This window comes from Chiloscyllium plagiosum, unplaced genomic scaffold, assembly GCF_037043375.1.
Source record: "Chiloscyllium plagiosum isolate Xiang-an unplaced genomic scaffold, Cpla_swu_hap1 HiC_scaffold_30, whole genome shotgun sequence".
Taxonomy (NCBI): domain Eukaryota; kingdom Metazoa; phylum Chordata; class Chondrichthyes; order Orectolobiformes; family Hemiscylliidae; genus Chiloscyllium; species Chiloscyllium plagiosum.
Window position 1 is genome coordinate 17,688,346 of NW_028270168.1, and position 71,525 is coordinate 17,759,870.

At 42.4% G+C, this 71,525-nt stretch overlaps 4 protein-coding genes across 6 annotated transcripts; all 4 read left to right on the forward strand.

Annotated features, from left to right (window-relative positions):
- Positions 1-1,438: 1,438 nt before the first annotated feature.
- LOC122563571 (nuclear receptor subfamily 0 group B member 2-like) lies at positions 1,439-3,762 on the forward strand. Its single transcript, XM_043717467.2, has 2 exons — positions 1,439-2,158; positions 3,355-3,762. Exons 1-2 carry the CDS (start codon positions 1,630-1,632, stop codon positions 3,588-3,590), a joined length of 765 nt encoding a protein of 254 aa, XP_043573402.2. The 5' UTR covers positions 1,439-1,629; the 3' UTR covers positions 3,591-3,762.
- A 3,927-nt stretch (positions 3,763-7,689) lies between these two features.
- On the forward strand, positions 7,690-20,092 carry gpatch3 (G patch domain containing 3). The gene is made up of 7 exons (XM_043717156.2): positions 7,690-8,044; positions 9,441-9,883; positions 10,167-10,341; positions 10,447-10,506; positions 10,709-10,830; positions 12,292-12,419; positions 13,059-20,092. The coding sequence occupies exons 1-7, from the start codon at positions 7,705-7,707 to the stop codon at positions 13,270-13,272; spliced, it is 1,482 nt and encodes a 493-aa protein (XP_043573091.1). The 5' UTR covers positions 7,690-7,704; the 3' UTR covers positions 13,273-20,092.
- Positions 20,093-21,844: 1,752 nt separating this feature from the next.
- On the forward strand, positions 21,845-27,532 carry gpn2 (GPN-loop GTPase 2). The gene is made up of 6 exons (XM_043717468.2): positions 21,845-21,966; positions 24,557-25,010; positions 25,504-25,660; positions 26,052-26,212; positions 26,665-26,795; positions 27,129-27,532. The coding sequence occupies exons 1-6, from the start codon at positions 21,845-21,847 to the stop codon at positions 27,229-27,231; spliced, it is 1,128 nt and encodes a 375-aa protein (XP_043573403.1). The 3' UTR covers positions 27,232-27,532.
- A 10,837-nt stretch (positions 27,533-38,369) lies between these two features.
- On the forward strand, positions 38,370-58,283 carry dhdds (dehydrodolichyl diphosphate synthase). Of its 3 annotated transcripts, none has more exons than XM_087976782.1 (9): positions 38,370-38,787; positions 41,520-41,628; positions 42,634-42,750; positions 46,984-47,126; positions 52,865-52,981; positions 53,163-53,264; positions 53,441-53,555; positions 56,372-56,479; positions 56,917-58,283. In XM_087976782.1, exons 2-9 carry the CDS (start codon positions 41,566-41,568, stop codon positions 57,160-57,162), a joined length of 1,011 nt encoding a protein of 336 aa, XP_087832908.1. In that variant the 5' UTR covers positions 38,370-38,787; positions 41,520-41,565; the 3' UTR covers positions 57,163-58,283. The 3 variants fall into 3 exon arrangements, with proteins under 3 accessions (XP_087832908.1, XP_043573405.1, XP_043573406.1); XM_043717470.2 differs by having other exon boundaries at positions 38,374-38,690; XM_043717471.2 differs by having other exon boundaries at positions 38,425-38,527.
- The last annotated feature ends 13,242 nt before the right edge of the window (positions 58,284-71,525 follow it).

Below are 71,525 nucleotides of genomic sequence, written 5' to 3' on the forward strand. Positions count from 1 at the left end.
CTATAAGGTCACCCCTCAGCCTCCGACGCTCCAGGGAAAACAGCCACAGCCTGTTCAGCCTCTCCCTATATCTCAAATCCTCCAACCCTGGCAACATCCTTGTAAATCTTTTCTGAACCCTTTCAAGGTTCACAACATCTTTCTGATAGGAAGGAGACCAGAATTGCATGCAATATTCCAACATTGTCCTAACCAATGTCCTGTACAGCTGCAACATGACCTCCCAACCCCTGTACTCAATACTCTGACCAATAAAGGAAAGCATACCAAAGGCCTTCTTCACTATCCTATCTACCTGCGACTCCACTTTCAAGGAGCTATGAACCTGCACTCCAAGATCTCTGTTCAGCAACACTCCCTAGGGCCTTACCATTAAGTGTATAAGTCCTGCTAAGATTTGCTTTCCCAAAATGCAGCACCTCGCATTTATCTGAATTAAACTCCATCTGCCACTTCTCAGCCCATTGGCCAATCTGGTCAAGATCCTGTTGTAATCTGAGGTAACCCTCTTCGCTGTGCACTACACCTCCAATTTTGGTGTCATCTGCAAACCTACTAACTGTACCTCTTATGCTCGCATCCAAATCATTTATGTAAATGACAAAAAGTAGAGGACCCAGCACTGATCCTTATGGTACTCCACTGGTCACAGGCCTCAATTGCTCTGTTTCTCAACTCAATTTTCTCACCTTTTCTTCTTATGCCTTGATACCCTAGCCTAATTTTAAAAACTATGAACCTGTTTTGAAAATGATTAGAACTGAAAATCCAGTTTGCCTTCTCTCTAGTGCAACAACTGTGAAGTTAATCATAGCAGTTCTGTTGCTGCTGGATTGAAGATTAGCAAACAACACAGAGTGGACTTGAACCAGGAACATTCCAGACTGTGAACTTTCTCTGTGCATTTACTCATTGTTACTTATGAGTTTGATTGAAACATTATAGTTTGGAACACTTGGTGAGGCTGCGGTTGCTTTATTTATAATAGTGATCTGATATCAGATAGAATTGTTTATGAGCTTATTTGTTTCAAGGCTACATTCAACAAATATTCCTTATCTAATTAGCCTGATATCACTTTCTGTAACTGAGTGTATCTGATTGGTGTTCTGTTAATGGCCTCTTGCAGTCCTTGGTGCATCGGTACAACATGGGTTTAAAGTCTGTGTACATAACATCAGGTAATCAAGATAAGCCACTTCCATCTGTCTAACCTGCTGTTTCATTGAAAAAAATCTTATCTGCTGCTGGCCTGCACCATAGAGATATGTCTCTTGGCCAATTAGTTACTGTCAGCTTATATTTTTTTCAATGAAAGCTGCTTGTTCTTTCTGGCCAAGGTCACTTCTAGTTTTTGAATGAAACAATATAAATAGTCTCAGGTATAAGCAGCTCAGTCGCTGCCTGTGGAAGCGTGTGCTGCATTGGGAGCTGTAGACAAGCATACCTGATCCTTCTCAGCCAACTCTTGTTCAGCAGAGTTCCAAAACTGGTTGTTTGAAACGTTAGAGAATTTAGAGAGTTTGGTTTCCAGTTAAAGTTAATACTTCAAACTACCTTTAATTTGTTAACACCATTACAGTCAGAGAGCTAAATTCCGAGCAATCGTGGTTTGCTAGTGAGGTGGTTATGGCTTGTGTAAATGTTCTGTCTGATAAGTGCCAACATGATTCTGGGAAGCGACAGAATGCAATCTTATACACCATCCTGAGCCAACGTGGAGACTACAAGTTCTCACATCACAACTGCTCCTGTGAAGTCAGACGGACTGTTAGCTTGAAGACTCCCCTTGTTACCTGTCAGGTGGTATCCGATGTGTTGGCAAAGACAATCAGTTTTATGAGGAACCTCCCTTCATTCGATCATCTTCCCAGATCAGACCAACTGCTATTGCTGGAGAGCTGCTGGCCCCCATTATTTCTGTTAGGATTGGCTCAAGATAGAGTGAGCTTCGAGGTGACAGAGACCCCAAGTCACAGCATGCTGAAGAGAATCTTGCTGAATGGACCAAGCCTGCTCAGGACAGAGGAAGAAGGGAGTTGGCAGCCAACACTGGCTGGTGTACACAGAATAAAAATGTGTCTGAAAAAATTCCAGGGCCTGGATCTAAGTCCCAAGGAGTATGCATACCTGAAAGGAGCTATCCTGTTCAACCCTGGTAATTATAACAGCCTCTGTTTTTATTCCAATGTGCAACGAACCTAGGAAATTGTATAGGTGAGGTGTTTTTTAAAAAAAGTCACAAATTTGCTGCCACCCCCTTGAGTCCAGCAATAATTCTACCACATCGTAGTAAGGGGTTAGTACCAGACATAGGTCAGGAATCAAGGGATCTCTGTACTTCCTGGATAAATAACTGGTGTGATTATTTCCTCACTTCAGAATCGTCCATAGGCTCCCCCCTCCCCACAACATACTTTTCTCCGATGCCTTTAAGAAGATTTCCAGCACTCAGAGTCACAGAGATTTACAGCAAGGAAACAGGCCTTTCGGCCCAACTTGTCAATGCTGCCCCAGTTTTCACAATTAATCTAGTCCCATTTGCCTGTGATGGTCCATATTTCTCCATTTCTATGCCATCCATGTACCTGCCTAAATGTTTCTTAAATGACAAAATTGTACTTGCCTCCACCACGAACTGTGTGAAACAATTGCCCCTCTGGACCTTTCTGTATCTCTCCCCTCTAACCTTAAACCTCTGCCCTCTAATTTTAGACTCCATTACCATGGGGAAAAGCTGTCGGCTATCTACCTTATTTATGCTTCTCATAATTTTATGGACTTCTACAAAGTGACCCCTCAGTCTCCCACACTCCACGAGAAAAAGTCTCAGCCTCTCCTTTTAACTCAAACCTTCCAGTCCAGGTAACTTCCTAGTAAATCTTTTCTGCAATCCTTCTAGTTTAATAATATCCTTTCGATAGTAGGGGAACCAGAATTGCAGGCAGTATCCCAAATGTGCCTCACCAACGTCTTGTTCAGCTGCAACAAGTCGTCTCAATTCCTATACCCTATGCCCTGAACAGTGAAAACAAGCAAGCCAAAAGCCCCTTTCGAGGAGCTATGAACCTGTACCTCTAAATCTTTGTTTCCGGGTCGGACTGTCCTGCTCAGAGTGCGGTGGAGAGCTTGGTTATGGATCTGATCAGACAGCGAGATTTCCAACAAGTTGGAAATGCAAAATAAACCCGCAGCTAGTATGTTTGAGTCAGGAAGCAAGCTCCCACCTGAAACACCAAACGTTTGATTCCAGCGGCTAATGGACATGCTGTGCTTCTAATTCCTTTTGCTCTGTCGTGCGCCTCTTTCCTGGGGAGTTTGCTTTGATCTCATTCATGCTCCTGTCTTTTGCAGATCTACCTGGACTCCGAGCTGCTCCCTACATTGAGAGCCTTCAGCGGGAAGCGCAGCGTGCCCTGTATGAGATCCTGGTGCCGGCCAAGGACAGTAGCCGCTTCGCCTGTATTTTACTCGCCGTGTCCGCCCTGAAAACTGTCAGCACCGGGCTCATCGTCGAGCTCTTCTTCAGGCCGATGATCGGGCCAGCAAACATGAAAGAGCTACTGTTTGAAATGCTATATTCACGGTGAAGAAATCGGGGTCTGACTGCACCTCACCTCAGCCCAGCCGTATCACTTGCCATTCGCTGCCTATCCACAACTCAATATTGTTTTGTATTAATTTTGTTTTATCTTGAATAAAATTGGTTTGGAAGACTGGACATTTTATCAGAGGCACTTTTACTGTGTCAGAATTCTGGTTTCTAATTGAAAGAAATCCTCAGGTTTAAAAATAGACATTTAATTAAGTTTGTCAGTGGCAGTCATTGCTAATTGATTTCCATCCTGTACCATCCGGGGCCAACTGGTAAATGTCCAGCCGTTTTGGAAATAAATCCATCTATGTGTGGATTGGATGCATAGGAACTGGAATAGGCTATTCAGCAAATATTAAAGCAAAATACTGCTGTTACTGGAAATCTTGAAATAAAAACAGGAAATGACCATAAGACCAGAAGAAATATGAACTGGAGTAGGCCGTTTGGTCCCTCAAGCCAGCTGTGCCATTCAATAGAATCACGGCTGATCCCACATTTCTCACCATGGAACACCAGGCCATTGTGTCCACAACAGCCACTAATCTCATTTCACCTGGTGATCTTCCCACCCTGCTCTCCCCACCATTGCCTTCAAGCTCATTTAACCCTAAACCTGCACAGCCTGCTTCTACCTCTTTCCCAAAATCTGTAAACAGGGCATTCAGTGAGACCCATTGTTTCTGCCTGCTTCTTCCCCACAGAACTGATCTTTTCCTACCTCAATTCCTTCTCCTTTGTCTAGTCTCTTCCCACTTACATTCGCAATTTTTATGATGCTTTAGAATTTCCAGTTTGCCGGTTCCAGTCACTTCCACTTCGTCATGGGTGTGCAAATCTTTACACGTCCATCTCCCATCAGAATCATCTCAGGGCTCCTCGCTTCTTCCTGTAAAAAAAGGCTTGAACTGTCCCTTTCCACCATCACCCTCCTCTGCCTGGCTGAGCTTATCCTCACTTTGAAAAGCTTTTCCTTTAACTTCTTTTACTTTTTTTCAGGTCAGTAGGGTGACCATGGGTACCTGCATGGGCCTCAGTTATGAGGGGCATGGATAGTGTAAATATATAAGATCTTTTTTTCCTGGGGGAGTCTACAACTAGACGGCATAGGGTTAGGGTGATAGGGGAAAGATTTAAAAGGGACCGAAGGGGCAACGTTTTCACAGAAAGGGTGGTGTGTGTGTTAATGAGCAGCCAGAGGGATTAATGGAGGCTGGTACAGTTACAATATTTAAAATGCATCTGGATGGGTATATGAATAAGAAGGGTTTAGAGGGATATGGAAAAGTGCTGGCAAATGGGACTGGATTAATTTAGGATATCTGATTGGCATGGACGCGTTGGACCGATGGGTCTGTTTCCATGCTGTACATCTCTATGAATCTATGAAAATACCGATGATAATCAATTGGCATTCATTGAAAATGTTAACATCCAAATGCAAGTTTAAGTCTGTTTTTTTAACTATTTAATGTAAAGATTATTCTCATTGCTGGGAAGGATACTGTGATCACAGATGCATTGTTCTGAGTAAAATGATGGAATAAGTTAAAGATTTAAGAAATGCTGAAAGATTATCTTAGATTCAATAAGGGAGGAAAGAAGGATGATTGGATGTAAGTCTCATCTTTCTTTCTTTGTTTGCCATAGTTCTTGTGTATGATGTGCAGTTTTGAAATAGTGTTTCATGTTTTATAAGGATGGAACTATGTAAAGATTGCATCTTTTTATTTTTTGGAAAATTACTATTTTTCAAATCAAGCACTCGGGAAGGAATTGTTGCACTTTTGAAAACAAATTGCTGGAACTTATTGTGAGTTGAGTTGACACTATTATTTTGCTAGCATTAGAGGAGGTGAGATAAGTGGTCACATTATTGTGGTATGTGTATGCAGAGAGTGATTCAGCTGGTAACAGGTAGCTGATGGTCTGTACAAATGTGACTGCTTGTGATGTAAAATGTTATCAGTCTGGTGACAACCCTCTGACTGTGATACAGTGACAGAAGTTTACAGTGTGGGAGAAGCCTCTGGAATGCTGTGTCTCTATTTCTCTGCAGTAAAAGTACCTGAAGTTTGAAGAAAGACAATTTTTTTCCCACCAGTTGATGTAAGCTGTTGTCTTTGACCAGTGACCAAGAGACTTGGTAATTATGTAGCAACTGCCCTGTGACTTCTGTGAAGAAGTGAAATAAGCTGGAGAAGGGGGAAATCAAAGAACAGAAAATCTTGGGAAGTAAAAGGAACAGCTCATCAAACTTTATGGACTTGTGCTATTGCACTGTATTAGCCCCATTTTCTTTCCATAATATATATATGTTTTTCCTAATTGTCTGTGTCTGTCTGTCTGTGTGCGTAGGAGATTAAAAGGGGTTAGAGTTTCAACTAGTTGAGTTATATGTTGGTAGTTTATTGTTTTACTTATCTGTGGCTAGAACTTACTACTTGGAATATTCAGAGTTCTTGGTAAGTATGGAAGCCTAGTCAGTGCTTTTTGTTAAACCAATTCCATCGGATAGGTAAACTGGGGACTTTGTGTACTTTGATGAAACCATTAACTTTTGTGGTGACCCCTGTAGTGGTGGGGCTCGAGAATCAAAATACTCTCCTAAGGGGATTATGATAGCATCAAGATCTAAAACATATAGCAGAACAAAGTTTGAACCAATTTCTCAACACTATCTATTAAAGAGATTCAATACCAGAAAAATACAGACTCACCTCAACTCTTCAGGGTTTTACTTAACTGACTGCTTATAGTCAGGATTGCAAGGATTGTGAATAAAATTTGATTAATCTTTACCAAGCCTGTTGATCTACATTTCCTCTAACTTATCTAACTGCTGCGTGGAGTTCCAAACTCCTTGCACAGAAACAGCTGATAAACTGGAAGTAAATGTGTTGGCCTGCTAATTGGCATGCATAGATTCTCAGAGCAACTATGCAATTGTGCAGCTTAGATGGAACATTGCTGGTGACATGAACTTCTCTCAAATCTGAGAATTTAAACTTTCTCAGTTCTAAAAACCCGCGGCTTTCTAAACAAACTCTCCTGATTTGGAAGTTTCATCAATTAAAACCTTCTGCTAATGTGATTAATTAAGTTTCAAGTTTAAAAATATTGTTCAATTATTATCTGTAGTTATATTATGAAGTTTAACTAGTTGAACTATAAATGTAATGCAGTACTTATACCTCCCCAGTACTATCTTGAATTACTGCTCCAAACAAGCCTTAAAGCTCAATCATTCATTTAATTAATGACTCTGGACTTCCATTCTGAGGACTCGTTGACTTTCTTTCCCTGTTTTGTATTACTCCTTTCTCCTAACATGCCTCCAGAGCACACCCTGCAGCTCCATATAAAATCTTGGTCACCAATATCTACTCCTCCAGTCTTTATGATGAACATTAGATCTTTGAAGCTGAATTACTGCTCAGTGAGGTCACTAATAACTGTTAAGGAAGGAGACATGGCAACTTTAAGAACACAAGCAAGATACTTTGGATGCTGGAAAACTAAAACCAAATACTCAGCAGGTTAGGCAGCATCTGCGGAGAAGAAATAAAACTAATGTTTCAGTGATGTAACCTGAGGGGTAAATATTGGTTCAGGCCACTAAGGATAATTCCGTTTCTCTTTTTTAATAAAGTGCCATGACTTTTAATATTGACCCGTGTAGGCAACCAGGGCCTTGATTAAATATCTTGTCTGAGAGCCAAAACCTCTGAGTTCATGTACCATTCCAGGACTTGATGACCAAAGTTAGTATATTATGGCCAAACAAGTTGAGTATCAAAGTCCTCTATAAACAATCCAAAGGCTGACAGCACAGCAAAAAGTCCTGGTCAACCGTTTGCAGAAAGCAACATCAAACCACTGCAGTACCTTGACAGATATTACTATGGATCAGTGGTGCTGGAAGAGCACAGCAATTCAGGCAGCATCCGAAGACAGGCAAAATCGACGTTTCGGGCAAAAGCCCTTACTATGGACCGACGCAGAAGTCCAAGGTGTAATGATACCTGAACAAAGAGGGCACCACTCATCGCCTGTATCGGTCTAGATGTCCAATGCGCAGGTGCAACCGCCCTCTGCCAGTCTGAAAGATGGCGGCCCAGGATGATGTTTACGCGGTTGTCGGGAATATTCCGCGCAGTCTTCGCTCTGCTGATCTCCGCCATCAGTTCTCACAGTTCACCGAGAGTGGTGGCTTCAGCTGTTTTCATTACCGGCACCGGCCCGAAAGGAAGAGGTTGCCGTCCTCGACTGTAGCCAGGGCACCGGAGCCAGGCCGCAGCCCGACCTGCTGCTGTGTGGTTCGGCTGCCAGCTGATCGAGCCTCCAGCTTTCAGCTGATGTACGACGGCTGTCAATGGCTGGATAGGGCCGGAGACAGTCTACAGAGCCACTGTTTCATCCGTATTGTCCGAACGGCGGAGATTGCAGGTGAGAGTTGGGGGGAATGGGGAAGGGGATGAGTGGTATAGGAGGGAGGGGGAAAGTAGGGTAAGAGATTTTATAGTACGGAAAAAAAGGCTCTTGGGCCCGTCGTGTCCACGTTGGTCACCTAAATACTTCTTAAATGTCATAAGTATTCCTGGGACCCTTTCTGGCAAGTAAATTCCTCAAAGTCCCTTTAAATTTCCTGTTGCATTTGTCTTAAAACTGTACATTACTAACAGCATATGCTCTTTTGTTGCCTAACTGATGGCAAATGGTTTGGAGGAATATGGGCCGGGTGCTGGCAGGTGGGACTAGATTGGGTTGGGATATCTGGTCGGCACCGAGATGTTGGACCGAAGGATCTGTGTCAGTACTGTACATTTCTAATACTCTATAAAAACCAAAATACAGTGGATGCTGGTAATCTGAAACAGACACAGAATGCTGGAGAAACTCAGCAGGTCTAGCCCTCCCAAAATGTAGCTTCTCTCAATTTGCTGAATTAAATTCCATTTGCTGTTGTTCAGCCCATCTGCCAGCTTGTCTATATTGTCCTTTACTCTAAGGCTTTCGTCCTCACTATTTATCACACCACGAGTTTTTGTGTTATTTGTTAACTTGCTGATCATACTTCCTATATTCATGCCTACATCATTTATGTATTCTGCAAACAGCTTTCTGCTGCTAAGCCTGTTTTGAATCCAATTTTCAATTTTCCCATTATACCACAGACTCATAGCTGCTTAGCTAGTTGCCATGAGAAATCTTGTCAAAAGCCTGACTGAAATCCACGCAGACAACATAGCTGCACTACCCTCATCTACATATGTAGTGACCTCCATTAAAAAAAGAATGAAACTTGTTCAACATGCTCTCCCTCTAACAAAGCCTAGCTGCCCATCTTTGCTTGATTCATGCCTCTCCAAGCAGAGATTCATTCTGTAAAATTTCAGAATATGGAATTTTTCCAATAGTTTCCCCACTACTGTTCCAAAACTGGATAACTTTCCTGAAATACCATGGGATGCTTTGCTATTTAAAATAAACTATTCATCACAAGTTATGAAATCTTGTAGCTTGGATGGCTAAACTTTAAACCTCCAGACCTGCCTATATGAACAGATCACTGCTACTATAAAGTATCATGAGTCTGAAAAACAATTTGTAGGTTTGAAGCAGCACCTGTATAAATGTATTACAGTGGCACTGGGCAGTTTCGTAGAATCATAGAATCCCTATAGTGCAGCTAAAGGCCATTCAGCCCATCATGGCTGCACCCACCCTCCAAAGAGTATCCCACCCAGACCATGTCTCTGGGGATTTTGGTATGTACAAATGTTTGGGCTTTGCTGTTCTGTATGGGAAGAGGTCTATGTTCATTACTGCTTATCTTCAACAGATTCTCACCTCTTCTCATACAAAACCAGAAAGGAACTTCGGAATCGAAGAGCTCTAAGTGAGACTTTCACACCTGAGGATTTGTCCAGATTGCCAGAGTTAAACCCCCCAACGCTGATGCCCAATGGGAATGTGGGAACGCCACTGAGAGTTTTCCTAGAATTGATCCAAGCGTGCCGTTTGCCACCCCGCATTATCACCAAGCTTGATCTGAAATTTCCCAAGACCACCTCAAACAGGCGTTATGGTAATGTTCCTTTTAAGTACCAGGACTCTGCTTCCTTCAAGTGTATGGAGGCAATATATACAGCTGCAGGAGAAAACCCACAGAGAGATGTGTGTGCTCCTGTGCAGCAAACAGGAAAGAAGCAACATGGAACTGGACACAGGAAGTCTTTCCAGACAGGAGATGAGGAGGAGGCAGAGGAGTCTCATTCTGATGAAGTAAGTAACGTTTTCTTGGTGCTTTGCTTTGGTGTGAGGAAAGGTCATGGATAGACATGGATATTTGAAGTAGCCCCATCACCACGCTTGTCCTCCTTAGGCATCATGGTGAGCTGGGTACTGCAAGGATTGGAACTTGAGCCTGAATTAGGATGGATGGGTAGTCAAGGCTAGCTCCAGGCGCTGGTTCTTAGTTTGTGCTGTCTGAACAGTTTTGCTCTAGTGAATTGTATAAATGCAAGTAGTGTTTGTGGCTGGTCACTGAGCTTTGTGTTTTTCTCAGGACAATGATACATGTGAGGAATGGGAAAGATACGAAGCACTCTACGAGGATGTTACGACTCAGGAGAGGATGAAGGAACGACTCTATGAGGAAGAGATTGAACTCAAGTGGGAGAAGGGAGGGTCGGGACTGGTGTTTTACACTGATGCTCAATATTGGCAGGAGGAGAAAGGAGGTAGGTTGTAATGTGAGGATTTTTAGGGTTGGAATAGACATGGAATGGTTGATCCACTAGTTGATGGGCACGTGTCAGTGGTTTAATTTTGCTGCTTTCTTTCAGATTTTGACGAGGAGACTGCAGATGACTGGGACGTCGATATGAGTGTCTACTATGATAAAGGTCAGTTTGGATGAATGGGTTCTTTATGAATTTTGATGATGTGCCTTTGGAATTTGATTTCTTATATAATCCTTTGCAAATGCAACAAAATGGTGAAGTATTATAGTAGACCATCATAAATGCAAGTTGCTTGTTTTACCTGTCTAATGACTGTTGCTATAATGCAGAGAATGGAAAAAGTTACTTCTCAAATTTTGCACAGGTGGCGGAGATAAAGATTCACAGGATTATGTGCAGATGAGGCTAGAACAACGGCAGAGAGAGGGTGTGGAGATTGTCTCGGTGCAGTCCCCACGTATTGGAGGTTTTGAACGATATACTAAGGTAAGTGTGTTTCCTTGTTTAGCTTCCCCTCCAAATAGTTTATAACGATAAATTGATGGTTCTGCTAAATGTATGTGTTTAAACAGTCAGTTTCATTCAGAGCCTTCCAGCAAACTTAAATAATAATCTGGTCCCTACCGCTCTTCATGTGAATCAGAGAATAAGCAACTATTGTTGTACCTATTTCAAATGCTTGACAAACTGTGTAGACTTGCACAAAAGAGAAATGCTTTTGATGCCTGAAATCTGAAGTAAAAACATTTCAGAATTGTTCTGATGAAAGGGTCCTGTTCTTAGATGTTAACTCTGTTCCTCTCCCCACAGATGCTGTCAGACCAACTGAGTATTTTCAGCATTTTCTCTTTTTGTTATGTAGAGATTTACTCTGTGTCATTGCTACTGCAATTGTACAGGAAACATTTGCATTTATAACATACTTTTGCATCTATGGGATTAACCACAGTGCCTCTAGAAATAGGAGTGAACTATTTAGTTCCTCCAATCTTTTAATTCTCTCAACAAATGAACTACTTTTGTAGTAACCAAGCCAATTGCACATATGGTCCATGGCGGCAAATTAAATGATCAGCCCATTTTGCATGTTGTATTGACATTGGTTGAAAGAAAAATGTTGGCTAGGACACCGATAACTCCTAGCTTCTCTGTGGAAAGATTACCAAAGATTTTGTGTCCCCTGAACAAACATTGAGAGACTTTTTTGACAATACCTCCAACAGTGTACCTCCAATAATTCTGTGGTGCTTTTGACTCAATAATGGGTTTAACTCTCATATATATTGAAGTTTATACATCATTGCCTTGAGCTGCTAAACAAGATCTTTGTGATTAATGACATGGAGGTGCTGTTGTTAGACTGAGATGGACAAAGGTAGGAATCACACAGCACCACGTCCAATATGTAATTGCCAGAATTAATATGTAATTCCCAGAAGTACAAATTAATGAATCGAAACCTGCATCCCCATTCTAAGTTATTAAAGACTTAACATCAGTCTCTGTTTGTTCAATACATTGCATCAGTTCGATGACACTTTGATCTCTTACCATAAGTTCTGCTCCACCAGTTACCTGATGAAGGAGCAGTGCTCCGAAAGCTTGTACTTTCAAATAAATTGGACTATAACCTGGTATTGTGTGGTTTTTTTTTAACTTTGTGAATTAAGGTTGCAATGAAATGTGGTTAGGGTCAATGTCACAGCATTAGTTAATTTTGCAGATCAGTAAGTCTCCACAGGCATGTGGCTAGTTAGAATTGTTTCTTGTGCTGCATTGGGAATGAAATATTGTAACTTGGTCTGATGAGCTATTGCTCACTGTTCAGCCAGTTTCTTTTTGGATAACAGAACATAGAACAGTACAGCACAGGAATATTTCACCATATCTGTGCTGACTGTGATGCTATTCTAATGTTGATTACTGCATTTTCTGATTCTTACCTAGGGAATTGGCAGGAAGGTGATGGAAAAGCAGGGATGGAGAGATGGGCAAGGTCTTGGCTCCAGTAATTCTGGTGTGGCTGATGCTCTGGACAATGATGGTCAGAACCCCAAGTGTAAACGAGGATTTGGGTAAGTGATACAAATGGCTCCTTAGTGACTGGGTTACAAAGAGTCTTCCACATGTAAATGTTTTTACTACACAGAAGTCTCAACTGGTAACAGGCTGTCGCTCATGATGCTCTGTTTACAGGAGAAGTTGTGTTGAACTATTGAGAGCTCTGTATTGACAATTTTTCAATGATTCTGCATGGAATGTTAAAACTGGGAACTGTATATTCCTGAAACTGCAGTCAAACTGGAGAACTGTGATGAAAAAGTATTTTCTAGTTCACAAGTCTGTACTTTGGAACTCATGTTCCTAATAGTGTCAAATACCACACTTTGTGTGTGTGTGTTGGTGGGGGGATTGGGGTCATCAGGAGGTCACTGAAAGAAATGATGTGCATTTATATCATGCTATTACTTGAAACTGAATTTTGTGCTCAATTCTCTGGGTAAGACTTAAAAATCACATCCTTCTGATTCCAAGGCTACCTCTTGAGCCAAACTGATACTAATATGTCATGACAGAGTTTTGGTTTATTGTCTAGATGCTGCATAAATCTGAATCCTACTACCATCAATTGGAAGAGAAGAGCTTCAAGTTGGTTGTGATTTATTTGAATTGTCCTTGCTGACATTGTTTTGTTAATATGTGATATTCTGCAGATATCACGGAGAAAGAATCCAAAACTACCAGCCAGCACGCAAAGCACGTCAACAAACCAAGCACTTGATTTCAACTGTGTACGACCAGCCTGAGGAAATAGACCAGGGTGACACTCTGCTCCGTAGACAGCCAGTGATCAGCATGAAGTACAGAATGGATGTGCAGTTTGTCAAAGGGTCAGAGCTAAGCACCTACACTCTTTTACGCCAATAATAACATTCTCCAGTTGTTGGTATATCCTTAGTGGAGTCTGGTACTTCTGTGAAATACAGTATTAGTCTTGGTACCTGCTGTGCCTTGGCACTGACAATGCAACAAGGTGTAATATTCACAGGTGCAAACCATGGTCCAGGTTCCCCAACCTCATCTAACATTGACCATACATCAGCATACAACCTGGAACAATCATACAGTAAACATGGTCTCTAAGCAATTGAGGGACTGGATGAAGTTCTAGCAAAATGATCAGAGGAAGAACAGTAACAACTCTTGGTATTTATATGCCTTTGCTCTAGTGGAAAGATATCTCAACCATGCTTCCCAGAATCATTATCAGAAAATTATTGTCTTCGTGTTAAAGGAGAACTTGGGCAAGCTGAAAAGCTTGGAGAGGAGATGCACAAAAGGCCAAGGTGGAAGGCATGATGAGATTTGAACAGAAGGTTGAAAATTATAATTCACAGGTATCATAGAACATAGAAAGTTACAGTGCAGTACAGGCCCTTTGGCCCTTGATGTTGTGCTGACCTGTGAAATTAATCTGATGCCCATCTAACCTACACTGTTCCATTATTATCCATACGTATGTCCAATGCCCATTTAAATGTCCTTAATGTCGGCCAGTCTACTACTGTTGTAGGCAGGCCGTTCCACGCTCCTACTACTCTGAGTAAAGAAACTATCTCTGATATCTGTCCTAAATCTATCACCCCTCAATTTAAAGCTATGTCCCCTCATGTTAGCCTTCACCATTCGAGGAAAAAAGCTCTCGCTGTCCAGCCTATCTAACTCTCTGATTATCTTATACGTCTTGATTAAGTCACCCCTTAATCTTCTTCTCCCCAACAAAAACAGCCTCAGTTCCCTCAGCCTTTCCCCTTAAGACCTTCCTTCTGTACCAGGCAACATCTTAGTAAATCTCCTCTGAACCCTTTCCAAAGCTTCCACATCTTTCCTATAATATGGTGACCAGAACTGCACGCAATACCCCAGGTGCCTTGGACAACTGAAGTATGACCTTGTGGCTCCGAAACTCAATACCCCTACCAATAAACGCCAACACACCATATACCTTCTTAACAACCCTATCAACCTGAGGGTCAACTTTCTGGGATTTATGCACCTGGACACCAAGGTCTCTCTGTTCATCTTCACTGCCAAGAATTTTACCATTAGCCCAGTACTTTGCATACCTGTTACTCCTTTTGAAGTGAACTACCTCACACTTTTCCGCATTAAACTCCACTTGCCACTTCTTAACCCAGCTCTGCATCTTATCTATGTCCCTCTGCAACCCACAACATCCTTCCGCACTATCCACAACTCTGCCTGCCTTAGTGTTATCTGCAAAGTTACTAACCCATCCTTCTACGCCCACCTCCAGATCATATATAAAAATGACAAACAGCAATAGCCCCAAAACAGATCCTTGCAGCACACCACTGATAACTGAGCTCCAGGATGAACATTTCCCATCAGCCAACACCCTGTCTTCTTTCAGCTAGCCAATTTCTGATCCAAACCGCTAAAATACCTTCAATCCCGAAACTCCTTATTTTGTACAATAGCCTACCATGTGGAACCTTATCAAATGCCTTACTGAAGTCCATATACACCACATCACCCTTCATCCACCTGTTTTGTCACCTTCTCATAGAACTCAGTAAAGTTAGTGAGGCATGACCTACCCTTCACAAAATCGTGTTGACTAACCCTAATCAAATTATTCCTTTTCAGATGATTATAAATCCTATCTCCTTATCCTATCCTATAACCTTTTCCAACACCTTACCCACAACTGAAGTAAGGCTCACTTGGCCTATAATTACCAGGGTTGTCCCGACTCCCCTTCTTAAACAAAGGAACAGCATTTGCTATCCTACAGTCTTCTGGCACTACTCCTGTCGACGATAATGACATAAAGATCAAAGCCACAGGCTCTGCAATCTGCTCCCTGGCTTCCCAGAGAAAAAAAGGATAAAACCCATCCGGCCCCGGGGTCTCATCTATTTTCAGATCTTCCAAAATTGCTAAAACCTCCTCTTTGCCAACCTCAGCCCCATCTAATCTTGTCACCTGTATCTCTGTATTGTCATTAACATTGCCCTTTTCCAATGTGAATACTGACAAAAAGTATTCACTAAGCGCTTCCCCTATGTCCTCAGACTCAACACACAACTTTCCACTATTATCTTTGAGTGGCCCTAGTCATTCTTTTATTCCTGATATACCTATAGAAGCCTTAGGGTTTTCTTTGATCCTATCTGCCAACAACTTCTCATGTTCCCTCCTGGCTCTCCTTAGCCCTCTCTTTAGATCTATTCTGGCTAACTTATAACTCTCAAGCCCTCTAACTGACCTTTCACACCTCATCTTCTCATAAGCCTTCCTCTTCATCCTGACAAGAGCTTCAACTTCTTTAGTAAACCATGGCTCTCTCTCTTGACAACTACCTCCCTGCCTGATATGTATATAGTTATCAAGGACCTGCAGTAGCTGTTCCATGAATAAGCTCCATGTTTCAAGAGTGTCCATCCCCTGCTGGTTCCTTCCCCATCCTATGCATCCTAAATTTTGCCTAATTGTATCACCTCTCTCTCCCCCCGTTATACCTCTTTCCCTGCAGTATATACCTACTCCTGCCCATTGCTATTGTAAACATAACCGAATTGTAGTCACTATCGCCAAAGTGCTCACCTACCTCCAAATCTAACACCTGGCTGGGATCATTCACCAGTAGTAAATCCAATATGGTGTCGCCCCTTGTTGCTCTGTCTAAATACTGTGTCAGAAAACTCTCCTGCACATGTTGAACAAAACCTGATCTATCTACACTACTTGAGCTATAATGTTCCCAGGAGAAAGTGAGGTCTGCAGATGCTGGAGATCAGAGCTGGAAATGTGTTGCTGGAAAAGCGCAGCAGGTCAGGCAGCATCCAGGCATAAGCCCTTCCTGAAGAAGGGCTTATGCCCGAAACGTCGATTCTCCTGTTCCCTGGATGCTGCCTGACCTGCTGCGCTTTTCCAGCAACACATTTCCAGCTATAATGTTCCCAGTCAATACTGGGGAAATTAAAGTCCCCCATAACAACTACCCTGTTACACTCACTCCTATAGAGAATCATCTTTGCTATCCTTTCCTCTACATCCCTGGAATAATTTGGAGGCCTATACAAAATTCCCCAACAGAGTGACCTCTCCTTTCCTGTTTCTACTCTCTGCCCAAACTACCTCAGTGGATGAGTCCTCAAATATTATCTCAGCTGCTGATTAATAAGCCACACCCCCTCCTCTTTTACCATCTTCTGTGTTCTCGTGAACATTTAAATGTGAAACATTTAAATCCCGGAATCTACAACAACCATTCCTGTCCCTTCTCGAGCCATATCTCCAAAGTCGCCACAACATCAACATCCCAGGTACCAACCCCTGCTGCAAGTTCACTCACCTTATTCTAGATGTGCCTGGCATTGAAATACACATTTCAAACCAACATCCTGATTGTTGGTGTCTTCTCAGAACCTTGTAAAACTCTCCCTGACCTTTCTTCCCTCAATCTCCTGTACACTGGAATAATATTTCAGGTTCCCATTCCCCTGCTGCATTAGTTTAAACCCCCCCCATGAAGAGCATTAGCAAAGCCCCGATATTGGTACCCCTCTGGTTCAGGTGAAAACCATCCTGTTTGTAGAAGTTCCACCTTCCCCAGAAACAGCTCCAATTATCTAAGAATCCAAAACCCACCCTCCTGTACCAGCCACGTGTTCAACTCTGCTCTCTCCCTGTTCCTTGCTTCACTAGCATGTGGCACGGGCAACAAATCAGAGATAACAACTCTATTTGTTCTGGCTCTAAGCTTCCACCCTAGCTCCCTGAATTTCTGCCTTAGGGAGGAAGAAAGGTGGGGATCTATGTCATTGGTGTCTATGTGGACCACAACTTTGGGCTGCTCCCCTTCCCCCTCAAGGATCCCAAAAACACGATCAGAGTCATCACGAACCCTGGCACCTGGGAGGCAACACACCAATCGGGAGTCTCTCTCATTCCCATAAAACCTCCTATCTGTCCTCCTAACTATGCAGTTCCCAATGACTAAAGCTCTGCTCCTCTTCCCCCTTCCCCTCTGAGCAACAGACAGACTCCGCGCCAAAGATCTGTGCTCCATTGCTTACCCCTAGTAAGTTGTACCCCTCCACAGTATCCAAAACGGTATACTTGTTGTTGAGGGGAACCACCACAGGAGATCCCTGCACTGCCTGCGGGTTCCCTTTCCTACCCCTGAGGGTAATCCATCTACCTTCTTCATGTGGCTGTGGAGTAACTACCTAACTATAACTCCCTCCACCTTCTGAATGATCCGAAGTTCATCCAGCTCCAGCTCCAGTTCCCTAACATGGTTCTCGAGGAGCTGGGGTTGGGTGCACTTGCCACAAATGAAGTCAGTAGGGACACCAGAGGTGATCCTTACCTCCCACATACTGCAGGAGGGACATTCAACTGCCCTCACCTCCATCCCCGCTATTCTAAATTCCCAAATAGACTGCCGGAAAAAAATTGAAACACAAAAGAAAACACTTGTCACCTTGCCAACCGACGCACAGAGCTTGTTTGTTTTTTTGGTTAGAAGAGGAGGAGGAGGATGGGTGGGAGACACTACCCGAATAGTGTTTCGAGTAAAGCAACCGACCAAATATATGACCTTGTGACCTCTATGTCCAGGAACTGAAGAAAAATCAGAATTAAAAGAAATTGAAACCATATACTCGCATATCCCGACAGGCTCTGCTGTATCCTGGAGACCTCGGGACCTCTCCAACTGCATCCAGGGGTTAGGGACAAGGAGTTTTGATCATGGACATAAACTCCATCACCCACCCTTATTCCATTCAGAATAAAGTCTGCTTTCTACATGTTTTCCACTGCATCTGTGGGTCAGAAGATAGTTATGGATGGGACAAGACTTTCAGCTCATCTACATTTATCCTAAAATTCCCAATGTTTCTGGAGTTTTGCCTCCATATGTCTATCTGGATTGCTTCCAAGTGGTAATCATTCTTTAGCTGAAGAAGAATTTCCTGACATCTGACTGAACTTGTACCACCATCCAATTTCCATACTGAAAATATTTTAGGTTAACATTTTCAATGCTTTTAACAACCTATGCACATGTACAGTCACCCTGCACAAGTCCCATTTCCAGACTGATTGATTACCCCAAGTCTCACCAGTTGTTCCTCATAACACACTATGACACTGAAGTTCAGCCTTCCCAACATGGTGTCCAAAATGTCTTGTGTCTTTACAAACACATCTGTACTCAGTAGCAGGAGAACGTCTATCCAGAGTCCTGGGTGGTTCAACATTCCACAAACTTTGTTTATTGTTACTCTGCTCTAGTTTGACATGTTGACTTTACAAAGCTATTCAGCTTTATTCTGAGCTGATGTATCAACATTCATGGATGCTGTATGACTTTTGTTTCCTTCCTAAATCTGCATTTTGTCATGTTTGCCTGCATTAAGTTCCAATTCTCTCTAGAATTATTGAATGACATCACAGAAGATGACCACTTGAGCTATGAAGTATGTGCCAGCAATTTGGTATTGCTTTCCCCCAATCCTCTTCCTTTTTCCCCTTCAAGTATTTTACCAATTCACTTTTGAAAGTTACTAATTAATACGTTCCACCTCACTTTCAAGCACTAAATTTCACATCACAGCTTGCTGATTAAAAGTGTTTCCTCATTGTTCTGCCCAGTTAAGTATTGCAATTAACCATCCTGTAATTTGAGTTGCATCTACCGATTTATCACTCCCCAGTTTGAAATTTAACAAAGACAAATCTAACTTTGTACTGAATTTCTGAACATTTCTGCATTTATGCACAGTCACTGTATATTTGGTGATTTTGGTACGTGGAACCCTTAATCTCTCTATTCATTTAGTTCCTAGCTTCTTGTCATTTTTTAAAAAATCTAATCTTTCTTTCCTCGCTCCTAGGTTCAAATCAGGTGATTTCATGCTTCCTACATTAATAGGACAGATGGATTTTGATGTTCCTTTGCAATATTCCCTATTTATTGTCACCTAAATTGGTATCATCTGCAAACTTAAAATTTGCAGCTTTCTCTAAATTTTCATCTTCATTTAAAAAGTGAAAAATTGTGACCTAGCATCATGTGGTCATGTTGGGTTGCTGAGGAATAGTATTCCAATCATAGAATATGTTAAGCTCAAAGCTAACATGATTTAGGCTATTCTGGAAATGAATAAGAAATAATACAAATAAACTAAGAAGTTATTACTATTTTTAGCCTACTAACTGTCATGAGCAAGTTACTAAAATCTTTAGAAAGTGACCGAACAAATGAAGAAACAAACTAATCACAAACGTATGCTGTTCTCTCAGGTGGGTATGTATTGCATAATTAACATAGTTGAATCTTTGAGTATGTAATTAAGGTTGTAGATCAGAAAATAGCCCAGCAGAAGAAACTTTAGAACCCCATGTTGAGACCTGTCAGTGTCATGAAAAATATTGTAGTTAGGAATTTTATACAGAAGTTCCTATGTACTCAAAATTAAAACATTACAGATTCTGGAAATCTGAAATAGAAACACATGCTGGAATTGCTCAGCAAACCATTCTGATGACAAGTCATCATCAACTGTTTTTCTTACAATGCTACCTCACATGCTGAGTATTTATACTGTTTTCTGTTACAATTGAAAATTTTGATAATTCAATTTTAGGAAAAATATATGTTGAATAAAATATTCTTATATTTTTAAAATAAATTTATTCTGCCACTCCTGTCAAGTGTTATGTATTCATTCCAATTTGTAACTTGGTGAATTTTTGCAAACTCTATTACTCTACTGATTAATGTCACTTCTCTCAATTCAGCATGAAGATTATATAACATAGGTGTAATCCCCAGTTACTGCACAATGAACCTAAAACACAAATGAACTGAAAACTGCATTCACTCTTGTGCAATATACAGACCAACAGAATTCTTGGAAAATCCTAAATATTTTCAATATAAGTAAAGCTAATCAACCTCCAATTCTATTTTGTGATGTGAAGGAAATTATATTTTGATAATTTGATATTATTTGACATGATTTCATTTGCAATGATTAGTCTATGAAGTTGAATGTTCTGCTCATGTTGGGGTCGAGAGTTGTTGGGATGATCTGTTGATAGAATCAGTTTTGAGTAGCTGAGTAAGCAGTGGTAACCTGGGAAAAAAGAAATATCTAACTTCTTCTTTAGTTAATAAGGTATTTCCAAGGCCCATGATGAACATTCATTCAAAAATGGGGGAAATGTAATTCTACTCCATTGCGGTTCACCTGAATCTCAGAAAGGACAGAACAGAATATGTGATTTGCTAGACAATAAAAGACAATGGTTCATATAGTTGATGTTCTAACACTCTTCTGATTTTGCTGTGTTAGCATCAGAGTAACATCTGTACATTGCCAGTATTTCTGAATGTGGTTAGTGCTAGTTGATTGTAATAATAGTCATCATAAAAACCTAAATAGAGATGATCCAAATATAAGGAAGTTGTTGCCTGAAATAGCAATCTCTCAATTAACTTACAAAGTAGGGAAGGTCCTTGGATTCTGCTACGTGTAAGTCTCTGAACTACCCAAAGATGTTCCATTTGCAAAGCTCAAGACAAGAATGTGCAGAAATACTACACTCATGGCTGGATTAGTGCAGCTCCAATGACACCTGAAGCTTGATACCATCAAGAACAAAGAATCCCATCCAACAACAGTGCAATCTGACTATTGGAGTGCATCTTGTTTTTCAGTTACCTTCCTATTCCACATCCCTCACTGCCAAGGACAAGGTTTGGAGATGCCGGTGTTGGACTGGGGTGTACAAAGTTAAAAATCACATAACACCAGGTTATAGTCCAACAGGTTTAATTGGAAGCACTCACTTTTCGAGCACTGCTCCTTCATCACAACCACCTGATGAAGGAACAAACTCCAAAAGCTAGTGCTTCCAATTAAACCTGTTGGACTATAACCTGGTGTTGTGTGATTTTTAACTTTGCCTAGGTCAAGGACAGCAAGTGCATGGGTTAATTATTACTTACATATACCCCACCAACCTTATTTTAAAAACACTTTCACCCCTCTTGTTAGGTCAAAATCCTGGAATTCGTTTCCTTTTTTCTTCAATTTCCACCACCAGGAAGAACCTTCTGTTTATTTTCTTTTTTTTTCGGTAGTGCTTATTTCCCCCACCTTGGTTTTTTTTTTCCTTTAACCCCCACACTACCACCTAAGTGCGGTAGTGCTGGAATTCGTTTCCTAACAGCAGACCAGGAAGGTGGCTCACCATCACCTTCTCTGCAATTACTGATGGGCAATAAAAGCTCGTGATACCCACAGCTGATTACCAAGTAATGGAAGATATTAAAATCTCAAGAGCTGCAATGCTTTGAGGAGCATAGTGCCATGTTTTTCCCTCCCACCATATGACATTGAACTGAGGTCCTGTCTCTGCCTGCAGACTGGCAGGGCATGGCCTTGCACAGCGCATGCTCCGGAGTAGCGGTGCAGTCTGTGAGCTCGGGCCTACCGACCCTGACTGTAAATGGGGAGGGGAGAGTGGACTCTCCTCCTCCTCGCCATGTAGCGGGCATTCATCAGCCTTACTGCGGTAGGAGAGCTTCCCTGGGAACGGCGGGCCGAGATAGGGCGCTGTCAGGGCTGGGCCCCGGTGTGAGAGAGACCCCTCCTCCCTTCCTGGGCCTCCCTCAGGTAGAGGAGGCTGGGCCTCCCAGGCCTGCTGCTGTACCCCCCCACCGCGCCTTGTGCAAATCCTTTCAGTCTTGTCGTGGAAAGCGGCCTCACGGGAATTTAACGCAATGTTTTCAGAACTTTTTAACCCGCGCTCTGACCCCATTTTGAGGCTGTATAATTGTTGTGGTTCCTCAGCGAGCTCCTGAGAGTGGGGAGTAGGCAGGGCTGTAGAGGGGATTTGAGAGTGGGGGAAGTGATCATAGAGCTCCTCGGAGCAATTGCTGCCCAAACTGGGGAGTTCTGGTTTAGAGTGCTATCCTGTCGAGTCCTTCCTCTCTCTTCACACAGCCTCAAATGCCTGTCCAAATCCATTTTTAAAGTCACCATTGAACCTGTTTCCAACCCTCTCTCAGGCTGTGCATACTCTATTTGAGGTGGTCAACTGTCCGGTAACTGAAGAGGTTAACTATTATTCTGATTGTACAGATGTCTTTTGTCCACTATTTCCAGAACAGCCTGCAGGTCTATAAAATCAAAATACTGCGGGTGCCTTAAATTTGGAATTAAAAAAAGAAAATGCTGGAGAAACTTCGATCTGGCAGTGTCTGTAGAGAGAGAAACGGGGTTAATATTTTGAGTAAATGACTTCTTCAAGGCTTGCTTTCTTTTCCAGCATATGCTGTTCTCCATGCTTTTCCTCAGGGCACCTTTACTTCTATCCTTCTAGTGTTAAGTTTGAAGCATCCCTTATTTTGTTTCATAATGACAGTTATCTCGCTTCTTTTCCTAGCCACTCCATTCAAATTCTCAGATTGTCAAGGAACAATTTAAGTTTGTGTCCTGTGTTCATTGTCGAGTGACATAATCAATGTACAATATAGCTTTGGCAGAATGTTTTCAGATGGTTTTCATTGAAAAGTGGATAAAGCCCCAGGACCTGATCAGGGGTACCCTAGAACTCTGAGAAGCTAGGAAAGTGATTGCTAGCCCCCTTACTTAGATATTTGTATCATCGATAGTCACAGATGAGGTGCTAGAAAACTGGAGGTTGGCTAATACGGTGCCACTATTTAAGAAAGGTGATAAGGACAAGCCAGGGAAGTATAGACCGGTGACCCTGATGTCAGTGATGGGCAAGTTATTGGAGGGAATCCTGAGGGACAGGATGTACATGTATTTGGAAAGGCAAGGACTGATTAGGGATAGTCAACATGGCTTTGTGCATGGGAAGTCATGTCTCACAAACTTGATTGAGGTTTTTGAAGAAGTAACAAAGAGGATTGATGAGGGCAGAACAGTAGACGTGATCAATATGGGCTTCAATAAGGCGTTCGACAAGGTCCCCCATTGAAAACTGGTTAGCAAGGTTAGACCTCACGGAATACAGGGAGAACTAGCCATTTGGATACAGAACTGGCTCAAAGGTAGAAGACAGGGAGATGGTGTAGGGTTGCTTTTCAGATTGGAGGCCTGTGACCAGTGGAGTGCCACAAGGATCAGTGCTGGGTCCACTACATTTTGACATTTATATAAATGATTTGGATGTGAGCATAAAAGATATAGTTAGTAAGTTTGCAGATGACACCAAAACTGAAGCTGTAGTGGACAGCGAAGAGGGTTACCTTGGATTACAACGGGAACTTGATCAGCTGGACCAGTGGGTTGAGAAGTGGTAGATGAAGTTTAATTCGGATAAAAGCAAGGTGCTGCATTTTGGGAAAGCAAATCTTAGCAGGACTTATGCACTTAATGATAAGGTCCGAGGGAGTGTTGCTGAACAAAGTGGAGTGCAGGTTCATAGCTCCTTGAAAGTGGAGTCGCAGGTAGATAGGATAATGAAGAAGACATTTGGTATGCTTTCCTTTATTGGTCAGAGTATTGAGTACAGGAGTTGGGAGGTCATGCTGTGGCTGTACAGGACATTGGTTTGGCTACTTTTGGAATATTGCGTGCAATTCTGTTCGCCTTCCTATCAGAAAGATGTTGTGAAACTTGAAAAGAAGAGTTCAGAAAAGATTTACAAGGATGTTGCCAGGGTTGGAGGATTTGAGCTGTATGGAGAGGTTGAATAGGCTGGGGCTGTTTTTCTTGGAGCGTCTGAGGCTGAGGGGTGACCTTATAGAAGTTTATAAAATCATGAGTGGCATGGATAGGGTAAATAGACAAAGTCTTTTCCCTGGGGTGGAGTAGTCCAGAACTAGAGGGCGTAGGTTTAGGGTGAGAGGGGAAAGATATAAAAAGAGACCTAAGGGGCAATTTTTTCATGCAGAGGGTGGTATGTGTATGGAATGAGCTGCCAGAGGAAGTGGTGGAAACTCTTAGAATTGCAGCATTTAAAAGGGATCTGGATGTGTATATGAATAGGAATGGTTTGTGGAGGGATATGGGCTGGGTGCTGGCAGGTGGGACTAGATTGGGTTGGGATATCTGGTCAGCATGGATGAGTTGGACTGAAGGGTCTGTTTCCATGCTGTACATCTCCATGACTCTATGACTCTGTCTTACAGGTCTGTGTCAATGACGAACCCCAGAGATCCAGTTAAGATGTCAGAAGAGTCCAGGCCTCGTACTGTAATTTTTGGCCAGATAGTTATTGGGCCACCTGGCTCAGGGAAGACTACCTATTGCTTGGGGATGCAAGAGTTTCTCTCAAAGCTAGGTCGCAAGGTGGCAGTAGTGAATCTTGACCCTGCTAATGACCTCATTCCATACCAGTGTTGTGTGGACATTGGTGAGCTGGTGAAACTTGATGATGTTATGGATGGCCTTGGACTTGGCCCTAATGGAGGACTCATTTACTGCATGGAATACTTGGAGGAAAATCTGGATTGGCTACTGGACAAGCTGGAACAATTCAAGGACTGTTATTTCCTTTTTGACTGTCCTGGTCAGGTGGAGCTGTACACACACAACTGCTCTGTGAGGAACATCCTTGCACAGTTAACCAAGTGGAATTTCAGGGTAAAATCATACTCGAGGGCAAAGAATTTTGGAAACATGCAGCAAGTCAGTCAGCATTGATAGTGAGAATACCCAGTGTTTCAGGTGTGATTCTGAAAGCTTTACTTGAAGATTGCCCTTCTTTCCTGGTCAAAGAAGCTGCTTAAGATACCTAGACTGGTATGGCACTGAGTCGTATAGATCAGAGGTTTTGACTTCTCATCTGTACTCAGTTAGTGATTCTGTGAGGTTTATGATAGAGATGTTACAGTCAGTCTCCTGGGATTTTGGTTTGAGAAGGAGAAATATGGTGAGGGTTGCTGAGGGCAGGGCCCAACTCTGAGACTGAATCCATTGTCACTCATTGGGTACATCCACACTATGGGTAGTTGCTCAAGTGAAGAAAGCAGGGACATCTATCGCAACAGAAAAGGAAAGGAGACAATAGGGAATGTACTGAAGTAATAGAGTAAGCTCTCACATGATGTTAATCTGTTTGTGTGTCTTTGTGCAGCTAACAGCTGTCCATCTGGTAGATTCTCACTACTGCACTGATCCTGCAAAGTTTATTTCCATCCTATGCACATCCCTATCCACCATGCTGCAAGTGGAGTTACCTCATGTCAACATCCTCTCCAAAATGGATCTCATTGAACAGTTTGGAAAATTAGGTAAGGGATATTTGTAATAAAGTGGAAGAATTCATGGAACTGTTTGGAGGGAAGTTGAGTGTTTCCTGAACACCAAGATCAAAGAAGGACCTAAACCTATGACGGAATATATGGCCCTGTCTGGAAGAGCTGGGAGCCCTGGTGCTATAAGGAGGGGTAAACCATAAACTGGTGCTAATGTTAGCATCTGGATTTGCTAAAGTTCATTCTAATTTCCAATATTGATAATTTACAGCTGAAAATACTTTGCTTTCTGTTAATTCACTTTATATTCATGTGATATTGAAAATACAGCTGTTGCCTTGTATGAAGAGGATGATATCACATGAGCTCTGGGCTATCAGCAAGTGTGAGCATTTGCTTGGACTAAGGTCTATTTTCTCTTTTTCAGCATTCAATCTAGATTATTATACTGAGGTGTTGGATCTGTCTTACCTGTTGGATCATTTAGCCAAAGACCCTTTCTTCAAAAGCTTTCGACGATTAAATAAGAAGCTGGTGGAAGTGATTGAAGATTACAGTCTGGTTTCCTTTATACCACTTAATGTGCAGGTGCATTGCTTCTTAGTAACTGGTTTTCCAATAATATCAACAAACTTATAGGTGTTTCAGAATATTACAAACCTGTCAGGACACAGTATTACATCAATGAAACGATAGGGTGCAGCTTGAGTGTTGGATTTATGGTGTAACAATGTTGTGAAATGTGTGTTGGGATGCACAAAGATTGGGGTTAGTGCTTTGGTTGTATGGATGTATGAACACTCTTGAACAACCCTTACACTATGTTTATTAAGTTTGAGAAACATTGATTTGGAGATAGTAAGAGGATATTTGAGTGTTGGGGGTGAATGTGTTTTCGGATCCATGCAAAGCCTATATCAGTTTAGGGCATATCTCGGTGTGAATTTGAGGACTGGAGTTTAGATTGTCTGTAGATTATGCCAGTTCACACTGAAGATGTTTAATTCACTTTGAAAGATGAAAATGATCTTTTTGTACAGGATAAAGAGACCATGAAGCATGTGATGAGGGCTGTCGATAAGGCCAACGGATACTGCTTTGGGGACTCAGAGCAGAGAACTTTGGAAGCCATGATGTCTGCAGCTGTGGGAGCAGATTTCCAGTTCACCATGTATCCTTTATATGCTCTTATTAGCAACATTGGATCTATAATTACTAGCTTAATATACTACAAACTGTGACAAGCTGCTGTTCATTAACTCTGTCTCTTTTCTTTCTCCCATCACCACCACCCACATTTTCACTTCTCTCCTCCTCCATACTCTGCCTCTCTCCCTTTCATGCCATCTCCATTCTGTGTGTCTCCCTCTTCTACCTTCCCTACCCCATTATTTGCTTGCACTTGCTTTGCTTTGCATGTCCTCTCTCTGCAGTCCTTTTTGCATTTTGTTACCCATTGGGACAATATTATTATTATCCTGTATATTTCCTTAGCGATGAGCAGGTCCATGGATGCTCAGGAGAAGTATGTGAAATCAACTGAGGAGAATGTGGAGGAGGAGCTGATGCAGCTCTCCCATGCGCGCACAGACTTTAACACAACGTGAATTCTTCAATTCGGTGCCTGTGGTGATTGGCTTCACTTGATAGAGACTCTAATGGAGTTAATGTCTCTCCAAATGCTTACTGGTTTCCTGTGTGGATGTATATACAGGACATTTCCATACTTGTCACAGTTCAGCCATGGATTCACCCACTGATTGCTGCTGACTTCCTTCAGTCCATCTTGCTAATTGACTCCTTTTATTGCTTGGAGTGGAAATTTTTGAAAAATGAGTTATCTCCAGTATGTTGAATTGTTTTTTTTTTATATAAATAGGTATCCAATAAAGATGTTTTACTTTGCTATTTTCTCCTCCAAACAGTCTGTTTAGACAACTCAAAACTATGGAATCAAACACATCAGGCTTACCTTTTTTAATCATAGTGATTTTCTACTGTTCATAGCCTTGTCCTGCAGCACCAGTCCTGAGAAGCCCAAAGGAAAATCATTTACTCCACCTTAGCTCATCCTGTATAGCAGACATCCCATCACCACATTCATATGCTGCATTCCTATATATGCCCTTTTTACCTGTTTTTATCTGTATTTCTCTGACCAGCTGCTGCACTTTATAGGAGATATTGTTACAGCTACTTCCATAATGTTCACAAACCTCAGCAGAGTACTATCTTTCTATAGCATTGTTAACACAATGAAACATCCCAAACAACTTCACAGGAGCAATATTAAATAAGGTATGACACTGAGGTACACATGATGTTAGGTCAGATGATCAAAGATGAAGGTTTTAAACTTCTGAAACGAATTTTCAACCTGGTATCATTTTAATGCTTAAAAATTAATGTGACTCCTAGATGTCAGTGGATACAAATGGCAATAACCAGTATAGTAACATTCAGTGTATAAGTATTAAAGTTTGGGTATTATAGGTGATGGTATACTGAATGGATCAAATTAAATGAAAAACTGTTTCAAAGTGCTTTATAAAAATGCAATTACTCATAGAGCAGTGGTAGTGTCCCTATCCCTGGACTGAGAGGCTCAGGTTCAAGTCCCATGTGCTTCAGAGGTGTGTAAGACAATCTCTGAACAGGTTGATTAGAAAAATAGGTTAATTTTTAAAATTGCAATTATGTCATGCATTCAACAATCCCTGATGACAGGTGACTCGATGAAGCTGACCATAACATCCATACACCAATCAGCCCTATTTCATCTTACGTCCAGTGATTGGCCCATCTTCTTCTCCACCTAACTGACACATAGTAATCAGCATTGTTTCACCCTTGTACATACTGTAACAATCTTTCATTCCCCACCAACACTGTTCAACCCCTCTTTCCCCGACGCACGAACATATACATTTTGTGATCAACTTCCTCTCACTCCTCACCCTATACTCTAATCAGTGCAGTCCCCTCCCCCACACAGACATAGTAATTGGCTCTGTCAGCAAGTCAATGGTGAGCATATACAGTAACAGGCAGCATTCAGATACAATGAGGAGCAAAGAATCTACATAGACAATAGAAGTCTAGGTGAGAGGAGGCAGATTTTCAGAGGATGAACTTTTATCCTTTTCAGTAATCCCAGCAGCATGATCAATTCCTATCCTCTGTTACATCAGTATAGAGATGTTGAGAGGCATGGAAGTATAAGGTGTTTGTCTCCCTGCAGCCACCTTGCCCTCTGTCTCTGCTATTCTAATGCACTAGAAAGGCAAAGTATAAAAATATGGCATTATCAAAGTTGTCAAGAATTCATGCATATCAAGCTGTGTCTGTCTTTGTAAACAATTTCCTGTTTAAGAAATGAAGTGTTTTGATTTATAGAAGCGTGGGGCTTATACATCGCAAATATTGCCATGGGGAAATCATTATCCCTACAACCCCAGGAGATCTGATAAAGCAAACACTCTCATTCCAGTGAGACTACTATCAAATTGTGTAAATGGCATTGTTCTGTAATGTGATGAATGACAAATGTCACCTGTGACATAAACATTGAGAGCTGTGGTCATTTTCTGTGGCAGAGTTGGCATGACTTCAGCTGCACAACTGAACAAGTTTATCCAAACCTCAACCCAAGGTCACTGGACTCGAAACATTAACTCTACTTTCTCTCCACAGATGCTGGCAGGCCTGCTGAGTTTCCCCAGCAATTTTTGTGTTTGTTTCTGAAATTTTGCTTCCCAGCAGAGTCCTGGGAAGTACCTCCATTCACCTGCATTGACCAAATCTTTTAGCAGCTCACTGGCACAGTGAGTCATTTCATTTGTCATGGACTATTTGTAGTATGTACAACACAAAACAGGCTGTTCAACCCAATTGGTTCATGCCAGTGTTTCAGCTCCACATAAACATTATCGTAAGTTTCAGCTTTGAACCTTTGTACTTCTAAGTTGTGATGCTCTGTCTTGAACAGTCTCTAGATTAGAGTGGTGCTGGAAAAGTACAGCAGGTCAGGCAGCATCCGAGGAGCAGGAAAATCAACATTTCGGGCAAAAGCTCTTCATCAGGAATGAACAGTCTCTGTTACTGTTGGGGGTGTGTGCACAATTTCCAAATATGATTTCTTGCATTTTTCATTGCTCTGTTTAAACCGTATCTAAATTCTGATTTCCTGAACTGATGTCATTCCTCTCTATTGTGCTAACATCATCAATAATTAACATCATTCCACCTGGTCCCAGGGTTTTCTGTATTCAGTGTGCAACAGACTGAATATAATTCAAGTAAAGTAAATGGTAATGCTACAGTTCACTTAAAGGCAATCCAACATTGATTCATAGCATCTCATCATATTTTTCATTCATGAGATGAGAGCATTGCAGCAATGCAAGTATTTATGATTGTCCTTAAAAAGCTGATGCTGAATCACAGTCTGGAACTATTGTAGGTATATGTATGGTGCTGTTTAGAAGAGGATTTTGACCCGGCAAAATGAAGTAATAACAATATAGTTCCAAAATAGGAGTGTGATTTGGAGGGAGATTACTTTCTTTGGCCTTCTCGATGATAGTGGTCATATATATGGAAGGTGCTGTCGAAAGAGGCTTTCTGGAGTTAGTAATATGGTGAGCTTCAAAACGGGGGAAATAGAGTTTTCAATTCAAGTGAAGGCAAGGAATCAAATTTGGGAAGATGGGACAAATCAAAGAGAAAATGCAAGGCAACAGGGAAATGTATTAATATGGAAAATTATAAACAGACTGAAAGGATGGGATACAGAGTGAAAATCTAAGACGGAATCAACAGATTAGCTTACAAAAATATTAGAAACAAAACCAACCGAGAAGGAAAACTTGTCAAATTGGCAAACAAGACATACTGGTTTGATTCATACCGTCAAGACCTTTATTTCCAAGTACTGATATTTTCCCCTGGGGAAACGCTTTGTGTCTGAGTGTATGACCAATTCCAAAAAAACCCAGATCTACTGATAGAACAATAGGAAGAATAATTACGATGTGATAGCTGTTACAAAGGCATGGCTGCAGGATGACACTGATTGGGACCTGACTCTTGATAGATACATGTCATTTAGGAAGGACCGAAAACTTAGGAACAGGTGGAGTGATGGAATTATTGTTTAAAACAATAGACAGAAATGTAAGGTCAAAAGTCTGTAAAATCAAATATCCCTGAATGTTAAGTTCCCAGCTTTGATCTTTTAACCATGTTTCTGTCATTGCTATGAGATCATATTCACGTACCTTGATTTGCACCATCAGTTTGTCTAGCTTGTTCCTAATTCTTCATGCTTCAAGGTAACAAAGCCTTCACATATGTCCAATTACCAAATTTGCCTATACTTTTATAGTTCCTTGGTACATTATACATTCACACATTCTGTCCCTTTTACTTTCTAGTAACAATCAGCCCCATCTCTATCCTGCAGTCCTACCTTCTCAGGTGCCTTTGATTTTATAATTTTCCATACAACTGAAATCACTCATTCACTATTTAGTTTAAAGCCCTATGCACAGCCCAAGATGTACAATTCACCAGGAATCTGGACCCAGCATGACTCAGGTGGAGCCCACCCCATCTGAACAGCTCCCTCTTTCCCAAATACTGGTGTTAATGTCCCATGAATTTGAATCTGTTTCACCCACACCAAACTTTGAGCCATACCGGAGATTGTTACCTTTTTGGTTCTGCTTTCTAATTTAGTCCCTAGTTGCTCATATTCACTCAGCAGATTCTCTTTCCTCATTGTACCTATATTGTTGGTATCTACATGAATGACGACAACTAGGTCTTTCCCCTCCCATTTGAAGATCCTCTGCAACCCAGATGAGATACCCAAAACAAGGCACTGAGCAGGCAGCACAGTCATAGAGATGTACAGCATGGAAACAGACCCTTCAGTCCAACCCGTCCATGCCGACCAGATATCCCAACCCAATCTAGTCCCACCTGCCAGCACCCAGCCCATATCCCTCCAAACCCTTCCTATTCCTATACCCATCCAAATGCCTCTTAAATGTTGCAATTGTACCAGCCTCCACCACTTCCTCCGACAGCTCATTCCATAAACGTTCCACCCTCTGTGTGAAACAGTTGCCTCGTAGGTCTCTTTTATATCTTTCCCCTCTCACCCTAAACCTATGCCCTCTAGTTCTGGACTCCCTGACCCCAGGGAAAAGACTTTGCCTATTTGCTCTATCTATGCCCCTCATAATTTTGAAAACCTCTATAAGGTCACCCCTCAGCCTCTGATGCTCCAGAGAAAACAGCCCCAGCCTGTTCAGCCTCTCCCTATAGCTCAAATCCTCCAACCCTGGCCATATCCTTGTAAATCTTTTTTTAACCCTTTCAAGGTTCACAACATCTTTCTGATAGGAAGGATACCAGAATTGCACGCAATATTCCAAATTGTCCTAACCAATGTCCTGTACAGCCGCAACATGACCTCCCAACTCCTGTACTCAATACTCTGACCAATAAAGGAAAGCATACCAAACACCTTCACTATCCTATCTACCTGCCACTCCACTTTCAATGAGCTATGAACCTGCACTCCAAGGTCTCTTTGTTCAGCAACACTCCCTAGGACTTTTCCATTAAGTGTATAAATCCTGCTAAGATTTGCTTTCCCAAAATGCAGCACCTTGCATTTATCTGAATTAAACTCCATCTGCCACTTCTCAGCCTATTGGCCCATCTGGTCAAGATCCTGTTGTAATCTGAGGTAACCCTCTTCGCTGTCCACTACACTTCCAATTTTGGTGTCATCTGCAAACTTACTAACTGTCCCTCTTATGCTCACATCCAAATCATTGATGTAAATGACAAAACGTAGAGGGCCCAGCACCGATCCTTGTGGCACTCCACTGGTCACAGGCCTCCAGTCTGAAACAAAACCTCCACCACCACCCTCTGTCTTCTACCTTTGAGCCAGTTCTGTATCCAAATGGCTAGTTCTCCCTGTATTCCGTGAGATCTAACCTTGCTAATCAGTCTCCCATGGGGAACCTTATCGAACGCCTTACTGAAGTCCATATAGATCACATCTACCGCTCTGCCCTCATTAATCCTCTTTGTTACTTCCTCAAAGAACTCAGTCAAGTTTGTGAGACTTGATTTCCCACGCAGAAAGCCATGTTGACTATTCCTAATCAGTCCTTGCCTTTCCAAATACATGCACATTCTGTCCTTCAGGATTCCTTCCAACAACTTGCCCACCACCGACGTCAGGCTCGATGGTCTATAGTTCCCTGGCTTGTCCTTACCACCCTTCTTAAACAGTGGCACCACGTTAGCCAACCTCCAGTCTTCCGGCACTTCACCTGTGACTATCGATAATACAAATATCTCAGCAAGAGGCCCAGCAATCACTTCTCTAGCTTCCCACAGAGTTCAAGAGTATACCTGATCAGGTCCTGGGGACTTATCCACTTTTATGCATTTCAAGACATCCAGCACTTCCTCCTCTGTAATATGGACATTTTGCAAGATGTCACCATCTATTTCCCTACAGTCTATATCTTCCATATCCTTTTCCACAGTAAATACTGGGGTGGCACAGTGGCTCAGTGATTAGCACTGCTGCCTCACAGCACCAGGGTTCCGGGTTCGATTCCAGCCTTGGGTAGACTGTTGGGCACATTCTCCCTGTGTCTGCGTGGGTTTCCTCTGGGTGCTCCGGTTTTCTCCCAGTCAGGTCAGGTGAATTGGCCATGCTAAATTGCCCATAGTGCTAGGTGCATTAGTCAGAGGGAAATGGGTCTGGGTGGGTTACTCTTTGGAGGGTCTGTGTGGATTGGTTGGGCCGAAGGGCCTGTTTCTACACTGTAGGGAATCTAATCTAATCTAAAATACTTAATTAGTATCCACCCCATTTTCTGCAACTCCACACAAAAGCCGCCTTGCTGATCTTTGAGGGGCCCTATTCTCTCCCTAGTTACCCTTTTGTCCTTAATGTATTTGTGAAAACTTTTGGAATCTCCTTACTTCTATTTGCCAAAACTATCTCATGTCCCCTTTTTGCCATTCTGATTTTCTTCTTAAGTATACCCTTACTTTCTTTATACTCTTCTAAGGATTCACTTGATCTATCCTGTTTATACCTTACATATGCTTCCTTCTTTTTTTAACCAAACCCTCAATTTCTTTAGTCATCCAGCATTCCCTATACCTACCAGCCTTTCCTTTCACCCTAACAGGAATATACTTCCTCTGGATTCTCGTTATCTCATTTCTGAAGGCTTCCCATTTTCCAGCCGTCCCTTTACTACGAAACATCTGCCCCAATCAGCTTTCGAAAGTTATTGCCTAATACAGTCTTGAGGACTTTCAATCTGGGCCACAGAGAGCAGTGTCTGTCCCCTCCAATGCCCGTCTCCACCACCACCACCACCAACAACTATGCTATGCCTGATTACAACAATATTTCTCTTCCCTTCTTAAATAGTTTCCTGTACCATAGTGTTATGGTCAGTTTGCTCATCCTCCTTACAGCCCCCACTTTTGTCCACACAGGCAGCAAGAAACTTTGAACCTATTAGACAAACTCAAGGGCTCAATCTCCTTCAGCATTATCTTCTGGATTCCTCAATTTGCCTTGCTTATAGTCACACGCTCTTGTCCCTGATCACTGATCAAATTCAAAGTAGTTAATCTAAGGGGTGTGATTACCTCATGAAACACAGTATCCAAGTAACTCCTCCCCTCCCTGATGTGTTGCAGCGATCGAAGTTGAGAATTCAGCTCATCAGTTCTGAGCCAGAATTCCTCAAGCAACCGACACTTGCTACAGATGTGGTCACTGTGAATCACAAGGGATCCAGCAGCTCTCATCATGCAGGTACAACAAGTTGCCTGGCTCTGCATTTCTATTTGTATTATTTCTTAATTTGTATTTTTTTAAAAGATTCCCTCTGGACTTTTACTTTGTAGTGTGTCAATATTTCTCTTTTTCACACAGGGACGTGGTACTGAGCCAATTGTTTGAGCTGAGGGGCTGACAAGTCCACAGGTCCTCATGAACTCTATCCTTGGGTCTTAAAAGAAATGGCTAATGATATAGTTGATGTGTTTTGGTTTAATTTTACAAAATTCACTGGATTCGGAGAGTATTCCATTAAATTGTATAGTAGCAAATGTAGCTCCTTTATTCAAAAAGGGAGAGATATAGAAAGCAAGAAACTACAGGCCAGTTAGCTCAATATCTGTCATAAGGAAGATGTTAGAAAATATATTGAAGATGTGTTGACCAACATTTTAGAGTTCTTGGAAGAAGTACTATACAGTAGATGACAAGATCCAGTGGAAGTATTTGGATTTCCAGAAGGCATATAAGGTACTAGATCACTACATATAAGGTGGGCAGCACGGTGGCACAGTGGTTAGCACTGCTGCCTCACAGCGCCAGAGACCCGGGTTCAGTTCCCGCCTCAGGCGACTCACTGTGTGGCGTTTGCACATTCTCCCCGTGTCTGCGTGGGTTTCCTCCGGGTGCTCTGGTTTCCTCCCACAGTCCAAAGATGTGCGGGTCAGGTGAATTGGCCATGCTAAATTGCCCGTAGACTTAGGTTAGGGGTATGGGAGGGTTGTGCTTCCGCCAGTCGGTGTGGACTTGTTGGGCCAAAGGGCCTGTTTCCACACTGTAAGTAATCTAATCTAATCAAAGGTTATTGCAGAAAGAGAAAGCTTACACTATAGGGAACGTTTATAGAAGATTGGTTGGCTAACAGGAAACATGGAATAGACATAAATATGTCATTTTCTGGCTTGCAAATGTAATGAATGGTGTGCCTCAGGGATCAGGGCAGGGTCCTCAACATTTTACAACTTATATAAATTACTTGGATGAAACTACTGAAGTTATGGTTGTTATATTTACTGATGGCACACAAATAGGAAATTAAATTGTGTGCAGACTTAAAGTGGCTGGAAATTTATAGAGAATCGTTAAGTGAATGTTATTGTTTATTGTGAGGGAAATTGAGTCGAACGTAGTGAGGTTGTGCTTCAGTTATACAGGACATTGGTGAAACCACATCTGCAGTATTGTAGACAGTATTGATCTCCTTATTGAAGGAAGGATACAAATGTGTTGTAAACAGTTCAGAGAAGATTTACTAATCTAAAACCTGGAATGTACAGGTTGTCTTTTGACAAGAATCTAGAACTAGGATTTACTGTTTAAGCAAAGAGACTGTCCATCTTAATACAGAGATGAGAATTAATTTCTTGGTTTCATCAGTGTTTGGAACTCTCTTCCTCAAAAGCTGGTGGTGCAGAGTCTTTGAATATTTTTAAGGCAGAGGCAGATAGATTCTTTATAAGCAAGGGAGTGAAAGGTGATGGAGGTAAACGTATTGAGATCATCTCATGATCACCTTGAATGGTGAACAAGCCTGAGGATGCAGGTAGCCTACTGCTGCTCCTAATTTATATGTTCATACACTTTTGAGCTGTGCTTGATCAATTGTGCACACTACTGTCATGTGCACTAATGGTGCAAGGAGTGAATGTTTAAGGTGGTGAATGGAGTTTCAATCAACTGGGCTGCTAAAGCATAATTAGAACCCATTCACCAATCAGGTAGAGAGGATCCCATCATACTCTCATGCTGGGACAGTGAGTAATTTTGAGCAATTAAACAGAGTTCTAATTGGTAGTGGGTTGAAGGGATATGGAGAGAAGACAGGAAAATGGGTGTGAGGAGCATATCAGTTACGATCAAATGGCAGAGCAAACTCAATGGGCTGAATGGCCTAAACCTGCTCCTATATCTTATGAACTTATGAATCACAGAATCTGCAACTCCTGATCTGCTCTCGTAGAGAAAATATTTCTATGTTTGTATTTTTGGTCATCAGGAAAGATTTAAAAGGCATATAAGGAGCAACTTTTTCATGCAGAGGGTGTATGGAATGAGCTGCCAGAGGTAGTAGAGGCTGGGACAATTACAACATTTAAAAGACATCTGGAAGTGTATATGAATAGGAAGGGTTTAGAGGGATATGGGCCAAGAGCTGGAAAATGGGACTGGATTAATTTAGGATATCTGGTCGGCATAGACGAATTAGACTGAAAGGTCTGTACATCTCTATGACCACATGACTACATGTAGATGTTTTCAAAGAGCAGAGAATCATCGGGGTTACTGGTCCAATCATCCTGCATACTTCAAGATGGAGTTCCAGTATGACCAATATATTTATTTCCAAGTGTTAATCAGATTTTTTTAAAACTGAATTTTGTTTCTGGGAAATAACTGAAGAAAATAATATTGGCATCAGTTGCAAAAATCATATGAGAGGGGACTGAGGAGGACAAATTGTGATAATTTATTATTTGGCCTCAGTTTTGAACTGCACACCAGAAAATGTTATTATGACCCTTTTATGCTGAAACTCTATAGAGCCCTGGTTAGACCACACTTGGAATATTGTGTTCATTTCAGGTCGCCTCATCATAGGGAGGATGTGTAAGTTTTAGACAGAGCGCAGAGGAGATTTACCAGGATGCTGCCTGGACTGGAGGGCATGTCTTATGAAGAAAGGTTGAGGGAGCTAGGGATTTTCTTATTAGAGTGAAGAAGGATAAGAGGTGACTTGATAGAGGTTTCCAAGATGTTGAGAGGCATAGAAAGAGTGGATCGCCAGAGACTTTTTCGCATGGTGGAAATGTGTATCACAAGGGTCTGTAACTTAAAGGTAATGGCAGAAGGTTTGGGGGAGATGTCAGAGATAGATTCTTTACACAGAGTAGTGGGTGTGTGGAATGCACTATTGTAGTAGAGTAGTGCAACTGTAGTGCAGTTGTTGTAGAGTCAGATACATTAGGGACATTTAAGTGATTCTTGGGTAGGCACATGGAAGATAGTACAATGAAGGGTATGTAGGTGAGTCTGATCTTAGAGTAGAATGAAAGGCTAGCACAACATCGAGGGCCAAAGGGTATGTACTGTACTGTGCTGTTATGTTCTATGTTCCTGTACACTGGCACCTACTCCGTGGGATGCCAAGATGAGTGTGTTCAGCAATCTGTGATGACATATCACCACGTCCACGGACCAGCAAAACTGATTATAATAGGCTGCATGGTGGAGTTTCCTTACGTGAACTATATACATAGAGACCAATAAATGGCATAATTAGAATAGCATCAGTACAATGGGCAGGACGAAGTCTTCCCGTGTTATACCACGCTATAACTGTTGGCCGATGGGTTTTTAAAAAATACACCCTCCCCTTTAAACATTGACGTTGCCTTTAATTCCCTGGCGGTGACATGTCCTGCTTTTTGAAACGTGCTCCGGTAGAAAATAGGTCCACAGCTAAATGGTAACATTTTCAACATTAAGCAAGCCAGTACCGATGACCAACAGGATTCCTGTGTTCTGATCATCGGTGTTCACAATTCGTGATTTCTTGTTAACTTAAAGCATTAACTGGTACCCTCGCAGTGATACCAGCGAAGGAGGGGGTGAAGCGGTAGCGGAGACGCTGTCCATCAGGCCGCCTGTATCTCGGTGAATAAGAAACCGATCCCGGGAGATCAGAGGAGCGGGGTTTAGACCATGACTGATTTACAGGAAAGGGGATGGGAGGCCGACGAATAAACTGGGCGACGGACTCAACTGAACGCGGAATTTACCCTTTGACCCTGAGCCGGCGACGTTGCCATTTCCCATTGGTTGGGCCCGCTGCCAAGTAGATGGTGGCCTGCGTCCGATTGGTCCCGCGCAGCCAATGGGCGGGTTCAGATGAGGGTCAAAGGACAAAAGGAAATAGAAAGGAATCGTAGAGAGCGCGGGACGTGCTGAAGATGTTCAAGATCAGGAGAGGGATCTCTGTTTAATTAAAACTGGAAGCCGTACATGTAAGACAGTAATTAATAAATCCAGCGAGAAGCTGAGGAGAAACCTATTTACCCAAGACGTGGTTAGAAAGGAAAACTTGCTGCCAAGGAGCATTAAGATGCATAGCATGGTTGCATCCAAAAGGAAGATAGATAATCATGCGAGGGAGGAAAGGAATAGAAGGTAACAGCAAAATAAAGATGGGTGGAAGGAGATCTGTGTGAAGATGGGCTGAATCACCTGCTTCGAAGTATGGCGAATTGACCTCTACATCACTGAGGTCAGATGCCAACTCTCTGACACGTCCTCCTACCGTCCCCTCAATTATGACCCCACCTCTGATCACCAGGCTATCATCTCCCAAATCATCATCGGCTTCATCACTTTGGGAAATCTCCTGCCTACAGCCTCCAACCTGATAGTCCCCTGACCCTGCATTGCCTGTTTCTATCTCCTACCAAAATCCATAAACCCAACTGCCCTGGTTGACCCATTGTTTCTGTCTGCTCCTGCTCTACCAAGCTCATCTTCTCCTACCTCGACTCTGTTCTTTCCCCTTTGGTCCAGGAACTCACGACCTACATTTGTGACACAACCCATGCCCTCTTCCAAAACTTTCAATTCCCTGCCCCCGACACATCATCTTCACTATAGCCTATTACAGGCCCATTATACCTGTATCCCCCACACAGAGGGCCGAAAGGCCCTCCATTTCCTCCTCTTCCATAGGCTCAACCATTCCCCCTCCACTGACACACACAGTTGCTTGACAGAACTGGTCCTCACCCTCAACAATTTTTCCTTTGAGTCCTCCCACTTCCTACAATCCAAAGAGGTGGCTGTGGACACCCGCACGGGCCCGAGCCATGCCTGCCTCTTTGTAGGATTTGTGGAACAGTCCCTCTTCCACAACTACACTGGCACCATCTCTCCTTCCTCTGCTGTATTGATGACTGCGTCAGTGCTGCCTTGTGCTCCTGTGAGGAGCTTGAGCAGTTCGTCAACTTTGCCAACATTTCCAACTCACCCACCAATTCACCTGGACCATTTCTGACATCTCTATCTCTTTCCTGGACCTCTCCGTCTCCATTTCTGGAAACCAACTCACTACTGACATCCATTTCAAACCCACTAACTCTGACAGCTACCTTGACTACATCTCCTCTCACCCACCCTCCTACAAAAATGCCATCCCATGCTCTCCATTCCTCCGCCTCCACTGCATCTGCTGCCAGAATGAGGCATTCTGCTCCAGCAAATCCCAAATATCCTCCTACTTTAGGGACCGTAGATTCTTCTCTTCAGTAATTAGGATTCCCTCAACCGTGTCTCCTCCGTTTCTTGTACTTCTGCCCTCAAAACCCCTTCCCCCAACAGTAATGGGGGTAGAAACCCCTCAATCCTCACATACCACCCCACCAACCTCCAAATCCAACATATCATCCTTTGACATTTCTGGCACCTACAACCAGACCCCATCATCAAAAAGATATTTCCTTCCCCACCCCTGTCTACTTTCCACAGGGACCATTCATTCCATAACTCCCTCATCAACTCTACACTCCTGTGAATGTTTTCAACACACTGGTACCTTTCCCTGCAACTGCAAGAGGTGCAACACCTGCCCCTACATGTCCAAGGCCTCAAATAATGCTTCCAGATCTGGCAGAGATTTACCTGCACTTATCCAATCTGATCTATTGTATTCACTGCTCCCGATGTACCAAATGCAGACTTGGGGACTGGTTCATGGAGGATCTGCACTCTGCACCCACAAATCAACCTGACCTTCTGGTTGGCATCCATTTTAATTCCCCGGGTGACATTTCCATCCATGGCCCCTCCTCTGGCAAAGTGAGGCCAAATGGAAGATGGAGGCACGTCACCTGATATTTCTCCTGGGAGCTTACAGCCCAATGGCCTCAATATTGACTTCACCAGCTTCAAAGTCCCTCAACCCCAAGATTTATCCCACGTCCAGCCCTCTCCCTCCTCCTCACCTCCCTGACCTTACCTGTCCTATCGTCTTACTGACCTATCCACTCCACCCTTCCCACTGACCAATCACCATAACCCCGTACCTGCATCCACCTATCACCATCCCACTTATCTTTCCCCAGCGCCCCGACACCCCATTTACCTCAGGACTCCGCTCGCCGGTCCTGATGAAGGGTTTCGGCCTGAAATATTAATGCTCCTGCTCTGCAGATGCTGTCTGACCTGCTGTGCTTTTCCAACTTCTCATCTGTTTACTGGCTTCCAGCATCTGCAGTCCTTACTGTCTCCAAGTCATAGTTGAAGGAGGTTGAAAGAAATATAGCTTTGCCTGATTTTAAGAGCTGTCCAACTTATCCCCATAATCTTGCAAAATAATGCTCATGAAGTGTTACTAATGTTATTCCCATTGCCTTTTGGAAGTTATAATAAAATCTCCCTCCAATATCCTTTTGGATAGTGGCATTCCAGATCTTCATAACTGTCTGGGGGGAGAAGAAAATCTTCTGATATCTCTCTCTTCTTATTCTTTGACTTTTTTTTTCAATCTTTGATCTCTGGTTGCAGAGTCACTTGCCAGAGAAAGCTGTTACCCCCAGGTGCTCACCAAAATATCTCATAATTTTGAATGCTTCTATTAAATGCCCCCTTAATTATCTCTGATCCAAGGAGACTATCCCAGTTTTTCCAAACTCTCTGCATATATGGAGTCCCCTATTCCTAATATTCTGCTAAAACTGGTCCTCTCCAAAGCTGCCTTGATGAAATGTGGTCATCAGAATATCTTGCATTCTTTCTAATATAAATGTATTGGTGCTTAATTCACTTCATTCTGTTGTACAGTTGATTGAAGGGAGAACCCAAAAGGGAAAACTACAAAGTTGCTGAGTTTCTTTCACACAACAGGGTTTTGCTTTGACATTGTTACTACTGCAAGAACCCAGGAGACATTGATAAAAACTAGTGGAACATGTGATTCTCCGGTGCTTTATTATTAATTCATCTCCCAATTTATAGAATACTATCAGATCTGTGTCTGCTCTGAAGCATCCAACTTTTGACAATGTCTTGGATCCAGGAGGCAGAGCTGAATCCTGTAGAAAGGCTTTGTGCATCCATTTTGAAGGTAAATGTATTTATTTATCTTTTAAGGGTAGGTAAATTTGGTGAGAGAAATGAATTATTATGTGGGAAAACCTGTTGAAAAGGACATTTTAGTTTTCGTCAGTAAACTTTCTAAGTTGCAGCTCATTCACACACTGCTTCAGTCCTTTCTGCTCAAGTTGATGGTTACTGACCAAGCTGACCATGAGACGTTGTGTTCATTTTATTCAGAGCCTTAGATTAGATTTTGAGCAGCCTAACCCTTATTGAAAAACACTGCCTAAAACATAGTGTATTTGCTCTGGATTTCTGCTTCCAGCTTTGCTTAGCATGCCTCCCTGTATGTAACAGAGAGTATACTCCTTATGTTATCTTTCACATTAACAGGAAACAAATGCTTGTCTACATTCTTGGCTCCGGATACTATTTTTTTTAGGATATGAGGAGATGTAGTTGTTTTATACAGGTTATAAACTTAATCAAATTCTGCAGTGCATACACAGTGTAAACATGGATATTCCCAGTTGACTTTATAGGATACATATTGTATTTGCACACTCAATAGTGCACTAATGTGTGTAATATTTTCCATTTTTATCCTTCTTCACTAGGCTGTACTAGATTTGCTGCTCTGTTGCCTTTCAATTTCATTTGATCCTGTAGTTCAATACTATGGAGAGTGGAATACGAATGCAGTGGGCAGTGTACCTACGCTGGTAGATAAGCTGCATTTTTAGCTGATGAACTCCAGCAGTATTAATTACACAATGGGAGTAGGGGAGCCCTGTCTGTCAACAACACGTGCCTAAATGATATTTTGATAGAATGGTGGGCCATGTCCTTTTACTTAAGCTTGGGGTAAGTAGAATCAGTAGAGTTTATATAAACAAAAACCTTAGCTGGTTGTTTCAATACTCTGGAGCTCAGTGATTGGTTTAGTTGACAGAAACCAATGATTTATTTCCTGTCTGAATAATTAGTCTTTGTTTAGTAAGGATTTCTAAGAGCATGTAATCCTTTTATGCAGGTTGGTCCAATGCCTGAGCATGTGGCATTCATTATGGATGGGAATCGACGCTATGCACAGAAATGTCGAGTGGAGAGAGAGCAGGGTCATTCTCAGGGCTTTGAGAAACTGGCAGAGGTATTCATCCAAATCAGCATTGTATTCTAAATGTTAATTTCCTTTCTTTGTTGAAACATCAAATAATCTTTTTTTATTTTCCAGACCAGTGGCAGTGATGTATCTAAAGGAATTTGTGTGAAATCAAAATTTGGGAGCGTTGAACGCCCCTGCCTTTTGAGAGTTTGCCTGCAACAGGCAGGTCAACTAAAATCTTGTGAAAGTCATTTGTAGGAAAAAATTAAGCTCGGCTTCAATAAATGAAGTGACAGGAACTCAATGCTCACACACGAACCTAAGTTTACAACTGCTAGTATTTGAATACCATTTACCTGGATCTTTAAGACTCTGGAAGTTGTGAGGAGTTGAAATCCAAGACAACCTCTATAGAGTTAGAGAATTTACAGTGTAGAAGGACACCGTTTGACCTTATCATGTCTGTAGCACCTCCCAAAAGAGCTATCCAGTTAGATCCATTCTCCAGTTCTACCTCCATAGCCCTTTGAATTCATCACTTTCAAATATGTATCCGGTTGTCTTTTGAAATCTCATGTGGAATCTGCCTCCACCACTCTCCCATGCAGCGTGTTCCAAATCCTAACAATTTCTCTTGCTGACAGTCTTGAAATTGATTCCTAATTACTGACAAACCAATTACTGGAAACAGAATATCCTTCTTTACCCTGTCAAAATGGTTCATCATGCTGAACCTCGGTGAGGTCACCTCTTGATTTTCTCTGCTCCAAGGAGAATAAGCTAAATTTCTCCAGACTTTCTTTGTCTCTTAAATCTCTCATTCCTGTTGAAATTTCCTTTGCACTCACTCCGGCTTTAACATCTTTCCTTTAAATAAGCTGCCCAGAATGGATTCAGTACTTCAAATGTGGTCTGACCACTGATTTGTAGAGGTATAGCATCACTTCCTTGCTTTTATATTCTATACTGCTATTAATGAACCCAAGGATCCCATAAGCCACCTTATCAACTGTTTCAACTTGCCTGGCCACCTTCAGAGAATTATGCAATTGAACCCCTGAGGTCTCTCTGCTCCTTAAAGTTATACCGTTGAGCTGCGTTGTCTGTCTGTGTTACTTCTACCCAAGTGCATTACCTCACATTTCTCTGCATTGAAATTCATCTGCCAATTTGGCCAACTTGTCAATGTCACTCTGAAGTTGCTCAACTTCAAGCTCACAATTTACTATTCTCACTGGCTTAGTATCATCTGCAAATTTAGAAATTTTGCCATCATCATTCCCTTCAAATAATTTATATTGTTAAGACACAGGAGTGAACCCCTCTGCTAATATAACCAAACACCCAGAAAAGCTCACCTCGTCTCATAATCACTTAAAATATGATTGACACAGAACTCCCAAATTCTAGTACTTAAAAAAAATCAGTTTATTCTGTAACTCTAAAAGTGAACATTAAACAACACCTATTCAAAACTCTAAGCCCCCTTTTCTCTTAACTGCTTATTACCTGCATCCAACTCTATAACAATATACTTTTGCAATAAACACTTATTAAAATTACATCAACTTAATTTCAAAACCATAAAGTGGCTATCGTCTCCAGTGTCTGTCTTCTTTCGGCTGAAAATCTCCCTGGGTCGTCATCTTTCTTTTACTGCAAAGATGTTTTGCATGAAAAGGTACCTTTCATCGTGTTTCGATGGCAGTTACTCTGTTGATGGTAGTTATTCTGTCTGACTTCCAAAATGCTTGCTTTTTAATACCCCCAACACTGGATTTTCTCATTGGTTCCATGTTGGCAAAAACAATAAATTTAAACTCAATTGGGTTTTAGAATCCTGGGGCATAATTTAAACTGATTGCTGTTTTGACAACAATTCAAATTTAACCAACCAACTTGATATTACAAATTTTCAAATTCCAGTACACTGAGACTGTTAGTTAGTCATATGACAGGTGCTTGTAAGCTCTCAGTGCAAAACAGCATTCACTGTTTCTTAAAGGTGCAGTACACACCTTCAACTTCGTAACAATATGAATCGGAAAAAGCTAGGAACCCAACACCGCTCCTTGAAGAACACAACTTTCAACTCATTGTCAGTCTGAATAATGCCCATCCATACACACCCTATGTTTTCTATCTTTTGGACAACTTCTAATCTATGCTGCCAAGGACCTATCCATTCAAAATATTTCTAATTTGCTAACCAACCTACCATGAGGCATCATATCAAATGTTTTCTGAAAGTGCAATTATATAACATACCTAGTATTATCCTCCTCCACTGCCAGGTCAGACGTGACCTGCCCTTGACAAAGCCATGTTGACTGTCAAGTATTAACTATGTTTTCTCTACATACATATTGACTTTATCCTGTAATATGACCTCTGTCAGTTTTCTTTCCCACTATTTACATAACATTGACAGGTTTGTAGTTTCTCGGGTTATCCTTTGCCCCTTTCTTAAGCAATCGTACCTCATTTGCAATCTTTCAGTCTCTAGGCACTAATCTTGTGTTCAGAAAGGCCTAGAAAATTTCTATCAACAGCCCTGCAATTTTCTCCTTTACCCCTCTCAGCAATCTAAGATGTATCCCATTTGGACCTGGCAACTTCTCTACCTGGAGTGCTGCCAGCCCTTGCTTCTTTATCTATTACTGTACTGCTCAGGTGCTCAACACGCATGTTTTCAATTAGGCGATTGTCACCATTTTCAAAATGGAAAAGACAGAAGCAAAGTACTCATTTAGTACCTCTGCTATACCCTTTGCTTCAGTGAACAGCATACCCTGCTTTTCCTTATGTGCCCCACTCTATCCTTCACTAATCTTTTAACAGGTTTGAATTGCATTTTACTTTTTCTTTTATCACAGCCTGCCCCTCCTTTCCTCATTCTTCCTCAGCCTTCCTTAATTTGGCCTTAGCCTTTCTCCTGCATTTGAGATATCTTTTCTGAATTCTATTGCTATTAATATTCTGGTATGCATCATATGCTTTCCCCTGCTTCCTTATTTTCTCATCGCTATTCTTAGTCATTCAAGATACCCTAGCTTTCGAAAACCTTATTTATTTCTCGTGTGCTTACACCCTATTCGTCTTTCTTTTGAAATTCTCTAATTTTTCATCCACTGTTTTATCTACTGAAATATGCTTCCAGTCAACTTGCTTAAGTTCAACTTTTAAAGCCCTAAAATTTGCCCTTTTCCAGGCTGGAATCTTAATAATTGACCGATTTTTATCCTTTTACAATTTAATATTGAACTATATTATCTTATGATTGTTATTTCCCAAATACTCCCCCAATCTGACATTCTGCACTTTGCCTGTCTCATTTCCAAAATGTACTCTTTCAGAAAGTTCTCCTGCACACCTTAGAGGAATGTTTCCTCTTCATTGCCCCACACTTTACCTTTTTCCCAGTCTACCCTAAGATAATTGAAATCACCAACTATCACAACCTTACTTCTGTAAATTTTCATAATCTGTCTACAAGTCCTCTCTTCTACTTCCTCCTCACTATTTGGAGATCTATAATAAATACCTAACAAGGTCACAACTCCCTTCCTGTTTCTCACGTCCGATCATATAAATGCTAATTCAGGAACTGCATCTTGTTCAAGGGCAATGAGACTATCTTTAATCAAGACTGCTACACGTCCTTTTTTACCCACCCTCATAAAAGCCTCATAACCCAGGATGTTAAGTATGCAGTCCTGTTCTGGCTTGAGTCACGCTTCTGTCAATGCTGCTATCATATCCCCCAACAGCAATTTCTGCTCCCAGTCCCCAGGTTATTTTTCACGATTCTTTGTGCATTTACATACATAAAATTTAATCCTGCCCTTATCTCTCTCTTGGAAGGCAATCATTTCTTTGTTCACTGTCACTCAATCCTTCCCTCATTTCTTTTTTCCCATTCCCCATCTCTTTTGCCTTCTCTGGTACTTCCAAAACTAGGCCCATTAGCTAATCCACTCCCGCAACACTATTTACTCTGTCAATCCATTTCAGCTCAGATGAAGCCCATCTCTTCTAAACTGCTTTTTCCTTCTGCAAAAGTGAGCACAATGTCCCACAAATCTAAAAGTCCCTCCCTTCCACACCATCCCTCAAGTCACACAATTTCTTCCCTGATCTACCCAAACCTGGAGTAAGAAGGGTAGAAAGACCACAATGCATGGGAATGAAGAGTTCCGGGAATCAAGGTTATCAATTGAGATGATTCTCTGTGAGCTGAAATGCTGAAGTGACAAGGTTTGCTTTTTTTTTTTGCAGACCCTTCGCTGGTGTTTGAACCTGAATATCCGAGAGGTGACTGTTTATGCCTTCAGTATTGAGAATTTCAAGCGCTCCAAAGAGGAAGTGGATGGACTGATGGAACTTGCACGCCAGAAATTCACGAGACTCCTCGAGGAACAGTAGGCTTTTGAAAAATTGCACTGACGATAAATACATACACCGAATCTAATAACAGGTCCCTGCTGTGTTACTCCATCACAATGACTATTAACTTCACAATCAAAGCTGGAGTATCTGGGTTATTTCATCATCTTTCCGACAATGTCTTGTGGCTGACTCCAGGCACCTCTCTCCACCTACACAATCTCCCTCTTGCCTGACCAGAGGTATAAGGACTGAGAAAAGGTGTAAGTTGTTGGGGCAATGGCATCTAACAACAATGACCCTGACCCATTTTTGATGTGGTACAGACTCACCCAACCCAGCCGGGAGGGCTCCAGTTCACAGACTGCATTGGTATCTAGGTTTGAGGATGGAAATCAGCCAGGGTTCCTTCTCTTCATGGACTCTGAGAAGGAAAAAAGAGAATTTTCATTCCCAACCACTACCCAATGGACTTCCCCTTTCATTCCTGAATCCTCTTGGTATCCATGAACAGTTGGTTCTGCAATAATGTGTATTTCTTCAAAGCAAATTGGCACTAACATGATTGAAGAATTTAGACCATTATTTGTATTATACCTGTATTGTCTATAATGTGATTCCAGCTCCATTAGTTTAAATGGCATGGCTATTGTGTGACTTTCTTATAATGTGACATCACATGAGAATGGAACTGTCACATTATGTCAAAACTGACTGTATGTCGTAACAATACTGTAAATAGCACTGAAGTGAAGAGGTATGGACTGCATCGTCCCCAATACACAAAATATCAGATACCGATTTCTCATCTTAATTTAGAATGACAAATGCCATAGATTTTAGGGGCAGTAGTAGGCCATTCAGCCCCTCAAGCCAGCTGCCCAATGCAATATGACTGATAAGATTGTAATCTCAAATCCACATTCCCACCCATCTTTCACAACCTTGCAACCACTTAACAAGAATATGTACCTCTGCCTTAAAAATATTCAAGGACTCTGCTTCCATCATTGTTTCAGGAAGAGAATTCCAACACTCCCAACCCTTAGAATTTTGCCTCATCTGTTTTAAAAGTGTGACCCCTGATGTTTAAATAGTGACCTCTAATTCTATGTTCTCATGTAAGTGGAAACACCCTTTCCATGCATCATGTCAAGACCCTTCAGGATTTTATATGCTTGAGTTAAGGCACCTTTTCTAAACTCCAGCAGACAAAAGCCTGCCCAATCTTTTTTTCATAATTCAAACCACCCATCTTTTATATTAGTTTAGTGAATCTTCTTTGAACTATCTCCAATGCATTTACATACTTCCTTTGAAACAAGGTGACTGTTACTGTGGATGATACACAGACACGGTCTCACCTGTGCCCTATATAACTGAAGTATAACTTTACTACTTTTGTGTTCCGTTCCCCTTATGTTAAATGATAACGTTCTATTGATTTTGTCATGAGCAAATTTGGGAACCATACCATCCATCTATTCCTGTAAGTATTTTAATCAACTTGTTCATTTACCCCTACACCATCAGCAATGTATTTTCCACAATAACAATTGATATAGCACCTTATCAGAAGCCTTCTGGAAATATAGGTACAGTACATCCATTGGTTTCTTTTTATCTACAACATGTGATAACTGCCTCAAACAACTCCAATAGATTGGTCAAATGTAATGTCCCTTTCACAAACCCTGACCATGACCCCACCCCCCCACCACCAAACCATCATCTCCCAGACTGTCCATAACCTCATCACCTCGGGTGATCTCCCATCCACCGCCTCCAACCTCATAGTCCCACAACCCCGCACCTCCCGCTTCTACCTCCTGCCCAAAATCCACAAACCTGACTGCCCCGGCCGACCCATTGTCTCCGCCTGCTCCTGCCCCACCGAACTCATCTCTGCGTACCTTGACACCGTCCTGTCCCCCTTAGTCCAAGAACTCCCCACCTACGTTCGGGACACCACCCATGCCCTCCACCTGCTCCATGATTTTCGCTTCCCCGGTCCCCAACGCCTTATTTTCACCATGGACATCCAGTCCCTGTACACCTCCATCCCCCATCACGAAGGACTCAAAGCCCTCCGCTTCTTTCTTTCCCGCCGTACTGACCAGTACCCTTCCACTGACACCCTCCTTCGACTGACTGACCTGGTCCTCACCCTGAACAACTTCTCTTTCCAATCCTCCCACTTCCTCCAAACGAAAGGAGTAGCCATGGGCACCCGCATGGACCCCAGCTTTGCCTGCCTCTTCGTAGGATATGTGGAACACTCCATCTTCCGCAACTACACTGGCCCCACCCCCCACCTTTTCCTCCGCTACATCGATGACTGTATCGGCGCCGCCTCGTGCTCCCACGAGGAAGTTGAACAGTTCATCCACTTCACCAACACCTTCCACCCCGACCTCAAATTCACCTGGACAGTCTCAGATTCCTCCCTCCCCTTCCTCGACCTTTCTATTTCTATCTCAGGCGACCGAATCAACACGGACATCTACTACAAACCGACCGACTCCCACAGCTACCTGGACTACACCTTCTCCCATCCTGCCCCCTGTAAAAACGCCATCCCATTCTCCCAATTCCTTCGACTCCGCCGTATCTGCTCCCAGGAGGACCAGTTCCAAAAACGCACAACCCAGATGGCCTCCTTCTTCAAGGACCGCAATTTCCCCCCCGACGTGGTCGACGATGCCCTCCACCGCATCTCTTCCACTTCCCGCTCCTCCGCCCTTGAACCCCGCCCCTCCAACCGCCACCAGGACAGAACCGCACTGGTCCTCACCTACCACCCCACCAATCTCCATGTACAGCGCATCATCCGCCGTCATTTCCGCTACCTCCAAACGGACCCCACCACCAAGGATATATTTCCCTCCCCTCCTCTCCCCTATCAGCATTCCGTAAAGACCACTCCCTCCGTGACTCCCTCGTCAGATCCACACCCCCCACCAACCCAACCTTCACTCCCAGCACCTTCCCCTGCAACCGCAGGAGGTGCAAGACTTGCGCCCACACCTCCCCCCTCACCTCCCTCCAAGGCCCCAAAGGAAACTTCCATATCCGCCACAGATTCACCTGCACCTCCACACACATCATCTATTGCATCCTCTGCACCCTATGTGGCCTCCTCTATATTGGGGAGATAGGCCGGCTACTTGCGGAGCGTTTCAGAGAACACCTCTGGGACACCCGGACCAACCAACCCAACCACCCTGTAGCTCAACATTTCAATTCCCCCTCCCACTCCACCAAGGATATGCAGGTCTTTGGACTCCTCCATCGTCAGACCACAACAAAACGACGGTTGGAGGAAGAACGCCTCATCTTCCGGCTAGGAACCCTCCAACCACAAGGGATGAACTCTGATTTCACCAGTTTCCTCATTTCCCCTCCCCCCACCCTGTCTCAGTCAAATCCATCAAATTCAGCACCGCCTTCCTAACCTGAGATCTTCTTCCCGACCTCTCCGCCCCCACCCCAGTCTGACCTATCACCCTCACCTTGACCTCTTTCCACCTATCACATTTCCGACGCCCCTCCCCCAAGTCCCTCCTCCCTACCTTTTATCTTAGCCTGCTGGACAAACTTTCCCCATTCCTGAAGAAGGGCTTATGCCCGAAACGTCGATTCTCCTGTTCCCTGGATGCTGCCTGACCTGCTGCGCTTTTCCAGCAACACATTTCCATCTCTGATCTCCAGCATCTGCAGACCTCACTTTCTCCACAAACCCTGATAGTCTTTGCTTAATTACCTTGAACCTAACAAAGTGTAATTCTATAAAGCCTTTAATCATAGCTTCCAATATTTTCCCTCTGACTGATGTTAAGATAGCTGGGTCTGCACTTTCCCACTTTGTCTCCCTCTATTTTTGAATAAAGGAGTTACATTTGCTACCTTCCAATCTCATGGGATCATCCCTGAATCAGGGGTGTTTTGGAAAATTAAACCAATGCATATTGCACTAGCCACTTTGTTTACAGCCCTAATATGAAATTTGGCATGTCCCAGGCACATGTCAACCCCAGCAACTTACTGTGTATCACTCCTCTGGTAGTGGTAATTTTTCAAGTTTCTCCTCTTCGTTTTCCTGATTTATTATGCTTTTGGGATGTTGTTGATATGCTCTATGGTGAAAACAAGCAACATAACCTGCTTAATTAATTTATCATTTCCTTATTTTCCATTATTAATTCTCCAGTCTTACTTCCAATAGGATCAACATTCACATTTTTTTCTAAATATTTATAGAAAATCTTAACTATCTGTGTTTACATTTCTGGCTAGCTTTTTGTACTCCTTTTCCCCTTTCATTAATTTTTTGGTAATTCTTTGCTGTTTTTGTATTCAGTCCAATCTTCTGATCTGCTGCCTGTCTTTACATGATTATGTGCATTTTCTTTCAGTTTGATACTGTCTTTCTAATTACCCATGGATGTTAGGTCCATCCCTTAGAAATGCTTCTACTCATTGGAATGTATCTATTCTGTGTATTCTTAAATATTCCCTTAAAAGTCTGTCACCATGCCACTGGTGACCTATTTTGTAACCTGATTTGCCAATTCACTTTAGCAAGTTTTAATCATACTCTCGTAGTTTCCCTTATGTGGATTTTAAAAAGTCTCAAACTCCTCTCTCTTTCAAACTGAATGTAAGATTTAGTTCTTTTATAGTTGTTTCTACCTAGGGGTGCCATCACTATGATTATTAATTAATTTTTCTGTGCAGCAGATCTAGCACAGCTTGCTATCTGGTCAGCCCCAGAACAAGATGTTCCAAGAAACGATCCTAAAAATATTCTACAAACTCCTCATCTGGACTGTTTTTGCTGATTTTCCAGCCAATATGTATATTAAAATCTCTCATGATGATCACTGTTTTTCTGATAGGTCACGTTTATTCTTTTTCTAATGCTCTACTGTGCCATGTGGTAGAGTTAGGAATCCAAAAGACTTCTTGCCTTTTGTATCATTTCTATCAAACCTTATACACATCTCGGTTTTCTGAACTTGAGTCATACATCTCTTGTGCAAATATCATCATTAACTAACAGACTACCCCTCCAATTTTTCCTACTCTCCTCTCCTTCCTAACTGCCTGTATCTATCAAGATTCAGGTCCAAATCCATGTCATCCCGCAGCAAATTGCATCCAGAAACCTAATGTTGCAACTGTGGCACATCATCTGTCCTGTCATCCTTAATGTGTTCTAATTAACTATTTAATTGTTTTAATTTTATTTAGTTGTGCTTTTATATATTTTATTAACCTTACCACCAGTTCTGGTATAATGGTGCACAATAGAAATAGAATAAACCTGATCACTTACTGGATATTCAATAAATAATTAACTGTTGCTCCGAGTAAAGTGATAATGACCAGGTAATCTGATATGGATTAAGGTCTACCTTTTGGTTGGACAGTTGGATAACTCCGCTAGTTATATTCAAAATAATACCACGGAGCTTTATGTTCATCAGAGAGGGCAGTTGGGGTCTCTAATGTCTCATCCAAAATTGACACCTCCCACAGTACATTTCCTCTGTACTTTCATGCTTAAATTCTAGAGTTGGTCATGAACCCCGAATCTTCTGACTCCAATCAGTGCTACCAACTGAGCTGCCATAGTCTTGGACACAGTGGTGGCATCATCTGGATTAAAATGATTGCATTGTGATTTCTATTTTATACATTGAGTATAAAGTTGCCCAAAACAGTGGTGGTATTCTTTTTTAAGTAAATGCTTTTATTTTGAATTTCCCAGAGAAAATTTAAAGAAACATGGTGTTTGCATCAGAGTCTTGGGAAACTTGACTCTGCTACCTGTTGATATCCAAGAGTTGATTGCCCAGGCAGTGCTGGCAACACAGAATTACAACAAGTAAGACATTCTACTGCACTGTGTGTCTGCCTGTATGCCTGTCTCTGTGTTTGTGTGTCCGGTTGTCAGGGGTGGATGAATGTCTCTAACACTTGGTCTGACTAAATGGGGCAACCTCTTTCCTCATCATTTGCACCTGATTCTCAATGTTGTTCCATTTAACCGCTCCACTTCATTGCAGGTGTTTTCTGAATGTTTGCTTCGCCTATACCTCTCGGCATGAGATCACCAGTGCAGTTCGTGAGATGGCTTTGGGAGTTGAAGAAGGGTTACTGAAACCCAGGTAGTATTGCCTCTTTGCACGTACTGATGGGGGTCTGATCAACCTCAAGCTTTCAGAAAACTGATTAATTAGTGTCACACATGAGAGGGGACTAGTTAGTGTCTTGTTCTTTAAACATTGTATCATAGGGCTAGTTGTTCCATTACACAGCATTAAAATGAGCTCTCTTCTTTCAGTGACCTTTCGGAGTCTCTGCTGGGCAAGTGCCTATACTCTAGCAGCTCCCCAGACCCAGACCTACTGATCCGCACATCTGGAGAGGTGCGGCTCAGTGACTTCTTGCTCTGGCAGGTGAGGACTTGACATTGAGCTGTTACTTTAAGTGTTGTCCATAAAATGCACTCCGTCAATTGTACCATTTCACAAATTTATTAATATAATTAATTATAATTAGTATATTTTAGGTTTAGCAATTGGGTATATTAACCCTCTATCTAATGGTGTAAAATTTATATCCACATGACAGTGAGGCTGGTGTTTAAGAATAATGTGTTATTATGAACTGTGGCAACATAAACGTTATTGAGCAAGTTTGCTTGATCTCCGCGTGAGAACTCCATGTCCTGGAACTGAATGTCCAGCCGTGAGGAAGTGTTTCAGTGCAGTCTGAAACTTTGTAGGAGGAGGAGATGTTAAATACTGACCCCGATGCATGAACTGATTTAGACAAAATGTGAACAGCTACAACCAATACATACCAGTCCCATGTTTAGTTTGTTGAAATAATTTTATAAAATCATTTTGTTTTAAACAATATTTAGGATGAGGGCTGCTTTGCATGTGGATGAGTGAGACTGGTTAAGCTGGAGGGAAGCTTTTTAATAGAACTGAACAAAATCGTTATAACAGCAGGAGACCACTTAACAACCTCAAGCCAGTTCTGTCCTTCTTTGAGATCACAACTGATGTATGATCTAACTCCAAATGCCTACTTTTGTCAAGTATAGCTTAACAGCTTTGGTTAATAAAATTCTATCAATTTCAGGTTTAAAATTAACAATTGACTACTGCATCTGCAAGTTCCAAACTATACTTAGAAATATTTTCTAGCTGCTCTACACTCCAATCAATGCATGGAAAACTATGATCACATCATCCCTCTATTATTCAACTTCCAAGAATACAAATCCAGTTAGGGTAATTGCTCCATTTACTATAGCTTCTAAAGTCCAAATATCAATATTCTGAATTTATGCTGCATCTCTACCAAGTCAGTTATATTTTTGATAAGATGTAGTGCACAAAACAGAACCCAGGTGTGAAGTATTTTGGACTCTTTAAATTGTAGCATGACTTTTAGCCTATGTATTCCAATCTTATAACTATAAAGGCCAACACACCATATGCCCTTTTTATTATTCTCTATACATATCATGACATTTTAATGATCTTTGTAGATGGAAAACTGTCTCTCTTTCAACCTTCTGTCTTTTCTAGCTTTTCACCATTTAGGAAGTATTGTAACTGAACCTTTTCAGGCCCAAAGTGAGTGACTTCACACTTGCCTACATTAAACTCAGTTTGCCATAGTTTTGCCCATTCTCTTAATCTGTTAATATTTCCATAGTATTTTTACGTTGTCATTCTGTATCGCTTATGGCGATGCCTACCTTTGTCACCAGCACAATTGGATTTGTGGCTCTCCAACACATGTTTAAGAATGAATACATTAAAGTTAATAATCTGATGTATTTCCCTCACTATCGTCCTCCAATCCCTGGTAAGATCTGTTCGCAGCTGGAAATGTGTTGCTGGAAAAGCGCAGCAGGTCAGGCAGCATCCAGGGAACAGGAGAATCGACGTTTCGGGCATAAGCCCTTCTTCAGATCTGTTCGCACACCATGTTCCATTCTAACTGTTGACTCCACCAGCATGTTCAATTGCTGTGTTTTGTCTATGTCACATTATACCAGTTATAGTGTCTGCCTGTCATACCTACTCTGTGTCTCCTGCCATTCAGTAAATTTCTTACGTAAATATTTTTCTTCAGTTCCGTGACCTTCAACTTTGGCTGACAGTATCTCACGAGGGACTTTATCAAATGCTTTCTGGGTGTCAATAGAATTAACATTCACTGGCAGTTTCTGTTCACAATTTTAATCACCTCTTCAAAAAAAAATTCAATCATGTTCATCAAGCGTGAGCTACCTTTCACAAATCCATGCTAGCTCCCTCTGATCAACTGAAAACTTTCAAGGTGCTTAGTAATTCCATCAATATTTATGTAAGACAGTAATTTCCCAGCAATGGATATCAGGTTAAGTGGTTTATCATTTCCTAGCTGTCCCATGTTTACTTCTTACATTGATGAGAACCAGTGTAATTTTCCAATCTTACATGGTTCCTGAATTGTGAGAACTTTGGGAGATTACCGCTGGGGCATCTTCAATGTTCTCACGATTTTTTCCAAAACGCTGCTTGGAAACTAATTGGCTTTGCAAATTTATCACATCTTAATTTGATACTTTGCTTATATTAATGTTTCTGTATCCCAGTCCATGATGCTTACTACCCTGGGATGTTCCATGTGATATATTTTTCCTCTACTGCAAATGTATAAATATATAGTTAGACATTAATGTCCAAAAGGCAAAACACATGAACATTTAACGTTAAACCGTCACCAGTGTATGTGTCCTAGATATGTTGATTTGTCTTTCTATGTGGGTTAAAATGTGCTATGTAGTCCAAAATTAAACTGAGTAGAAAGTCGAATTTTTATTCAGCACCAGATGGACCTCATACACATTAAAGACCTTAAATCAGTGATTTATTTTCAGTGTTATTTCTGCAAACATATCTGCCATTTTCACAAAGCAAGAATCCACAAAGAGGAATGATAAATTGTCCTTTGTTATTCGTTTCTGAAACTTTGGTCATTTTAAGGGATGTTCCCTCTGGGGCACCAGGATAACTCCTGCTCCTTATTCAGTAAAAATGCAAACAGAAGTGTAGACTGTAGAAATCAAACTCATGCTAGTGCAACCTCTGAAATATCTAATCCTGTTGTCTTGTATTATTTCATATGCTTTCTGTTCATATTGTTTTTCACTACCTTGGTCATTGTCTCTATTTCTTTGATAAATGATAATTGTTGACCTTTGCAGACCTCTCATTCATGCTTGGTGTTCCAGCCTGTACTGTGGCCAGAGTACTCTTTCTGGAATCTCTGTCAAGCCATCTTGCAGTATCAAGTCAATCATGCTGCCCTTCAGGTGAGTCTGTGGAAACTTGCAGCAGGTGTGTCAGGAATGTGGCAACTTGGTACTAGGTTTATGTCAGGTTTGGAGGGGAAGGAGTAGCATTCTAGATCTATTTTCCCATTCCAGAGTCTGTGCAGAGGGAGAGTGGCTCATTGGAGTAGCCTGGGCTGGGGTGGGATGCTGGGCAGGCTGTTGGGATGAGGGTCGAAGAGTGTGGTGCTGGAAAAGCACAGCAGGTCAGGCAGCATCCGAGGAGCAGGAGAATTGACGTTTCGGGCATGAGCCCTTCATCTGGCAACAGGCTGTCATTTTTATAGTAATTGCACACTAGATCATTATATGAGCTTAGGAGCAGATTAAACCAACAAATATGAAGAAATATTAAATATTATATGACCTGTGTTCTGTCCTTTGCATGTAAACTTAAAAGTTAGCTTTTTATTTTACAGAAAGCGAAATTGTTGCACGAGGCAGCATGTCAGCGTCAACAGGTGGAGGCCGATCTTGCCTGTGTGCTGGAGCAGATGAGCACACTGGGGGAAACAGAAGGCACAGAGTGCAAACAGGAACTGATCTTAAAGTACAGCAGAGAACGAGAGGAGAGAGTCTCCAATTTCCTGCAAAGGCTAGAGAACAAGCGGAGAAAATTCCTTACTGACCTGGTGCAGGGTTCTTCACCATTTCTACATGTTTAGGGGACAAGGGCTGTAAAGTTCAGACAGCAGGGTGAGAATCCATCACGTGAACAAGTGATAACTCTGTTGAGGGTATTTTGTGTAATTGGATATCACTAATTGAGACTGCTCCACTGCCTGTTAAATTCAGCAAGTGAATGCTGAATTCAGAGTCTCTTTGTTTTCACAGTTCCAGTATGCTAGGTTTCTCATTCTGACATGAGCTGCCTGTTAAGTTCTGCTGTCTCAGGGTGTATATGCCAGGAAGGGAAAGTGATTTGTTGGCAGCCTCGGGTGGCATTACAGTCTGCTCATGTTTCAATGTTATATCTTGCATAATTTTATGAAAATTGATGTCCGCTAATATTAGGATTGATTTTATATTTGTGTTGTGAAATCTCTGGGCCAAATGTGTATCATTTAGTGATTGCGGTCTTCTCTGCTGATGTGGTGCTAAAGATAAAACATGGTAGCATTCTGACCCTCTGTGAAGGAACTTTAACCTCCAAATGTATGTTTCTGACTGCGACCCACTGCTGGCACTTTGAGACTCTATTCTGTCTGGGGCAGCAGCCTGACTGCCATAAGCAGCACTCTGTGACACTAACCAGCATTCCATTGCCTTGCTTCTTGTCTGAGTCACTATCCATTGACCACAGATTGCTGTGCATGTATCACAAGATTGGGGTTAGCTCATCCTGTCCCTTCCATAGTTGAATGATCTGAGACATCGCTTGGATTCCGAAATTTGGAACAGACAAGTGAAAAACAAAGGTGGTTATTGAACTGTTACTAACAGCCGAAACTATTGAGAGAAGAGGGTGCCAAGGAAGCATATAGATTAGCTCTTCAATAATGTGTGGTACTTGAGACTTTGAACATGGAAATCGTTTGAAACAAGTCCCATGGGAAGTGTAAGGGCAAAGTATTTCTACAGACCCCTTCTCCTAGTTATATACAAGCCCTGGATATGATTTTTTTTAGGTGAAGATTTTTTTTCCTGTTCACACAGACAAAGAATCAGTTTAGGGAAATGGAGCACCATTGAATCCAGCTGCGAATTTGCCTTTGCCTTCAGTGTCTCTGTCTAATCACGGTTCTGAGCCTCATCTGATTATTATAAAACAGCACTTTGTAAGAGGTTTGAATGGCTGCGGTGTATGATTTATATTTGTTTTTGCTAGATAATAAGCACACATAGCAGTATGGACTAGATACTTCGGAAGGATGTATGTGTGCATTCTAATTTCCCCACTCTGAGGGTATGAAAGTACTGGTCTGTGTAAATTCCCCCAGCCACTGCCATTACCATCCCTGCATATGTTCTGTTCTACTGACAGGATAAACCCAGTAGAGGTGGTGGCACAGTGGTATACAGTCAGAAGGGAGTTGCCCTGGGAGTTCTCAACATTGAGGAACCTATGTAGTCACATGGCTTCAGATTAAGCAGGGACAAGGAAACCTCCTGCTGATTACTACATATTGTCCTCCCTCATCTGATGAATCAGTACTCCTTCATGTTAAACAACACCTGGAGGAAGTACTGAGGGTGGCACGGGTGCACAATGTACTCTGGGTGGGGTATTTCAATCCCGAGCGTGGCTCAGCAGCAGCACTATGGATTGAGCTGGTACGATCCTAAAGATGTTTGTAGGAGTCATACTTGGCACATTGGAAGACAGTTGTGGTTGTTGGAGATCAGTTATCTCAGCTCCAGGATATCTCTGCATAAGTTCCTCAGGTTAGTGGTGTAGGCCCGATCATTTTCAACCGCATCATCAATGATCTTCCCTCCATCATAAGTTCAGAAATAGGTATATCCGTTCAACACCATTTGTTACTCCTCAGATACTGAAGCAATCCATGTTTAAATGCAACAAGATCTGGACAAATCCAGACTTGCACTGACAAGTGGAAAGTAACATTCACACTACATAAATGCCAGGCAATGACCATCTAATAAGAGACAATCTAATCACCACCCCTTGACATGCAGTGGTGGTACTCTCATTGAATTCTCCCACTATCAATATTTGGGTTGGGGGGGTATTACTATTCACAAGCTCAACTGGACTTGCTACATAAACACATTGGCTACAAGAACAGGTCAGAGGCCAGGAATACTGCAGTGAGAAACTCACTCCCGATACCCCCAAAGCCTATTCACCAAAGTTATTTTCACGTTCTCCCCATGTCTGCTCTGGTTTCCTTCCACAGTGCAGTGATGTGCAGATTGGGTGGACAGGCCATGCTAAATTCTCCATAGTTCCAAGGGTGTGAAGGCTAGGTGGATTAGCCATGGAAAATGCAGGGTGATAGGGTAGGGGTTGGGTCTGGGAAGGTTGCTTTTCGGAGGGACGTTGTGGACTCAATGGGCTGAACGGCCTACTTCCGCACTATTGGGATTCTATGATCTAGAAAACATAAGTCAGGAATGTGACGGAATGCTACCCACTTGACTAGATTGGTTCAGCTCCATCGATACTCAAGACACTTGACACCATCTAAGACAAAACAGCCCTCTTGATTGGCACCACATCCACTCCTTCACAATTTTATATTATCTACCAGATGCACTGCAGATATTTACTAAAAATCTTTAGCAAGTTTCCAAACTAACAACTACTTCCGTCTAGTAGGACAAGGGCAGCAGATACATGGGAACACCACCCCCTGCAAGTTCCTCTCCAAACCATTCACCATCCTTACTTGGAAATATATTGCTGTTTAATCACTGTTGCTGGGTCAAAATCTTGGAATCCCCTAACTAAGAGTTTACCTACAGTATGTGGAGTGCAGCAGTTCAAGATGACAGCTCACCACCACCTTCTCGAAGGCAACCAGGAACGGCCAATAACTACTGGCCAGCCAGCATAGCCAACCCCCCATGAGTGAATAAAAGAAATCCCAGGCTAACCTTGGACTGATCCAGAGCTTCACTAAAAAGGGCTCATTAATCATGATGTGTTTGTTAGAGTCATTTATGGAATCAGATTATTTTGAATGAAGCTAAAAGACAACCCATAAGTACTGCAAATGTACAAAAGGCCCATCAGCATCAGAACACTTCACAACTATCTACCTTACAAATATTCTAATAAATGTATGCTGCATTTATTAACTCAACTTTTCTTAGGCTCTGTTTGCCACCACATCCTGTCTAGATTTATGAGAGTGTGGTATTTGTTTGCCCAGTACTTTTGCAGAATCTGGAAGGCATCTAGATGGATACATGAATAAGAAGAGTTTAGAGGGATTTGGGCCAAATGCTGGGATATGGAACATGGGGAAATAGATAGTGACATCTTGAAAAATGTCCATATTACAGAGGAGGAGGTACTGGATGGCTTAAAACACATAAAGGTAGATAAATCTCAAGGATTTGATTAGCAAGGTTAGATCTCAATGAATACAGGGAGAACTGGCTTGAAGGTAGTAGAAAGAGTGGTGGTGTTGGTTGCTTTTAGTCTGTAGCCCTGTGACTAGTGGTGTGCCACAAGGATCAGTGCTAAGTCCTCTGCTTTTTGTCATTTATGTAAATGATTTAGATGTGAACATTGGAGGCAAAGTTAGTAAGTTTGCAGATTACACCAAAATTGGAGGTCTAGTGGACATTGAAAAAGATTACTTCAGAATATAATGGGATCTTGATCAGCCTTGAAAGTGGAGTCGCAGATAGATAGGATAGTGAAGAAGGCATTTGGTATGCTTTCCTTCATTGGTCAGAGTATTGAGTACTGGAGTTGGGAGGTCATGTTCCGGCTGTACAGGACATTGGTCAGGCCACTGTTGGAATATTGCGTGCAGTTCTGGTCTCCTTCCTATCGGAAAGATGTTGTGAAACTTGAAAGGGTTCAGAAAAGATTTACAAGGATGTTGTGAGGGTTGGAGGATTTGAGCTATAGGAAAAGGTTGAACAGGCTGGGGCTATTTTCCCTGGAGCGTTGAAGACTGAGGGACAACCTTATAGAGGTTCTTAAAATCATGAGGGACGTGGATAGGGTAAATAGACAAAGTCTTTTCCCTGAGGTGGGGGAGTCCAGAAGTAGAGGACATAGGTTTAGGGTGAGAGGGGAAAGATGTAAAAGAGACCTATGGGGCAACTTTTTCTTGCAGAGGATGGTGCATGTGTGGAATGGGCTGCCAGAGGGAAGTGGTGGTGGCTAGTACAATTGCAACATTTCAAAGGCATCTGGATGGGTATATGAATAGGAAGGGTTTGGAGGGATATGGACCAGGTGCTGGCAGGTGGGACTAGATTTGGTTGCAATATCTGGTCGGCATGGATGAGTTGGACCGAAGGGTCTGTTTCCGTGCTCTACATCTCTATGACTCTAGGTGGGCCAATGGGCTAAGGAGTGGCAGATGGAGGTTAATTTAGATAAATGTGAGGTACAATATTTTGGAAAGGCTAATCAGGGTATGACTTATACACTTAATGGTAAGGTCCTGGGGAGTGTTGCTGAACAAAGAGAACCTCGGAGTACAGGTTCATAGTTCCTTGAAAGTGGGGTTGCAGGTAGATAGGTTAATGAAGAAGGCATTTGGTATGCTTGCCTCCATTGGTCATTGCATTGAGTATAGGAGTTGGGAGGTCATGTTGAGGCTGTACAGGACATTGGTCAGGATACTTTTGAAATACTGTGTGCAATTCTGGTCTCCCTGCTATAGGAAGGATGTTGTTAAACTTGAAAAGGTTCAGAAAAGGTTTCCAAGAATGTTGCCAGTTTGGAGGGTTTGATCTATAGGGAGAGGTTGAATATGCTGGGGTTATTTTCTCTGGAGCATCGGAGGCTGAAGGGTGACCTTTATAGACATTTATAAAATCATGAGGGGCATCAATGGGGTAAATAGAGAAGGTCTTTTCCCCAGGGTAGCAGAGCCCAAAATTAGAGGGCACTGTTTTAAGATGAGAGGAGAAAGATATAAAAGGGTCCAAGGGGGCAATGTTTTTCACGCACATGGTGGTACATCTCTGGTATGAGCTGCCAGAGGAAGTGGTGGAAGCTGATACAGTTACAACATTTAAAAGGCATCGGGATGGGTATATGAATAGGAAGGGTTTAGAAGGAAAAAAGGCAAATGCAGATTAATTTAGGATATCCGGTCAGCATGGACAAGTTGGACCAAAGGGTACGTTTCCATGCTGTACATCTCAATGCCTAAATGGGTCTAGGTAATTTAAGATATCTGTTTGGCATGGACAAGTTGGACCGAAGGATTTGTTTCCATGCTGTACAACTCTGTGACTATTGACAGAAGCTTAACTGAACCAGCTACACCAGGAGAACATGGAAGAGGCTGGATACTTCCTTGGTCATCGAAGATGTCTCCAATTTATTTTGACTTTAAGTCAAGACACACCACTCAGCAAAACTTGAAATCTCACTATTCAGTGGTCTATTGATCAGCATCCTGGTTGTTGTAATACCTTAGAACATTCTGCAGCTGCAATCAAGATCACTTTGACAGAACCTCCTAGATTCATAAACAACAGTAGCATTATTGTTGGAACATTTTCATCTTTAAACCATATATCATTCCAAGTTTTCAGCTCCTTCAGTGCCACATATATCATGCCAAATTTACTAGTCCTTCAGTGCCACAAAATCTGTCTTAGAATTCCCTTTCAACAAAGGAACTTGGAGCAGGAGTAGGCAATTCAACCCCTCCAGCCTGATCTGCCATTCATTACAATCATGGTTGAACTCATCTTGGCCTCAACTCCACTTTCCTGCCCACTTTCCATGACCCTTTAAACCATTACTAATTAAAAATCGCTGTCTTATCCTAAAATTGATTTCACTGCACTCTGGGTTAGTGAATTCCACAGATTCATGATTCTTTGAGAGAAGTAATTTCTTTTCATGTCTGATTTAAATTTGCTACCTTTACCCTAAAGCTATGACCACTCGATCTCGATTGCCCCACAATGGGATGCATCCGCTCTACACCTACTTTCTGAATCCCCTTTGCATCTCATCTGAGATCCCCTGTCATTCATCTAAACTCCAGACAGTACAGGCCTAAACTGCTCAATCTTTTTTCATGACACTAACTCATCCTCTCTGGAATCAATCTAGTGAACCTTCTCTGAACTGCCAAAAATGCAACTACATTTCTCCTCAAGTAAGGGGACCAAAGTCAGCAAAACTTCCCTACTTTTATACTCTATTCTCTTAGCAACGAATGCCAAAATTCCATTTGGCTTCATAATTACCTGCTGTTTGTGCAAACTAGTTTTCTGTGATTCGTACAGGATCCTCTGCACTGAAGCACTATGATGTTTCTCTCCATTTAGATAGTAAGTTATCTTTCTATTTGTCTGACCAAAACTGATAACCTCATACTTAACCATGTTAAACATCATCTGCCAAATTTAGCTCATTCACATAACTTACCTACATCCATTTGGAAATTTCTTAATTCTTCATTGCAACTTACTTTCCTAACTATTTTAGAGTCCTAAAATCTCTGTGAAAGTATCAAAAGAAGAAGGCCAGCTCATTTCCCTGGATGACTGGGAATGGGAAATAAACAGGATCCTCATACTGGTCTCAAATACTGAGAATTATTTCTTTGCTTAAACTTTAATTATTATTTTTCTCTTCCCATAAAATAAGCATAATTTCACTTCTTTCAATTTTTTAATGACAAGGTAGGGGTAATTTAGTAATATTAGCATGGGGAAATGGCTAAGTAACCATGGAGGTTAGATATGGTACACAAAACCAGAAAAAGATTTGCTAGCAGCATATAAACATTGAGTTAGAGGTGTTAGAAGATCTCACATGCATTAACTCATCTTAAATATAGGAGGTAAAAACAATGACTGCAGATGCTGGAAACCAGATTCTGGATTAGTGGTGCTGGAAGAGCACAGCAGTTCAGGCAGCATCCGAGGAGCATTAAATTCGACATTTCGGGCAAAAGCCCTTCATCAGGAATAAAGGCAGAGAGTCTGAAGCGTGGAGAGATAAGCTAGAGGAGGGTGGGGGTGGGGAGAAAGTAGCATAGAGTACAATAGGTGAGTGGGGGAGGAGATGAAGGTGATAGGTCAGGGAGGAGAGGGTGGAGTGGGATTAGGTGGAAAAGGAGATAGGCAGGTAGGACAAGTCCGGACAAGTCATGGGGACAGTGCTGAGCTGGAAGTTTGGAGCTAGGGTGAGGTGGGGGAAGGGGAAATGAGGAAACTGTTGAAGTCCACATTGATGCCCTGGGGTTGAAATGTTCTGAGGCGCAAGGCGAGGCGTTCTTCCTCCAGGCGTCTGGTGGTGAGGGAGCGGCGGTGAAGGAGGCCCAGGACCTCCATGTCCTCGACAGAGTGGGAGGGGGAGTTGAAATGTTGGGCCACAGGGCGATATGATTGATTGGTGCCGGTGTCCCGGAGATGTTCCCTAAAGCGCTCTGCTAGGAGGCGCCCAGACTCACCAATGTAGAGGAGACCGCATTGGGAGCAATAGATACAATAAATGATATTAGTGGATGTGCAGGTAAAACCTTGATGGATGTGGAAAGCTCCTTTAGGGCCTTGGATAGAGGTGAGGGAGGAGGTGTGGGCGCAGGTTTTACAGTTCCTGCGCTGGCAGGGGAAAGCGCCAGGATGGGAGGGTGGGTTGTAGGGGGGCGTGGACCTGACCAGGTAGTCACGGAGGGAACGGTCTTTGCGGAAAGGGGTGGGGAGGGAAATATATCCCTGGTGGTGGTGTCTTTTTGGAGGTGGGGAAATGTCGGCAGATGATTTGGTTTATGCGAAGGTTGGTAGGGTGGAAGGTGAGCACCAGGGGCATTCTGTCCTTGTTACGGTTGGAGGGGTGGGGTCTGTGGGCGGAGGTGCGGGATGTGGACGAGATGTGTTGGAGGGCATCTTTAACCATGTGGGAAGGGAAATTGCAGTCTCTAAAGAAGGAGGCCATCTGGTGTGTTCTGTGGTGGAACTGGTCCTCCTGGGAGCAGATACAGTGGACGCGGAGGAATTGGGAATATGGGCTGGCATTTTTGCAAGAGGTAGGGTGGGAAGAGGTGTAATCCAGGTAGCTGTGGGAGTCGGTGGGTTTGTAAAAAAATGTCAATGTCAAGTCGGTCGTCATTAATGGAGATGGAGAGGTCCAGGAAGGGGTGGGAGGTGTCAGAGATGGTCCAGGTAAATTTAAGGTCAGGGTGGAATGTGTTGGTGAAGTTGATGAATTGCTCAACCTCCTCGCGGGAGCACAAGGTGGCGCCAATGCAGTCATCAATGTAGCGGAGGAAGAGGTGGGGAGTGGTGCCGGTGTAATTATGGAAGATCGACTGTTCTACGTAGCCAACAAAGAGACAGGCATAGCTGGGGCCCATACGTGTGCCCATGGCTACCCCTTTGGTCTGGAGGAAGTGGGTGGATTCGAAGGAGAAATTGTTAAGGGTGAGGACCAGTTTGGCCAAACGAATGAGAGTGTCGGTGGAAGGGTACTGTTAGGGACGTCGGGAGAGGAAAAAATGGAGGGCTTGGAGGCCCTGGTCATGGCGGATGGAGGTGTAGAGGGATTGGATATCCATGGTGAAAATGAGGCATTGGGGACCGGGGAAACGGAAGTCTTGGAGGAGGTGGAGGGCGTGGGTAGTGTCTCGAACCTATGTGGGGAGTTCCTGGACTAGGGGGGATAGGACAGTGTCGAGGTAGGTAGAGGTGAGTTCAGTGGGGCAGGAGCATGTTGAGACAATGGGTCGGCCAGGGTGGTCAGGCTTGTGAATCTTGCAAAGGAGGTAGAACCGGGCAGTGCGGGGTTCCCAGACTATGAGGTTGGAAGCTGTGGGTGGGAGATCTCCTGAGGTGATGAGGTTCTGTATGGTCTGGGAGATGATAGTTTGGTGATGGGGGGGTGAGGTCATGGTCGAGGGGGCGGTAGGAAGAGGTGTCCTCGTGTTGGCGTTTGGCTTCAGCAGTGTAGAGGTCAGTGTGCCAGACTACCACTGCGCCCCCTTTATCTGCTGGCTTGATGGTGAGGTTGGGATTAGAGCAGAGGTATTGGAGGTCTGCGTGTTGTGATGGTGAGAGGTTGGAGTGGGGGAGGAGGGTAGACAGGTTGAGGCGGTTAATGTCCCGGCAGCAGTTGGAAATGAAGAGGTCGAGGGCAGGTAATAGGCCAGTGCGGGGTGTCCAGGTGGATGCAGTGTATTGGAGGTGGACGAAGGGGTCCTTGGAAGGTGATATAGAGCACCAGCATTGCTCCTAGCATCCGGGGACATTGTTGTGCAGTCTTATAGGCTGATATGGTGCAGTCTCAGGGGCTTTTTTTCATCCTTTAATGAGGTGTGGACATGACTGGCATGACCAGCATTTGTTGCTCACCCCCAATTCCCCTGAACTGAGTGGCTTGCAAGAGTCGTTTCAAAGAGAGAACCATATTTACTGTGGATCCAGACTTACTTTACAAAAATGCCAAACCAGGTGAAAACATGGGAGATTTCCATCTCTACAGGACATCAGTGAATCAATGGGTCTTCATGAAAAGTTTCATGGTCACCACTACTGAGATTAGCTTTCAATTCTAGATTCATTAATTGAATTAAAACCCCACCAGCTGCTCTGGTGGGATTTGAACAAATGTCTTCAGAGCATTAGCCTGTGCACCTGGATCACTATGCCATCACCTCCCCCACTTGTATAGTACTTATCTGATATGACACTAAAAACAGTCTGTGGCACTAGGATTTGATGTAAGCAGCAATTGTAGGTCTCCATTACTAGTATGGAACATTGGAGTATGAGACACAGTAATAGCTACAATTTATTAGACCTGATTCTGTTTCCCAACATTACATCTACTTGACTGTCCTCACATGAAAGCAATAGACTAAAGATTCTGGAAATCTGAAATAAAAACAGTGAGTGCTGGAGAAACTTAGCAGGTCTGGCAGTATCTGTGCAGAGAGAAACAGTATTAATGTTAATAGTCTGGTATGACTTCTTCAGAAATGAAAAGGGCTGTAACTATTTAGTTTTATGGTGTTTACACGGTTATGGTGGTAAGTATGGACAATGGACTCCTCACAATCTTTATGTGCTTGATATATGGGTTTTTTGATATGGGATTTCTGAAGACCGCATTCACCAGGTAGCAGCAGTTGATTATGTGGATTGTGGCCACCCAGTTTGGATTTCTCCACATGACAATCAAAAGTTCTGTTTAGAACTTCAACTTGTGATAATTGTACACAGTTTTATAAGAGTCTCAGTCCAACTCTACATCTTATTAAATATTTATGTATGTGTTTAATTTCTGTCTACAAATCTTTCTTCATGTTCTCATTCTTTTGGTCACATTTGTGTTGGCTTTCAGAATTAACAGACTGTACTAGATTTAGTTTGGAAAAGTAACTCAGAACAGGACTTGTACGCTTAAGAGTCATAGAGATGTACAGCATGGAAACAGACCCTTTGGTCCAACTCGTCCATGCTGACCAAATATCCCAGCGCATTCTAGCCCCACCTGCCAGCACCTGGCCCATATCCCTCCAAACCCTTCCTATTCATATACCCATCCAGATGCCTTTTAAATGTTGCAATTGCACTAGCCTCCACTACTTCCTCTGGCAACTCATTCCATACACGTGCCCACCCTCTGTGTGAAAAAGTTGCCCCTTAGGTCTCTTTTATATCTTTCCCCGCTCACCCTAAACCTATGCCCTCTAGTTCTGGACTCCCTGACCCCAGGGAAAAAACTTTGTCTATTTTCCTATCCGTGCCCCTCATGATTTTATAAACCTCTACAAGGTCACCCCTCAGCCTCCGAGGCTCCAGAGAAAACAGCTCTAGCCTATATAACCTCTCCCTATAGCTCAAATCCTCCAACCGTGGCAACATGTAAATCTTTTCTGAACCCTTTCAAGTTTCACAACATCTTTCCAATAGGAAGGAGACCAGAACTGCACACAATATTCCAACAGTGGCCTAACCAATGTCCTGTACAGCCGCAACATGACCTCCCAACTCCTGTACTCAATACTCTGACCAATAAAGAAAAACATACCAAACGCATTCTTCACTATTCTATCGACCTGCGACTCCACTTTCAAGGACATATGAACCTGCACTCCAACGTCTCTTTGTTCAGCAACACTCCCCAGGACCTTACCATTAAGTGTATAAGTCCTGCTAAGATTTGCTTTCCAAAAATGCAGCACCTCACATTTATCTAAATTAAACTCCATCTGCCACTCCTCAGCCCATTGGCCCATCTGATCAAGATTCCGTTGTAATCTGAGGTAACCCTCTTGTTGTCTACTACACCTCCAATTTTGGTGTCATCAGCAAACTTACTAGCTATACCTCATGCTCACACCAAATCATTTATATAAATGATGAAAAGTTGTGATACCAGCACCGATCCATGTGGCAATCCACTGGTCACAGGCCTCTAGTCTGAAAAACAACCCTCCACCACCACCCTCTGTTTTCTACCTTTTGAGTCAGTTCTGTTTCCAAATGGCGAGTCTCCCTGTATTCCATGAGATCTAACCTTGCTCACCAGTCTACCATGGGCAACCTTGTCGAACGCCTTACTGAAGTCGATATAGATGACATCTATTGCTCTGCCTTCATCAATCCTCTTTGTTACTTTTTATTCAAATTTGTGAGACATAATTTCCCACGCATAAAGCCATGTTGACTATCCCTAATCAGTCCTTGCCTTTCCAAATACATATACATCCTGTCCCTCAGGATTCCCTCCAACAAATTGCCCACCACTGACATCAAGCTCACTGGTCTATAGTTCCCTAGGTTGACTTACCACCTTTCTTAAATAGTGGCACCACATTAGCCAACCTTCAGTCTTCCGGCACCTCACCTGTGACTATCGATGATACAAATATTTCAGCAAGAGGCCCAACAATCATTTCCCTAGCTTCCCACAGAGTTCTAGAGTACACCTGATCAGGTCCTGGGGATTTATCCACTTTTATACTTTTCAAGACACCTAGCAGTTCCTCCTCTGTAATATGGACACTTTTCAACATGTCACCATCTATTTCCCTACATTCTATATCTTCCATGTCCTTTTCCACAGTAAGCACTGATGCAAAATACTCATTTAGTATCTGCCCCATCTCCTGCAGCTCCACACAAAGGCCACCTTGCTGATCTTTGAGGGGCCCTATTCTCTCCCTAGTTACCCTTTTGTCCTTAAAGTATTTGTAAAAACCCTTTGGATTCTCCTTAACTCTATTTGCCAAAGCTATCTCATGTCCCCTTTTTGCCCTCCTGATTTCTCTCTTAAGTATACTTCTACTGCCTTTATACCCTTCTAAGGATTTACTCGATCTCTGCTGTCTATACCTGACATATGGTTCCTTCTTTATCTTCACCAAACCCTCAATTTCTTTAGTCATCCAGTATTCCCTATACTTACCAATCTTTCCTTTCACCCCAACAGGAATATACTTTCTCTAGACTCTCGTTATCTCATTTCTGAAGGCTTCCCATTTTCCAGCTGTCCCGTTACCTGTAAACATCTGCACCCAATCAGCTTTTGAAAGTTCTTGCCTAATACCAACAAAATTGGCCTTCCAATTTAGAACTTCAATTTTTAGATACTGCCTATCCTTTTCCATCACGATTTAAAAACAAATAGAATTATGATCGCTGGCCCCAAAGTGCTTCCCCACTAACACCTCAGTCACCTGCCCTGCCTTATTTCCCAAAAGAGTCGGTCAAGGTTTGCACCTTCTCTAGTAGGTACATCCACATACTGAATCAGAAAATGTTCTTGTACACACTTAACAAATTCATCTCCATCTAAACCCTTAACACTATGGCAGTCCCAGTCTATGTTTGGAAAGTTAAAATCCCCTACCATAACCACCCTATTATTCTTACAGATAACTGAGATCTCCTTACAAGTCTGTTTCTCAATTTCCTTCCGACTATTAGGAGGTCTTTAATACAATCTCAGTAAGGTGATCATCCCTTTCTTATTTCTCAGGTTCAACCAAATAACTTCACTGGATGTATTTCTGGGAATGTCCTCCGTAAATACAGCTGTAATGCTATCCCTTATCAAAAACACCACTCCCCCTCCTCTCTTACCTCCCTTTCTATCCTTCCTGTAGCATTTGTATCCTGGAACACTAAGCTGCCAGTCCTGTCCATCCCTGAGCCATGTTTCTGTAATTGCTATAATATCCCAGTTCCATGTTCCTAACCATGCCCTGAGTTCATCTGCCTTCCCTTTTAGGCCTCTTGCACTGAAACAAATGCAGTTTAATTTATTAGTCCTACCTTGTTCTCTGCTTTGACCCTGCCTGCCCGGACGGTTTGACTCGCCTTTGTTCTCAACTGCGCCAGTCTGAGATTGTTCTTTCCTCACTATCTCTCTGGGTAATCCCCCCTTAGTAGTTTATATCCTTCCAAGCAGCTCCAGCAAATCTCCTTGCCAGTATATTAGTCCCCTTCCAATTTAAATGCAATCCATCCTTCTTGTACAGGTCACTTCCACCCCAAAACAGCTTCCAATGGTCCAAAAATGTGAATCCTTCTCCCCTACACCAACTCCTCAGCCATGCATTCATCTGCTCAATCTTCCTATTCCTGCCCTTACTAGCTCATAGCACCAGGAGAATCAATATTACTACTCGCGAGGACCTCCTTTTTAAATTCCTACCTAACTCTCTGTAATCTCCCTTCAGAATCTCAACCATTTCCCTTTCTATGTTGTTGGTTCCAATGACCTCCTGCTGGACTCTCTGCCCCGTGAGAACATTCTGCACCCTCTCTGAGACATCCTTCATCCTGACACCACAGAAGCAACACACCATTCTGATATTTTGATGTTGGCCACAGAAACGTCTGTACCTCAGACTAGAGGGTCCCCTAACACAAACGATTGCTTGGAACCCGACGTACCTCGCATTACATTAGAGTCAGTCTCAATAGCAGAAATTTGGCTGTTTGTGCTATGTTCCCACAGAATCCATCACTTCCTACATTTTCCAAAACAGCATACTTGTTTTAAATGGGGATAGCCACAAAAGGCACTTAATGGGATCGTCCTGGAGAGTGTTGTTGAACAAAGAGACCTTGGAATGCAGGTTCATACTTTGTTGAAAGTGGAGTCAGAGGTAGATAGGATAGTGAAGGCAGTGTTTGGTATGTTTTCCTGTATTGGTCAGAGCAATAAGTGCCTTTTGTGGCTATCCCCATTTCAAACAAGTATGCCGTTTTGGAAGAGCATTGGGTATAGGAGTCAGGAGGTCATGTTGTGGCTGTACAGGACATCAGCTAGGCGACTTTAGGCATTTAATGGGATTGTCCTGGGGAATGTTGTTGAACAAAGAGACCTTGGAAATCAGAAAAGATTTACAAGGATGTTGCCAGGTTTAGAGGATTTGAGTTCTCGGGAGAGGCT

Excerpts from the sequence above, each read along its gene's own strand:
- gpn2 (XM_043717468.2), top strand. The coding sequence starts at position 21,845 with ATGCTCCGGAGTAGCGGTGCAGTCTGTGAGCTCGGGCCTACCGACCCT. Across the intron at positions 25,011-25,503 it reads TAACCAAGTGGAATTTCAGG|CTAACAGCTGTCCATCTGGT; the intron begins GTAAAATCATAC and ends GTCTTTGTGCAG. Across the intron at positions 25,661-26,051 it reads TGAACAGTTTGGAAAATTAG|CATTCAATCTAGATTATTAT; the intron begins GTAAGGGATATT and ends TCTCTTTTTCAG.
- dhdds (XM_087976782.1), top strand. The coding sequence starts at position 41,566 with ATGTCTTGGATCCAGGAGGCAGAGCTGAATCCTGTAGAAAGGCTTTGT. Across the intron at positions 41,629-42,633 it reads TTTGTGCATCCATTTTGAAG|GTTGGTCCAATGCCTGAGCA; the intron begins GTAAATGTATTT and ends CCTTTTATGCAG. Across the intron at positions 53,556-56,371 it reads GTGACTTCTTGCTCTGGCAG|ACCTCTCATTCATGCTTGGT; the intron begins GTGAGGACTTGA and ends TGACCTTTGCAG.
- gpatch3 (XM_043717156.2), top strand. The coding sequence starts at position 7,705 with ATGGCGGCCCAGGATGATGTTTACGCGGTTGTCGGGAATATTCCGCGC. Across the intron at positions 10,342-10,446 it reads TTGGCAGGAGGAGAAAGGAG|ATTTTGACGAGGAGACTGCA; the intron begins GTAGGTTGTAAT and ends GCTTTCTTTCAG. Across the intron at positions 10,507-10,708 it reads GAGTGTCTACTATGATAAAG|GTGGCGGAGATAAAGATTCA; the intron begins GTCAGTTTGGAT and ends AATTTTGCACAG.
- LOC122563571 (XM_043717467.2), top strand. The coding sequence starts at position 1,630 with ATGGCTTGTGTAAATGTTCTGTCTGATAAGTGCCAACATGATTCTGGG. Across the intron at positions 2,159-3,354 it reads AGCTATCCTGTTCAACCCTG|ATCTACCTGGACTCCGAGCT; the intron begins GTAATTATAACA and ends TGTCTTTTGCAG.